The following is a 72,089-nucleotide window of genomic DNA, read 5'->3' as shown; positions in this document are numbered from 1 at the left end:
GAGATGAAGAGTTGTAGGAGGCCATGTGTAATAGCCTAGGATATCCCAGATGAACACGACAGGCTGCAAAGCTCTTGAGCTGGGGTGTGATGTGAATTCTAGTGACTCAGGAAGATGCTATGATCTTTGTACAATTTAAACATAAGCAAAAGCATCGGGATAATATCTTCTCTTTAAAAGAATAACTTCATTTTTTTTTTAGCTTGTCACAAAAGACATTTCAAAAATAATTTTTATTTAATTAAATCACTCTAAAATACCCCAAAAAGAGTACTATAAACATTCGTGTTTTCCTGAAGTCTATCCTTTAAAATGAAAATTATCACCATGGTCATGCTAACAAAAGAGCATATTCTTCAATAAACAGATGGAGAGTTACACACATTCAGCTTAAGCATTTTCCTTGAAAAAATAAATTGCACAGAACTTGGCACTGAGTGAACTCTGTGCATTTGCTGAACTGTCAAACCCAGAGTCAACTACACACAGAAGGGGAGGCTTTTATAGGGTGATCAAATGGGCCAGAAACAACTTCTCAAAAATCCAGGGAGAAAAATAACAGGTGGCAGAAATAAATTGTGTTTGAACAGTCAAACAAGTTACCAAAAAGTCACCTTTCAGCAACTTGGAAAGCTTCGGGAAATGCACTCTGACAAATGAGAAGTACAGATTGTTTTGGATAAAAACACTTAAAATTTCAAAGTTAAATGATTGTGCCACGTCTAAATGTACAGGGAAAGTCAGCTAATTGGATTGGCACACATGTTTCTGAATATCCTATAACAGCTACAAAAGGCAAAAATTCTAAAATCTCCTGCCAGCGTCAATGCCAGAGGGTTCATTTATAATGTATTTTAAAATCTTTGTTCTGTGCTTTTTTGATGATGGATTAATATGACAGAAGTCTGCTGGTTAATGGAACAGGTGATTACTTTAGCCATTATACACAATTACCCAGACAGCCAGGGTCCAAAACTCAACAGCTCCTGACCTCTCACCCCTAAAGGTTCAGCCACAATTCTCCAAACAGAACCTAGAGCCACAGACACCTCACCTGTGGCACCAAGGCCACTTCTCATTATTTACGACTGCCCCGTGCTCTGGCCATTGGGGCTGGCAGGCAGGACAGCCAACCTACGGTCTGCAGTAGAGCTGTATGAGGCCATATAGAGATAATGGCCCTCTTTATGCACTGTTCCCAGCTCCAGTCAATGACCCAGTAAACTGCACAGTCCTCCGTGTGTTCCAGGAACTCCTATGCTGGCTGAAAGCCACGTGGCCAGTCCACACTGAGTTAACTCGGGATACTAACTTTGTCCTGAGAGAATTTGTCACATTTCTTTCTCTGAATAATCTCTTTAATGTTCAAAAATCATTACTATTCTTCCTTGAGTTCCCAAATCTACCTCCATACCAACATTTCTTATTAAAGAATGACAATTCTGTTCCCATATTTTATTAAACACACATACCAATGCATGCAGAAGGATATGTATGTATGCACATGTATATGTCTATATACACATTTGCAGACATGTGTGTACATGCATATATGTACACATATGTGCATGTTGCTTATGCACATAATGTAAGTTGTGGCCTACACGTGTGATGTGTGTATACATGTGGGATCTTATACACATTGTATTCTCAGTCTCATCTGAAACACGTGATGCAGGAAACAGTTTGACTATTTTCATAATTCTCCCCAGGATGGGGCCTAGGAGAGAAACTGGCTCCTTCCACACAAAGAAGGCCTTTCAGTCTTACTCCTAATTCTCCTTCCATACTGCAACTGAGGAAGGAAAAGATGCTACATATCATCATTCATATTTCTTCAGTATATAAATGCATTTGACATCTGTTTCTGGATATTCTTATACAGTTATCTGGATTTTGGTAAAAATAAAATGTGAAATTTCTAAAAATTGCACTAAAGTTTTTATTTCTTTAACACTGTAACTCAATATGAATGTGAATACTCTGAAGTACGAGATAAACTATCACGAAACAGAAACAGACTCAGACATAGAGAACAGACTTGCAGTTGCTGAGGGGTGGAGTGGGGGGGGATGGAGTGGGAACTTAGGATTAGCAGGCACAAAATATTATATACAGAACAGATAAACAGATAAAAGGTCCTAATAGCACAGGCAATTCTATTCAATATCCTGGGATAAACCATAATGGAAAAGAACGTGAAAGAGAGTGTACATACATGTATGACTGGATCACTTTGCTATACAGCAATCAACACAACATTGTAAGTCAATTATTCTCCAATTAAAAATCATCATAATAATAAAGTATGACATTAAACATTTAATTCACAAGTTTTCCTGAAAATGCTTTTATTGCCAACAAGAAACAAATCCATTAAAATGATTCACAGTTGAATGTGTTTTCCAATCCCAAGAACATATCTGTTGTCAAGGTTTATTCAAACATTCTGCTATCCATCAAAATACCTTTGTTACAATTTTAATGAATGGAATGCTTTCTGAGCAGTGTTCTGGTTAAGTGATTACAGATACTGTCATTTATATTATTTTTGCTTTATTTTTAACAAAGGAGACATATTCAAAATTTCTGAGAGATTCCACTGAAATTCAGGACACGAAACAATACCTAACACCCTTTCACCAGACATCAGCTCAAACTTGAGATGTATATTTGTCTTTTATATTCTAGTGCTCCATTGTGTCCAACTCTTCATGACCCAATAGACTGTAGCCAGCCTGGCTCCTCTGTCCATGGGATTCTTCAAGGAAAAATACTGAAGTGGGTTGCCATTTCCTCCACCAGGGGATCTTCCCAACCCAGGGATCAAACCCACATTTCCTGTGTCTCCTGCATTACAGGCAGATTCTTTACCTGATGAGCCATCAGGGAAGCCCTCTATATCTTCATATTGCCTGTAGAGCCTGATTCCTACCAGCCCAGGAGCATCAGCTGAGCCAGAAGTGACTCTGAAGACACATGACCCAGACACCTGCAAGGCCCTCAGGACAGCTCAGGGCCTCCAGTCCCTCTGACTGTGTTGGGGCTGACCTCTACAAGTGAGTCCTGGGCACTCAGCCCAGAAGCGGCCACACATCTGTCTCAGAGGAGGAGAAAAGGCCTAGTGTGGTCAGGTGTCTTCCCCCAAGTTGGCCACAACAGGAATATTTATTACCAAATTTATTTTGGTAATACTGGCTTTGAATTCTGCATTTTCACATTACTATTACTAACAGTATTGTTTTCAGTCTACTGAACAGAAATAACATTTTTTAAAAACCATCAGGCACTAAAAAATAAAAAGATGATTGCCAGCATTGAAAATTAAAAAAAAAGAGAAGAGGGTGATTAGAAGCCTATTTTATGTCACCAGGTCATTCTAATACACTATGCCCTTTTCTCAAAGCAGATCCAGTATTGTTAAAATAAAATCCAACCCAGGAATGTGACATAGCCAAGAGGATCCCCAGCCTGAAAGTCCTTTTGAACATGAATCTGAATGAGTCAAGACAGAACAATTATTTATCCTGTAAGATGACCAGTGTCCACCATTACTGTGTGTCTGTTTTATTAACACAACTTTTTTTTTCAGCCACATTGGGATCTTAAGTTTCCCAACCTGGGATAGAACCAGGCCTTCAGCAGCGATAGCTCATAGTCTAACGACTAGACCACCAGGAATTCTCTAATATATCTTTTAAAATAACCAAAATTTTAAATGTTAAGTAGTAAATAATTACCATGAGCTCCAATTAATTTAAAACATAAAAATAATTCTTACAAAAGTTACTTACTACGTTCAAGATATATTCTGAAGTCCTAGAAGATACAAAGATAATAAAGTATAGAGAAATCTGAACAATAACTGAAGATATCCAAGAAGGTGTAAGACACTAGAAAGGATATGCAGTTTGGAACCAGAGTGACAAGGTCCTGCATATAACCCTCACCCTCACTAAGTCATTCAGCACTTTTGTTTCCAGTGAGGCCACCTGCTTCATCAGGAAACTTTGTTAGAATCCTTAAGATACTAAGGTCTTCCCTGGTGGCTCAGATAGCAAAGAATCTGTCTGTAGTGCAGGAGATCCAGTTCAATCCCTGAGTTGGGAAGATCCCCTGAAGAAGGGAATGGCTATCCACTCCAGTATTCTTGCCTGGAGAATTCCATGGACAGAGGAGCCTGGTGGGCTACCATTCATGGGGTTGCAAAGAGTCAGACACAACTGAGAGACTACTACTACTATTACTTAAGATGCCAAAGACTAGAACAAGAGAAGACTCATCTACAGGGGGAGAAAAGTGACATCGGATTTTAAAATATTACTCCTATAAATTATGAAACACCATTGGGACTTCTAAACACCATCACCATCAAATATTTACAAAGACAAATATTAGTAAACAGATGAATCTTCAAGCTAATCCCAAGTAGGTCAAATCATGCTGACTCATCTGTCATTCCACAACCATCTATGTAGATTCCTGAAGATTCATCTCAACTGAAAACAAGTATAAAATATTAAATATACAATGATTTCTTTCTGACAGAGAAAAATCAATTTTTCTTGAAAAACATTAGGGCCCAGGTTATGGCCTGTAGGGAGAGCAGGAAGATGAGGGAAGATTTTTGACAAGACTATAGAAGCACATGATCAGGATTACTTAGAGGTAAAACCAAATTGAGAAGTCAGAGAGAAGACAGTACTAAGTTACAGTCATGATGGTAAAAGAGAAGAAAAAAAGAAAACCCACCATTGACATGGTTTTATGGCTCAAGTCCAATAATTGGCTGTCTTTAAAATATTTATTTAGATTGATTTTTTTGTACACTCGGGGAAGCACCATGGTTTGGAATTCAATCACTCTCTTCTTAAAACACTAGGCATACCAAAGAGACTATCCAAGATTTAAAGGTTTTGTTTTTTAAATACACCAATCTTTGAGCCTTCCCCAAGTAATGAGAAAATTAGGATTTCACTGTTTCATGCCCCAGTTCAGGTCTTCTACAGCCAAATGTCTGTCATAAAGCAACACCTCTGGAGACCCAACAAAATATGCATTATTAAAACTCAGATTTTATCTTTTATGTTAAAAATGGAGTATTTGTGCTCACTTCAGTGGTACATATACTAAAATTGGAATGATACAGAGAAGATTAGCGTGGCCCCTATACAAGAATGACACACAAATTCGTGAAGTGTTCCATGTTTTCAGCCAACGGGAATTTGCTGTATGACTCAGGAAACTCAAACAGGGACTCTGTATCAACCTAGAGCGGTGGGATGGGAAGGGAGATGGGAGGGAAGTTCAAAAGGGAGGGGATATATGTGTACCTATGGCTGATTCATGTTGAAAAAAATAGAATGGGGTACTTGCCACCATCGAATGACCTGAATTAATGAGACAATAAAGAAGATGGATTTTGTCAAAGATAATAACCAAAACTAATGTACACGTGTTACTTACTGAGCACCAGCCACTGTTCAGTTAGCCACCTACCTACCTATCTCCCTACCCACCTATATCTATCATCTACCAGTCTTTCTGAACCAACACACCAACTTCTTATCCTCTCTGATATTTGGACATAAAGCCACATTTCTGCTGTAATAAACAAACCATTCCCCACCCCATCCACTTTTCTGAAACCTCATGTAATAACAAGGGTGCTCGAATGTGGCAGCTGAGATTCTCAGGCTGGCGGACCTGCAGTCCTCCCTTTATTCATTCACGTGCATCCTCCACACACATACTGCTTCGTGGAGGAGAACTTTCCTGGGTAGACACATGCTCTGTTCAGAACCTCCAAACACACTCTCAAACTTGCTCTTCTTGGTTTTTGCTTAAAAGCAAATGTCAAAGGTGTATCCTGTTGTACTGACAAACATTCAGAATAGCAGATCCTGTAAAACGTAAATATAACTGCTTTCAAAAGCCCATCAAGTCGTCTTTGTGAAACAAACAGTCAATTTGTATTTTAACAAATAGTCAATTTTAACAGTCACATCAGTGAACCTAGTAAAATGTAAATATACAAGGCAATCAATCTGCCATCATGAACCAAAAAGACTACTCTTGTTATCAAAGTTTTAAAGAGTGAACAACCCTGGAAAGAATTCAAGCTGTCATCATCTAGGCTATGTCCACACGGACAGTCTTACACTTTCTGTTCACGCTGTTCTGCCATCATGAAATTGTTCTGCCACACTTATACTGAACATGTATATTCCTACCATAGAGATTAACAGGTTTACAAGAGCACATTTAATTATATCATTAACATCAAGAAAACGTATATATATATATATATATATATATATACATACAATTTCCAAATACATAAAGGATCTCAGAATGCCATCTGAATTGTTTATACTTAGATTTTGTGTGTCTTTGCACGTGTGTTTGTGTGTATGTTGTTTAACTGCCCACTAACTTTTGAACTCCTTGAGGACAGAAAAGGATTATTCTCTGTACATCCTCAACTCCATAAATTCCTCAGTTCCATCAAAACTTATCGCCTGTTAATCTTATCAACACCGAACCACCCCTGCCTGTGTGTGTCATCCATATCCTATCTATGCAGCACAGTTTAAAAGAGATGAACCAGATTTGTAATTTTTCTCTATATATTCATTCAGCTCTCCTGTTTCTCCTCTGTAACTGGTCTACACCTGGAATGAGCCAAACCATATTTAAGGCCAATTCAGTTCAGTTCAGTCACTCTGCTGCTGCTAAGTCGCTTCAGTTGTGTCCGACTCTGTGTGACCCCACAGACGGCACCCCACCAGGCTCCTCCGTCCATGGGATTTTCCAGGCAAGAGTACTGGAGTGGGGTGCCATTGCCTTCGCCTTAATACATTTATGTATAAATGTGTACAATATTTTTATGACTATAGTAAACCTATCAGTTCAGTTCAGTCTCTCAGTCTGTCCAACTCTTTGCTACCCCATGAACTGCAACATGCCAAGCTTCCCTGTCCATCACCAACTCCCAGGGCTTGCTCAAACTCATGTTCCATCGAGTCAGTGATGCCATTCAACCATCTCATCCTCTGTCGTCCCCTTCTCCTCCTGCCTTCAACCTTTGCCAGCATCAGGGTCTTTTCAAATGAGTCAGTTCTTCTCATCAGGTGGCCAAAGTATTGCAGCTTCAGCTTCAGCATCAGTATTTCCAATGAATATTCAGGACTGATTTCCTTCAGGATGGACTGGTTGGATCGCCTTACAGTCCAGGGGACTCTCAAGAGTCTTTTCCAACACCACAGTTCAAAAGCATCAATCCTTTGGCCCTCAGCTTTCTTTATAGTCCAACTCTCACATCCACACATGACCACTGGAAAAACCATAGCTTTGATTAGACAGACCTTTGTTGGCAAAGCAATGTCTCTGCTTTTTAATATGCTATGTAGGACGGTCATAGTTTTTCTTCCAAGGAGCAAGCGTCTTTTAATTTCATGGCTGCAGTCACCATCTGCAGTGATTTTGGAGCCAAAGAAAATAAAGTATGTCACTGTTTCCATCATTTCCTCTCTATTTGCCATGAAGTGATAGGACTGGATGCCATGATTTTAGTTTTTTGAACGTTGAGTCTTAAGCCAACTTTTTCACTCTTCTCTTTCACTTTCATCAAAAGACTCTCCAATTCCTCTTTGGTTTCTGAGGCCAACTATTCACAGGCTAATTGTCAGCTCATGCTGCACTTCTTTGCTGGGGAAAACTTCTGACCCTGAAGAGTAGATTCTTCATAAATTTGTAATAATTAAGGGTATCCTTAATCTCATCTGCTAACCTTACTAGAATTTCCCAGTTTATTATTTTTCTGAGAAGCTTTGTCATGAGCTTTATTATCTGCTATATCTAGAGCTTCAAACTGGCCCTGTTGCCCTTAGAGTTTTTCTAGCAATTCTTACCTATATTTTCCTCTGAGTGGACTTGATAATCAACTTATCTCATTCCAGAAAAAAAAAATCTGATGGTACTTTTATTGTACTATAATAAGTGCACAAGCTAACTTTTAAAAAAGACGTTTATGATGTTAAATCCTGTCTACAGCCACACTACCCTGAACATGCCTGATTTCCTCTTTATGATGTTAAGTCTTCCTATTCAAGAATACATATTTATTTAAATAGATATATTTGATTTAACAATCATAACCGGTATATTTTCATTAAAAAAAGTAACCATGAATCATATCTATAATTGTAAGCTAACTGTACATGCAGGGATTTTTACATTCTAAATTTCTTCATGAATTTGCTTATAAAGATTCTGGATAAATTTAAATATTAGTGGGTAACCAAATGGATAACAAGTTAAATGGATACATTTCAGAACAGAGCCTCCAAAAATGAAATTAAGATATTTGAAAAAATTAATAGATGAGTTTTAATAAGAAATCAGCTGTTCCTAATTATTTGTACATGATCATCCAATTTAGTGATAATTTTTAAAAATCTCCAGTTATCTCCATCACCAATTATATTCATGGTCAAGGAAAATACACTGAATTCTTTACCAGGGAAGCCCTATAAATAAATAAGGCATCACTATGTTTGACTCAGTATTTCTAGAACATTATACCAATTTTTTTTTTTTTTTTTTTACTATTACTTCTCTTTGTTAATGGAGTAGGAAATGGCAACCCAATCCAATATTCTTGCCTGGAAAATTCCATGGACAGAGGAGCCTGGCGGGCTACAGTCCATGGGGTTACAAGAGTCAGACACAACTGAGTGACTTTGACTTCACTCTCTTTGTTAAATACCAATTTTTTGTTATTTCTTCAGAATTTTTACGTTCTAGCCATTGTATTATGTGCGTTTTTCTCTGTAATAGTGATTTCTTAATATTCTCCTCATAAAGAACTCACATGCTTCCATCACAAATAACTGACAGGAGACTAGAAAACACAGGGAAATGGCCGCAAGATATGCACGATCTGTGAATGTAAAGGCTCGTTTCTATTTCTTCTTCATGAACCCAAATCGCTTTCTTTCCTGGAAGCAGGGCCACCCTCCAGGATCGGCTTTCAGAAGCCAGTGGGGCTCCTGGTCCTGACTTCCCCCTCCAACCTGCCCATTCTGGGAAGCCATTTTCTTCATCATCTTATGCTGGACAAGAACTGCCTCTGTGCTTCTGGGTTAGGAATTTGATGTAAATGCTTTTGGCATTTGTTCTCATTATTTTGATCAGTAATTCAAGCTTCATTTGGTAAAGACTATAGTTTTATCAGTTTGATCAAACCTGATAAAATTGTGGATTTGATGAGAATAATTTCCTTGCTCATTTTCATTATTTTGATCAGTAGTAAAAAAAATCTAAACAATCTGCAATGTTCAGTCGGCTTGTTTTTATTGTTTTGATCAGTCATTAAACCTGAAAAATGTATCATGAACTCTGCAAATTTTATATGGGTCATGAATGGCAGAAGCCTGCTCTTTCATTATTATCAGCTTTTAAAAATTTAAGCAGACTGCTTCTAAAACACTACCTTTCTACTGCTATTTTCCCTTTTTCTGAGCTCTATTTCTATGTCTTCTTTTCCAACCCTATCTTGTCATGTACTGTTTCTCAATGGTCTAAAGACTTTTTTAAACATGACTGTATCCAAAGACTATTTGAATATATACTCATTAAAATCCAAGTTAAATATACAAAACTGAACACATTATTTTTCATAGGTATTTTGATAATAATTTTTTAAAAAATAATCTAAACTGAGCAAGATGATATAGTAGGAGATACCAGCCTTCATTGCCTGCAACAAAAAACAATTAGCTATTCACAAATGAAAATAACTTTAGGAGGGCTGAAGAGTCCAATTAAGAACCTACAGCAACACGGTGGAGAAAAAAAGGAGAAAAACTGCACAGAAAGGACTGATGGGGAGACCAGCTCAGCAAATACACCGGAGGCAGCAAGGATCAAAGAAGAAGGTGGTCCAGCAACACCAGCCACACAGCGGGCACCACTGTGGTCCCGTGGCCTGGTTTATGGGGCCCAGGCAGCCTTTGCCACTGGGGACCCCAACAGTGCCTCTGTCGAACTGCCCACAACCACAGCTGGCAGCACTCCACCCCAGGGTACACCCAGCCCCAGAGCCTGCTTGGCTGCCCCGTGCTCCCCAGCAGACAACAGCTCTGCTCCCTCATCTCAGGCTCTCGACCCAGCACTGCTGCAGGCCGGCCAGCACCCTGGGCACAGGAGCTGCAGCTGACCCACAAGGGCCCGCTCTCTAGACCCCAGGCCCATGGCCACTGCACAGGCACCCGCACACCCACAGCTGTGACATCACCACCATGAAGGCAACCACAGGCTGGGCCAGTTACCAGAAAAACCCTGCAGTTACAACACCGCCCATGGAAGGAAAACATCAGGTGGTCCCAGCAGACTCTGCCTTGGTGGCTCAGGCAGTAAAGAATCTGCCTGCAATGCAGGAGACCAGGGTTCAATCCTTGGGTCAGGAAGATCCCTGGAAAAGGAAATGGCAACCCATTCCAGTACTCTTCCCTGGAGAATTCCATGGACAGAGGAGCCTGGTGAGCTACAGTCCATGGGGTCACAAAGAGTCGGACACAACTGAGTAACTAACACTTTCACTTTCTTTCCTCCGAAGTAGACTCTGCATCTGCACAGAGGCGGCACTGCTCCTCTAGGAGCCCTGCAGTCTTCATCAGCACCGCCCCCACCCGATGGTACTGCATACAGCCTCCACACAGAGCAGCCCCCAGTCAGAACCACCTTCCCCACCCAGCCAGGGCCTCTCACCCACGCACGGCCATGGTCTTCCTGCACCAAAATCAGTCTGTCCAGAATGAGAGGTGACTGCTCCTCCACGCACACAGACATCAGAGCAAGGCCACAAGAAACACAAACCCTGCGCAAACCTTGCTGAATCCAGCCCCTCCCAATCCCCACTGGGTGCTGCCCCTGGGGATTTTTTTAGTCCAGAGCTCCAACTTCTCTCTTAGCTCTGGACTAATTCCCTGGAGAAAAAGGAAAAAGTTCAAATTTCTTTACAATTAGTTTGGAATTCAAGATACCCCTGCTGCTCTACATATCTGACAAACAAATATGGAAGCTAATATGTTATTAAAATTAAAAAGTCCATCAAAACTGACTCCTTGTCAGGACTAATTAGGAAATCTCTCATCCTTAACAAGGATAAGGGAATTAATTTTTAAATTAGATTCCTTAACTCCACATTCCAGCTGCTGGTTTAGTTTAACAAGATTATGGACCTGTGGGAGGGAACGAGACAGTTAATGAAGTTACTATAGCTCATAAAGTTAGGATGGCTTACTGAGCTGCTAAAAAAGAAAACACTATTGTGGAAGTTCAATAAACAGCATTTTATACTAAATATACATGCTGTTTAACAGACACTTCAGAGTACAGAAATAACATGAATCCTCATTTTAAAATCTGTCACAGGATGTGAGACAAACACATACACTGACATAGACTCAAATGTCTATTGCAAGGAGATCAAACCAGTCAGTCTTAAAGGAAATCATCCCTGAACATTCATTGGAAGGACTGATGGACAGGGAAGCCTGGCGTGCTGCAGCGCATGGGGTTGCAAATAGTCAGACAGGACGGAACGACTGAACTGAACTGAGACTCAAGTGAGATTCACCTTACAGGATGTGTGTGTGTGCTTACCTGTGTCTGACTCTTTGTGACCTCATGACTGTAACCTGCTAGGCTCCTCTGTCCATGGGATTCTCTAGGCAAGAATACTGGAGTGGGTTGCCATTCCCTTCCCCAGAGGATCTTCCCACTGTGTGAGCCACCAGGGAAGCCCAAGAAGAAGCTAAAATCAACCCCAACTTTCTCATTTCTCAAATGAGAAAATGAAAGCCAAGGGGAAAACTGTATAACAGCCATACTAAGATAGAATTTGCATACCAAAAAACTCACCCACTTAAAGTGTGCAATTCAGTGTTTTTAGCGTGTTGGCAGAGCTGTGCAGCAATCACCAGTATCTACTTTTAGAATATTTTCATCACCCCAAAAAACCCAAAACACATCATCATGCCCACATTTATCTATCTCATCACACATCCTCACGAGCAGAAATCCTCCCACAGACTCACCCACTCCACGGCCCCTACATCACTGTCTCTACAAGGTGTCTATTCTGAGAGCTTGTTGGAGGTTCTAGCAGGGAAGCACAACTGCTTGCATGCCCTTGACCGAGGACCGGTCCTCCTCTATTGGGGATGGTTGTCCCCTTCAACCGAGCATGCAGCTTTGGGAGAGGTGAGAAAGGAAAGGGGACACCCACCTAGCCAGCCAGACCAGCCAGATCAACCCTGGTGATCAATGAGGTGACAGACATCAAAACCAGATCGCCCTCGTGATGTGTCTATTCTAGATGCTCATACAAATAAAACCATACAATATATGTTGGTTTGTGTCTGGCTCCTTTCACCAAGCAAAGCATTTTCAACACTGTAGCATGAATCAGTACTGCTCTTTTACTGCTGAAGGATATTCCAGGGAATGGACAGACCACATTGTCTCTATCCACTTATCGGTCGATGGGCATTTGGATCACATCCTGATGAATCCTACTGCTAGGAGCTGATTCATTGGGAAAGACTCTGATACTGGGAAAGACTGAGGGCAGGAGAAAAAGGGGGTGGCAGAGGATAAGATGGTTACATAGCACCACCAACTCAGTGGACATGAATCTCAGCAATCTCCAGGAGATAGTGGAGGACAGAGGAGCCTGGTGTGCTGCAGTCCATGGGGTCGCAGAGTCAGAGACGACTTAGCGACTGAACAAGGAAACACTACTATAAACATCCCTGTACAGCCGTTTGTGTGGAAACATATCGTTGTTTATCTTGGTTATCTGCCTAGGATTAGGGTTACTGGGTCATATGGTAATTCTACATTTAAGGCTTTGAGGAATTGCCAAGAAGTTCACCAAAGTGGTTCATTTCACAATTCCATCAGCAGGGTTCTTCCACGTCCTTGCTGACACTTATTTTTATCTTTTCATTTTCGTGATTCTCAAGGGTTAAAGTTGTAGCTAGGTCCGGCTTTGACTTGCATCTCCTTAGTGACTGATGACATCGAGCATCTTCTGATGGGCTTTCTTGGCCATTTGTGTATTTTCTTTCAACAAACAGCTCTTCAAATACTTTCCTCAGTTTTGACTGTGTTACCTGTCTTGTTGTCATTGTTGTCCAGGTGGAAGGGCTCCTTGTTCTATTTACAAAAGACTCTCGTCAGATATATGATCTGAAAATTTTCTCCCATTCTTTGTCTTATTTTTTAATGGCATCCTTGTTGCTAATTTTGGTAAAGAACTACTTATCTACTTTTTCTTTTGTCACTGTGCTTTTGGTACTATATCCAGGAATCTATTGCTGAACCCAAGACTGAGAAGGGATGTGGTGGAGGATGGGACCCTCAGGGTAGACCAGACTCCCCCGCGTCAGATCCAGCCAGCCCCCTTTTCCAGCCTGCATTCTGCATAGGGGTTCCTCTTGGAGGTTCCGTATAGCAGATCACTTTGCTATAATTTGGTTGGTCCAACTCTTTGCGACTCCATGGATTGCAGTCCATCAGGCTCCTCTGTCCATGGAATTCTCCAGGTAATAATACTGGAGTGGGTTGCCATTCCTTTCTCCAGGGGCTCCTCCCAAGCAAACATTTTACCATCTGAACTACCAGGGAAGCTTCCCTGATAGCTCAATTGGTAAAGAATCTACCTGAGATTCTTTACGCGTTAGGGTCTGGCCTGGAGAATTCCGTGGACTGTAGAGTCCATGGGGTCACAAAGAGTCGGACGTGACTGAGCCACTTCCACTTTCACTTGCTATAGTTTGACCAGACTGGTCACCTTTGTTTGTTTGCTATTTGTTGTTTAGTCTCTAAGTCTGTCTGACTCTTGTGACCCCATGGATGCCCACCACGTTTCTGTGTCCATGGGATTCCCCAGGCAAGAATACTGGAGTGGATTTTCATTTCCTTCTCCAGGGGATCTTCCCAATTCAGGGATCAAACCCTCATCACCTGCATTGGCAGGCAGGTTCTTTACCACTGAGCCAACAGGGAAGCCCATACCTTTATTTACCATGTTATCAAATTCAACATTCTGTTAAGAAACAGGGCATCTTGAGTCTTTCACATTGAAAAGTCCTTTCACTAAGTGTACACAATTTACACCATTTCCAGCAGCAGTCCATTTTTTATTACCAGTTATTCAAGGCTGCTCTACTGAACTGAATCTTTATGTGCAACATGAAAAGTGGCTTGCAATCCTCTACAGCAGCCCTTGCCTTTTCTAGGAAACACTCTCCCCAAAAGAATCCTGCTCCCGGGAGTCATGCTTAAGAAAATCTTAGGAAACATGTAAATTGATATAAGAAGACATGGCTACTATGTAGAATATGATTTTAAAAGAGCATCAAGTAAGCCAGAAAGAAAAACACCAATACAGTATACTAACACATATATATGGAATTTAGGAAGATGGCAATGACGACCCTGTATGCAAGACAGGGAAAGAGACACAGATGTGTATAATGGACTTTTGGACTCAGAGGGAGAGGGAGAGGGTGGGATGATTTGGGAGAATGACATTCTAACATGTATACTATCATGTAAGAATTGAATCGCCAGTCTATGTCTGATGCAGGATACAGCATGCTTGGAGCTGGTGCATGGGGATGACCCAGAGAGATGTTATGGGGAGGGAGGTGGGAGGGGGGTTCATGTTTGGGAATGCATGTAAGAATTAAAGATTTTAAAATATAAAAAAATAAAAAATTTAAAAAAAATAAAAATAAAAAAATAAAAGAGCATCAAATACTGATTGCAGTGTAATTTCAATGCAGTGCTTTGATATGAGTGTCTTATTTAATCCATTGACATATAATCTATAGGAAAGCTGTTTAATATCTCTGCAATTTTAATGGTTTAATGGTGACTGAAACAACAGGATTCTTTCACTTCATAATATTCAGAACTTAAAGCGAATTTTCAAAGTGAAGTCTATGTTTTACATTTGGTCCCATCAATTCATGGCAAATAGATGGGGAAAAAATGGAAATAGTGACAGATTTTATTTTCTTGGGCTCCAAAAATCACTGCAGATGATGACTGCAGCCATGAAAGTAAGATACTTGCCTCTTGGAAGGAATGCTATGACCAACCTAGTGAAAGTGAAAGTTGCTCAGTCGTGTCCAACTCTTTGTGGCCACATGGACTACAGTCCATGGAATTCTCCAGGCCAGAATATTGGAGTGGGTAGCCTTTCCCTTCTCCAGAGGATCTTCCCAACCCAGGTATTGACCCCAAGTCTCTCGTACTGCAGGCAGATTCTTTACCAGCTGAGCCACAAGGGAAGCCCAAGAATACTGAAGTGGGTAGCCTATCCCTTCTCCAGTGGATCTTCCTGACCCAGGAATCAAACCAGGGTCTCCTACATTGCAGGAAGATTCTTTACCAACTGAGCTATCAGGGAAGCCCTATGACCAACCTAGACAGCATATTAAAACGCAGAGACGTCACTTTGCCAACAAAGATCTGTACAGTCAAAGCTATGGTTTATCCAGTAGTCATGCACGGATGTGAGAGTTGGACAATAAAGCATGCTGAGTGCCAAAGAACTGATGCTTTTGAATTATGGTGCTGGAGAAGATTTTTGAGAGTCCCATGAACAACAAGGAGATCAAAGCAGTCAATCCTAAAGGTAATCAACCCTGAATATTCATTGGAAGGACTGATGCTGAAGCTGAAGCTCCAACACTTTGGCCACCTGATAGAAAGAGCCAACTCATTGGAAAAGATCCTGATGTTGGGAAAGATTGTAGGAGAAAAGGGCAGCAGAAGATGAGATGGTTAGTTAGCATCGCCGACTCAATGGACATGAGTTTGAGCAAACTCCAGGAGACAATGAAGGGCCGGGAAGCCTAACATGCTGCAGTCCATGGATTCACAAAGGATTGGAGAAGGTGAACAATTTATTTTGGAAGAATATCAGAATTTTCCTCCCCTCTCAACAATAATATTGTCGAACCTCAAAAGATTAAAATCAATGTAACTTTCAATGGCAATAACTAGCTAGTTAATAAAAATGCTTTATTAACCGTCATTTTTTAAAGGCTATTCCTTATTGCTTTCCAGAGAAATGTCATCAATGTTACTGTTTCTAAATTATCTATGGTGGGAAGATGAAAGTATTAACAACTTTAGATTGCTGTTGATATTTAAATGATTAAAAGAATCATATATCTTCTGAATATAAGTTCACAAAAGAGATTTAAAAGAATGAGTTAAAAGTACATCAATAGAGTAGATACAAAAGAACAGACACTGGTTATTTCTTAAAAAAAAACTATAATTTGAAAATGTATATACCTAATTCCTCCATATTATTTTATGAAATTCATATAAATGATCAAAAAATGTGTCTATTATTATAAGACATTTTCACACTTTAGAGTAAGATACGCAGGCTATTTTCAGTCATTGTGAAATTGTATTCTGCATATAATTTACCCAAGGAAGGGCTTCTGAAATTTAAGGTTTCACAGTGATTCATTTTGTTCCAAAATTAAATATGTACATAAGAATAATATAGCTTTTATAGGGCTTGTTCTCCCATAAACTATGTTGAACATGTATTTATACAGTAGTTATTTACATAGGTAGCTGACTTACTAATTAGTACTCTCCATCCACAAAGCACATTGGTGCAAATTTACAGGCTGATATGATTGCAAACCTCAGCAGAACAAAGGGAGAGAAATTTTGTATCCTCAATAGAGAAAAAGCTACATGGACAAAAGGGTAGAAAATCAGTGGTTCTAATATTTATTACCTTTATCATGAAATTAATCCATCAAGAAAAATACCAATGGCAACTTAATACACTGCTCCACTCATGGTCGTTCAAAAGTATGGGGGGGACAGCCCCTCTTCTATCTGCCAGGTGGGTGTAGAGTGACCCCCCCCACCCCGAGGTGTGATCCTCCCATTCTACCTCCAGCAAGAGACTCCACCCCTCAACCACGTCTCCTCTTAGTCATCTCACACCTGCCAGTCATCTCACACCTGCCACCCTGAATCCCCTCCTGGGCTGTAAGCTCCCTTGTGTTCAGAGTAGACCGCCGTCTGCATCCCCCATCACAGACACCTTCAAACAGAGGCAGGCAAAGTCAGCCCACCACACCAGGCTGTCCTCACCTCTGTCAGTGGCTACATTCTTCACAGCAGGCTCTTGAGTTGTGATTCAAACCTTCAACATTTTCACGTGCAAGGTAAATAAGATGCACAAACTTCCCTTTTCCTACGTGCAGTCTCACAGCCACCTGCCCATGTGTACACACGACACAACAGCCTAGAACCTCTGTCATCACTGCTCCCTCCTGTGGCAGGAAGACTCAACTCCCCCCTTTTACCCATGAGGGGGACAGAGTACCCCTCCGAGCACCCCCTCCACATCCCTGTGGTAAGAACCTCATCGTCATCAAGCAGAGGATGGTGTGAGCACCAGGACACTGACGCCCCACAAGGGCTCCAGAAGCAATGATCCCCAGTAAACTTGGCGGCCAGAGTCACAGGGCTCCCACAGCACCTGGTGCCAGGTGAGAGCTCACCCACCCTCAGCAGAACAGGAGGTCAAGGTAGCTCCCAGCCTCACCTTCAGTTCTCAGATTTCTAGTAAGAGCCCTTTTACCCACAATTTAGTCAGTGCAGAGCACACAGGCTGCATAAAGTGAGCTGGAGTCGGGGGTGGGAGGTAGTGAGAGTGTCCTCTGGGGTGTGACAGGAAGCAAGAGAGGCACAGAGATGCGGGCGGAAACAGGGTCCAGATCTGAGCAACACTCACAGACCCGGGCCTGAATCGCTTCTCCGCAGTAGCCATGAGCCACACCGTCAGAGGCGAGGCCCCGGGATGACTTCACTCAGCTGACCATCTCAGGCTGGGGTGGGATGCGGGCGGGTGTCCACCATCCTGGCAGGCTCTGCTCCTCGCCCTGACCCTCTGCTTCCGGAGAGGCTCAGACACGTCACCCTCGTGTCCTCATCGTCTTCCTCCTCCATGTCCTCTACACACACCTGTAAGAAGTACAGAATTTACCCACTGCCTGGTTCCCAAGGACCAGCACCCTCAAGGCATTTCTTGCTCCTTATTTATTCCAGACCCACAACTCTCCAAGTCAGGTATTGTTGTGCTGTGGATGAAGGAACAGGCTCTGTGGGACTGAGCATCTCTCCCTGGATCCCAGGGAGGACCAGGAAGAGCCAGCTTCACACCCAGGTCGCTGAATTCAGCTCCTCCTGTGTGCAGCCCTCACGCCTTCACTTGCAAACGACCGACCAGGACGGTTCTTAAAATAGCCCTTACGTCTTCTTCTTGGCGTCCCAATTCCTGCCAGAAGCTATATTTTATTTATGATTCAGTTTCTGCAAGTATTCTTTTCCAAAAGTATGCTCTTTTACTTTCTAAAAAACACTCAGAGATTTGCTATTTACGGTCCTGAGACTTGACAAGCCAGGAAGAGCATCCACTTTGCGGGAAGTGGCCCTAGGCTTAAAAATCTGTTTTGTGTGTTTCTAGTAAGATAATTCCATATTCAGGAGCATACAAAATTAACAAAATACTTAATAACAATTACGATGAAGACATATGGGCCGAATAGATATGTTTTATGTGTAACAGCCAACCACCAGTGTCAATTTTCATTACCAAGCTAAAAACCCTCATTTCATGATTCCCCACATCCCACGCGGAAGTAGGATGTGGTGTGCTCTCCCAGCCCACAGGGGCCCCTGGATGATGAACTGGGTGCCCACAGGCCCCTGCGCTCCTGGCCTGGTGGCGAGGGGTGCGGGGCCGGGGCGGGGGGTGGTTTGGGGGAACCGGGAGCATCGCCCACCGGACAGTGCGGGACGAGGCCCAGCCCGGAGCAGTACGCGGCGTGGACGCGAGCCCCGCGCGAGGTTACGAGTTATTTCCAAATGCAGCAGACCCCGCTCATTCAGTTCAGAGCAGGAAAGGTGGGAGTGGGGCGGGGTGGGTGTGAGAATGATGAAGGGACTAAATCGGGAGTCTGTGCAGGAAAGTTACCAAAGGAATGAAGATGACAGTTCTCCATAGAAATTTCTGGAAGAAGTTGGAAAGAAGACGGACCCAGGAGAGCACCAGTTCATTTCAGGACTTCACCGCTAGCGCTTTCCTTCAGTCTAAGCGCGGAGGCCTGGGATCGCCGGAAAGGTAGAAGCCAGCTCTGACCACCATCTGGGCCGGAACCGGGGATTGGGGGGAGGGCCCGGCGGGCTCGTCTGGGGCGTGCGGGGGTCGCGGGTAGAGGACCCATCCGCGCCAAAGCCGCCGGGCAGGGGCGCGTCCTTCCCCCGCGGTCGCGGCACCGTTTCCGGAGCCCAGCCTCTCAGCCGCGGGGCGGGCTTCGGAGCTCACGGTGACTAGTTATTTCGTCCACGCAGGACAGCTTTTCTTCTTTTTATCTAATAACATTTCAAACCCTAACGGGCAGGTGTGGTGATAACTGGCTTACCTACGTGCACATACCCCCTACTCCTGTCTGCTCTCAAAAGATGGTTTCCTTTCTCTCTGTATATTGCGCTCCTCAGACACTGGGCCAGTGATTTCTGGCTTCTCCCTGACTACTGAATATGTAACAGGACCGGTGTGGCCCTGAGCCCCCGGAGCAGATTCGCCCGCGGACGCGTGTGTGCGCGGAGAGCCCCCGGGGACCCCGCGCCTGCAGACCCGGCGCTTGCCCGCTTCGCGCGCCGGCACCGGTGGAAGGAGCAGCTTCTGCTGTGAATGCGTCTCTCCGTTCAGCGTGCACTTTCTGGTCGCTCGGTAAGCAGGTATGTATGAGAAGTTCTTGATTCTATCTTTACAGACTGAACTCTTCAAACAACTCTCATCCATAAAGTAGAACTTGAAATATATATAAAACAGGAAAACAAAGTAAAACTTGGTCAATTTGGGCAACAATTCCAGATGACCAGCGTGGGAGACAAAGATGGTGAGTGGAGAACGTTTTGTCAAATTTTATCCACCTTCTAAGTATGAGGGAAAACATTCATTCACCTTTTCTCAGTAATTGTTTAGTCACTTTCTATTCTACTGCAAGTGAATACTGCCCTCTTTTGGCAGAGTGTTCGAACTTTTTAAATACGTGGGGTTTTTTTTTTTTAATATAAAAAAAGAAAAAACTTGTCTCCATGAACAAGAACGATTTATTTTAAAATAACCTTGAACTATGCTTGACATCATTCATGTGTCTTTTATTGTCTGTTATCAATAAACCACAAAGCCAGCCTCTTCCTTTCAGGCCGATTGCTATCATTCCAACACTCTTGCTGATGTTTGCAATTTGGAGAACTTGGCCAAGAGCAAGTTTATTACCATTTTCAGCTCAAAATATCATAAATATTACATTGTATTCGTAGCGCATTTTTTTCTGGAAGGAAAGACTAAAAACTTTCTAGTTTAAAAGCCTAAGCTGATGTTTAACGGGAAGAGAAAAAAAAACCTACTGTTGCCTTCCATGAATATAAGGCTAAGAATTGCAGGACCCAGGGAGCTTATGAATGACACAGCTGCATCGTGAATATGCTAAGTCAGCAAGGTGGAGTCTTGTTTAGCTAGAGAATTTACTTAACTAAGTGATGCCAGAAATTCAGGTTTGATCCTTGGGTGAGGAAGATCCCCTGGAGGAGAAAATGGCAACCCACTCTGGTATTCTTACCTGGAGAATCCCATGGACAGAGGAGCCTGGTGGGCTACAGTCCATAGGGTCACAAAAGTCGGACACGACTGAACAACTAAGCAAGTCACATTAACTACAGATTTGGGACAGCAGGGTCACAGGAAAAAGAGAAAAGCCCTTTCCTAAATTAAATGGGGAGTCTTCACTAGAATCTCCATCCTTATCAAGTTCAGTAATGGTGAACTAAAAATAACCCATCTACTCACCCCCAGCTCCCAGAGAAGGCAAAGAAAACTGTCTATTTCAAAATTTGCTATTCGAAAGGAGGAAGGGAGTTAAGTCTCCCTGAAGATGTAACATGCCCAGATTCGCTTTGCCATGCATGTTCATGCCACTCTCCCTGAGTGGTGTGAAAACCTTAAATCCAGCACTTACAGAGCAGTGCTCAGAAAGTACAAGAGAAACAGGGCTTATGAAAGCTAGCTGATAGTAGGCTAGCTTTCACGAGAAAAAGCCCACTATAGAGTTCAGATACTGGAATTAGACACGAAATCAATCCTGAATATTTACTGGAAGGACTGATGCTGAAGCTCCAATACTTTGGCCACCTGATGCAAAGAGCCGACTCAATGGAAAATATTCTGATGCTGGGAAAGATTGAGGGCAGAGCCTGTGAAGTTAGTGAGAAACACACGTAAAGACATAAGGATACAACGAAGGTTGAAAATAAAAAAATCTTTAAAAAGAAACTATCTACAAAAATTTACCAAAGACCTGAATAGGAATTTTCAGTTCAGTCACTCAGTCGTGTCCAACTCTTTGTGACCCCATAGACGACAGCACACCAGGCTTCCCTGTCTATCACCAACTCCCGGAGCTTACTCAAACTCATGTCCATTGAGTCGGTGATACCATCCAACCATCTCACCCTCTGTCATCCCCTTTTCCTCCTGCCTTCAATCTTTTCTAATCAGTCAGTTCTTCACATCAGGTGGCCCAAGTATTGGAACTTCAGCTTCAGAATCAGTCCTTCCAATGAATATTCAGGACTGATCTCCTTTAGGATGGACTGGTTGGATCTCCTTGCAGTCCAAGGGACTCTCAAGTCTTCTCCAACACCACAGTTCAAAAGCATCAGTTCTTTGGTGCTCAGCTTTCTTTACGGTCCAACTCTCACATCTATACATGAATACTGGAAAAACGCTATCTTTGACTAGATGAACCTTGTTGGCGAAGTAATGTCTCCTTTTAAAATACACTGTCTAGCTTTTGTCATAAGCTTTGTCATGGCTTTTCTTCCAAGGAGCAAGCATCTTTTACTTTTTTATGGGAATTTTACCAAAAAGATTTTGGTGAATTCAGATTTTACCAAATTTTAATGGGAATTTTACCAAAAGGAAACCTGAAACCAAGAAGCACTTGAAAAGACGCAAAACCTCTCTAATAAGTGACAAAGCCCAACAGCACTAGTGTCAGATGTAGGTGAGGATACAGAATAGCTAGAACATTTAAACACTGCTGGAAGGGACACAAGTCTGCACAATTCTGCACCTTCTGGGAAAGGTGGACATCGTCACAGCCTCTGGGTAGTGGTTCCTGCTCCTGGCTGGGTGCTTGCAGACTCTGGCGCACACAGCCGCAGGCATGCTGAGTGGTCTGGGGGACCACCTGTCCATCAGCAGTAGGATGAACAGGTAACCAAGCTATGACCTAGCATCACTACAGACAACAGGGACCAGGCTCAGAGAGACAATGTGCAGTAAAAAGTGAGTGCACAGGAATCCATAGGGTGCACTCACATCGCTTAGAGATACAAGTGTGTATAAAACCACAGCGGAAAGCCAGATGCCTGCCCTTACATGTGCGTTCAATCAGTCCTTAGACTTCACATGCACCTTATAAATATCCCTCATCTCTACTCAAATAGTTTATAAAAATTAACTTCTAAGAACCCCACAGCCTTCAGACGTGGCAGCAGCCAAAAGGCAATGAGATGTCCAGACACAGACACCTCTATGCTGTAATTCAGCATACATCCGCGGGAACTGAGCTTCTTCTCTAAACCTGAAAAGGGAAAAAGAAAATGCAGGCCACTGACAGTGATGCTTAATTATATGCCAAGTGTTTATTTAAAATAATTTTCCAAGTTTTCCTGTAATTTAACAGCTTTTGCTTCACTTTTATCCTCTTAAACAGCTAGAAACCGATGCTTACATTTTCTGTATTTTAACTACAAATGCTATTTTAATAACATCATTATTAATACTAGAACCAAGATATATCAACCAACAAGCAGCACAGATTTAAATGACCTTCCTGGTAGTTACAGTGTGGCTGGCAGTTTTGGGACTTTATCAGATACTGGACACTATTCACGCCATCTCCAACCAGTGGTCTCAGGGAAGTGTTGCTCCCCTCTTCAGGCCTACCTCCTCTCTGCAAAATAAATAAAGCTTATCCTGCTGTAAAACCCCATGAATGCACTGCTCATCACCTTCAATTACTTCATCTTTATTTGCAACCTCTCCACTTATAAGCATAATTATTCACACTCAAATATAACATGATTCATTAAAAAATAAACACCCAAAATATCCTCAATCATTCTAATATATTTCCATTAATAAAGGGCTTTCACTTAAAATTTCATTTTTTATTTCTACTTCTTCAATAGTAAAGTCGCAACTGTAAAACAAATGCATTTAAAAACACAAAAGATACATTTCAATGACCAAAAATTGGCAATGATTATGAAAATCTATGGTACATTTTGCCAAGGCCAACAGAATGAAAGCTGATATGAAAAAGTCAATCTCCAAATAGATCCTTAACAAAAACTTCCCTTGTGAATAGTAAAATCATTTAAGAAAAGGTTATCTTCACATACGTGGACACTTGTTTCAAAAACAACAAAGCTGGGGTGAGGGTACAAGATAAAAATATGTGGGCACCAGGAACTCAAGATTCATCTCCTAAAACACGTTTGTTTCAAAATAAAATGACCATTTCTAATATAACTGTATGAAACAACTGTTTTTCCTTGATAGAAATAAGATGCGCATGCATCAGTAACTATAGCTTAGTAGTCCTCTAAGAAACCCTGTGGAGACACTATACCCCCAACCTCCTAGCCCCCAGCTCAGTCGCTGGTGTAAAACCAGCAGCTTCCGTGAAATCATCTTTGACATTACTAAAGGGATCCTGGGATAATTCATGCTCAGAATACTTGGAACACTTGTTTTTACATGTGTAGAGTTTTCAGAACTGAGGTGTTTTTGGAACCGTCTATGTGTGAACCTCTGCAGAACATCATGGTCCTTCAACTGCACTGTGACTGCATTTCCTCAAGCATGTCTGATCAACAGTTCTAACAGTGATGCTGGTGGCAGTGACACTCTCAAATTCTTCCTTCTAAAAATGTGTATAATCCATCAGAACACTAAATAGTAAATAGGCTACACTGTTTACTTTCCTAAGCAAGGAATGACTCTTCAGGCCCTAGTAAGCTACGAATGGCCTTTACTACCTGTTTTACCACTGACATTCAAATAATGAATAAAGTATGTGATATTAAGCGAAAAATGAAAACCACTGTTATTTCACCACAAGAAACAACCACAAAATAAAAACATGGGAAGAAGTTAAATGAGCCCAATGCAGGTCCCAAGATTAAACTATGATTCCGGATTTTCAAAGCAAAAGGCATCTACACATCATTTCTGTGAACGCTCCCGACACCACAGAGATGAGTTTCAGACCAGGGCAGGCTGTCCTGCCCTACCTGTCCAGGGCAAGCCTGCAATCAACCAGAATCTCCCTCTGCTAAAGTGCACCTGTGGCCAGCCTGCTCGGGCCTGACTCATCCACGAGCCATTGACAGTCACACAGAACTACGCCTCTCCTGAACCAAATACTCTATACAGTGGATGACAAGGAAAACATTCCTAAATATACCACTACCTTCTAAAACTTCGGAGTAACACAGCCTCACCATGTTTAAATACTGAAAATGTCAAGGGTCCATACAAACTAAGAGCTGTATTAAGCATGTATGTTTTGCTCTGATATTCACTTGATGAGTTCTTAAAATCTTGATGAGAGAAGCAGACGCTTTCCCCATGTCTTTTGGCAACACATTCAAAAGCGAGAGTAGCGGTGCTGTTGAATTCCATGAAACGTGGGTTTTTAAAGCTAAATTATTCAGTATCTGCATTGTTATTGCACTCATACATTGCCCGGAGTAGGTCTACAGCAACTTCGCAGTGGGGACTGCAACGCAAGTAGGGGGTCTGCAAAGTGTCTGCCTTCCTTGCTAGACAGAGTTCCCAGGCAGGAACTGTACATGACTGCAGTTCAAATCCAATCACATGCGCTTCATGATTGTATCTCCCTGAGGGAAGTTAAGTCAAGCCCTCACCACTAACTAGTTCTGTCAGGAACCAAACAGGGATCTGCAGACCCAGTCCTGACTACGGCTGAGTTCCACTCCTGAAGCTGCTCTGAGTTAAAACAGCAATTTTTCAGATTTTAAAGAAAAATATATTTTATAAAAGGGATTCTTTTTAATCACTGAATACATCATTTTTATTACTAAGACAGAAACAAGTTATACCTTTTTCCACTATAAATTCACTCTGATGAAAGAAAGAATTCTCTTTTAACTCCTAACAAATGCTACATTTTCAAGACGCAAGGAATTATCAGTAGGCATCCTTTCTTCTTGCTCTAAGCTATTTCTCCCTGAAGTATGTCAAGTAGGCTTTTAGAGACTCTGGCAGGGGCAGCTTCATGATCTTCTCCCGCAGCAGGTTTTGGGGCGGCTCCTCCGGCTTCAAGGCTTCGCCCGGCTCCTTCTCCTCCTCCTCTTTGTCTTCCTCCATCTTCTCGTCCTCCTCACTGTCGAGAGGCTGGGGGATGAGTTGGTTGCCCACAAAGACGTAAGTGTTAATCCTCTGCTTGACCCGCTTCCTCTTCCTTTTGGGCGGAGCCCTCTGAGGAATCCCCTTGGCCTGCATCTCATCGTTTATGAAATTCCTAAGTGTGCGTCGGATGTAAATGCGAGCCAAGTCCTGCAGGTTCCTGACAGCACAGGGGGCTAAAAACACATGGAAAACATAAAAAGTGAAACATTACATACTGTTCACTTCTCAGTGAACATCAGAAGACAGAGACATGTAAAAACTTTGACTTTCATCAAATAAAGACTCAGGGAAGAACACTGACTATGTGCAGATCACTCCAGCACCAAGGCCAGCGGATGGGGTGGCAAAGGGGTCGTGGACACAGACAGCTCAGGCACGTGCATAAACCCTCTTGGGAAGGACAGGTAACTCACAGCAAGTGGAGCACAGAGAACTGAATAGTCAGGGGACTGAGGGGCAGGGCTGGCAACAGAAATGAGGGTGTCATCAGCCCACCATAACCTGCTGTCAGCCCCATGACCTGCTAAGACCAGGGGGCAGACAGGGGAGGCGAACAAGGAGGGGTCGCTGCAGGAGGTGGGGTGGAGAATCACCCAGGAAAGAGCTTCCGAAGTTACAAAGATGCCAAGAAACACCTCTGTCTTCTCGGTGGCTCTGCTCCCGACTCCCCTGCACTCCGGGTGCTCTTTCGACACCTGCACTGTCTGCCTCTCCTGCCAACACTGCCTGCTGTCCTAGGGACCCACCACACCGATGCCCTGTCACAGCAGCCCAAGTTCAGAAGAACCCAAGGGCCCCAGAGTGGAAAAGGACTCAGACCTGCTTCAGCCACTTCTAACACGCCCAAGTCCTAAAATAGCTTCCACACGAGCTTCATTTAGATGTTCTTCTGATAATACAGAAGCTTTCAGACAATTCTCAGCCCTAATTATTCAAAAATAGTATTTTTGGACTTTTAGCCTCTTGGTTCCTAGTCATGAGAAGATCCAGTGGACCAGACAATACTAGTCTTGACTGCTATTGAATTGTACTGTGAACTGAAGCTCTCAGGCCACAACTACAGGGAAGGTTCTCTCTAACACACCCACAAGTCAGCTCTGTTTATCTCCCACAAGGTTACTTACGGAGGCCCACAGAGTCTGGCTTGCCGTTGTCATTCTTACTTGGCTGCACAAGCGGAGCAAATGACACAGCAAGGATGTTTTTACTTTCCCAAGTGTTCTGTCCAGTTCGCATAATTTGTGTTAACTATTTAGAGGGTGAAAAAAAAAAACAGAATGGCTCAATCAGGGAAGTGTGACCACCTTACACTCACAAGTTTAACAGAAAAATAGCAGAGATTACTCTATAATCACTTGTATTTGAATGTACCCAATTACCTTCATTTAAATATTTACCATAAACTAATACAGGAGGAATCTCAAGTACTAGTTTCACAACATATTCCATGTACACAAATGGCTTTGCAGGTTATATTAATATGGGGGTCTGATGTCATCAAGGGGTGTTATTCTAACACATACCTGCCACTGGCTCCCAAAACACACGTCTCACACAGTTGTATAGTTAAAGTGTTATATCAGTAAAAACACATTTTGATTACTGAACCAATGAGTCAACTTCACAATCTTCCAGGGTGGTAATAAAATACAGATTCTAATCCCAACTTCATATTTCATGAATAAATGTAATTAGGCACAAAGGGATTAGAGCTTTCCCACTCAGCAAACACCCATCAGCATTACGTGGCTTGATCAGGACAAATCAGTATCATCAATTTATATTATAAAAGTCAACCCATTATTATATTTTACATTAGCATAATGTATATAAGAAATATTCAATAAAATACCAATGGGAAACCATATTTTAGATCTTTAAAAATATATCTTTAAAGGAAAACAGGAAGAAGATGATTAATCTGGGAGTCTCAACTCTGGAAGCATTCAAGTTAATGTGTTTCCAAGAATGTATGTTAATGAGTGCTTTATATTCTCTCTTTTTAATAACTGACAAACACAGTGTGATGAAGTCCTCCGACCTGCAATTCACATGCTTTGAAAGTGCTGATGCCAAGATGACCACACTAGGTCCCAATCATCTGGGACAGTCCAGCTCCCACTTACAAACCACAGGGTGTTGTAAACATCTCAGACTTAGGTTAGTATGAACATAAAAGAAATTTTTTGAAATGTATATTCATAAATTTTTTTTTTTAGTTTTTTATTTTTAAAATTAATTCTTACATGCATTCCCAAACATGAACCCCCCTCCCACCTCCCTCCCCATAACATCTCTCTGGGTCATCCCCATGCACCAGCCCCAAGCATGCTGTATCCTGCGTCAGACATAGACTGGCGATTCAATTCTTACATGATAGTATACATGTTAGAATGCCATTCTCCCAAATCATCCCACCCTCTCCCTCTCCCTCTGAGTCCAAAAGTCCGTTATACACAGCTGTGTCTTTTTTCCTGTCTTGCATACAGGGTCATCATTGCCCCATCTTCCTAAATTCCATATATATGTGTTAGTATACTGTATTGGTGTTTTTCTTTCTGGCTTCCTTCACTCTGTATGATCGGCAGTAAAAGATCCACCCATTTTCTGAATAGATTATTTCACACGTTTATTATACCTAATAATTCCAAATCAAAGGCAGGCAAGTAGGTGAAAGATAGTTTCAAATGAGTCTATGTAGTGCTAAAAGAAGATCTAAAAATTTACTGGTCTCTGAAATAGTTAAGTAGTTACAACCACTCCCTCAGCTAAAAGAGGCCACCACATTCCACAGTGAGGACATGGGTGGGTCGGGGGTGTTGTGTGGAGGGGCAGCGTGGCCAACAACACACACAGGCAGAGCTCAGCTTGGCGCTTTTATCCCTAGGTAAGGGGCCTTTTCCACACCTGCTCTGGTTAAGAGCTGTGAGTCCATTTCAGTGCTTTCCTATAGATACCGGTGTGGCGAGTACTTCTTCCCTAACAATCACAGTGCGCCTTTCGCTGGCGCATCAGCCCCCATCCTACACTGAGCGTGTCTCCCGCGCCATCGAGCAGGATGGTGGCCGCTACCTGGTCCTCTATGGGCATGACCAGAATGCCCCCGACTTTCAGCAGAATCTTCATGTAGTTTTCATGGTCCTTCTGGACCCCAGCTCCACAGTAGATTCGATCATACTGGTGACTGTCCGATGCTATCTGCAGGCAATTACCCACCACAAATGCAGGCTCACAGAACTCAAATCTGTATGGAGAAATAAAAAGTATTTTAATTCATTTAAACAAAAGATGAGCCCTAAAAAATTAACATAATCCAACTCTTTGAAAGTGAAGTTTTACCAAAATTAATTATAAGGATAAAATATCATAAAATTTGAATTTGAATTATGTATATTTATGAAATCTAACAGTGATCAAATATATTGTTTTATTATCAATGACACAGTGTACATTTTTCCAAAACATCAACCTATTTTTTCCCCCACACGGAAACCTTACTTAAGGCTCAGAAGGTGAATCACAACACTCTTGTGACTGACAAACTGAAACAGTCTCTAACATACATAGTTAAAACCCCAATGCACTAATAAAACATGTACAGTAATTTTAAGAAATTAATTCATGAAAATACCCTCTCAATTTTAAGTTGATTGAAATTAATATGACCACACAGCAAAGTCAGGTTATCATCTGAGGACAAAATAATTTGCATTAAAAGGCTCAGCATGCAGTGAAAAATGTCTCTGAAATCATTTTTATTTTATAAAATGTATCCTGCCCTTTGGTAGTTAACAGACTTATTACCAGGGATTCCCTGGTGGCTCAGACGGTAAAGAATTCGTCTGCAATCCAGGAGACCTGGCTTCCATCCCTGGGTTGGGGTGATCCCCTGGAGGAGGGCATGGCAACCCACTCCAATATTCCTGCCTGGAGAATCCTATGGACAGAGGAGCCTGGTGGGCTGCAGTCCATGGGGTCGCAAAGAGTCGGACATGACTGAGTGACCAAGCACAGCACAGACTTTTTACACAATATGTTTCCATTAAATTCACTTAATATACAGACACCCCGTGGTCACTGATATTTAAAGAAGTTTCCCAGGATGATGCCCAGTCCTCGCTTCCTGTTCCGGGGTGGGGAGTGGGAAACAGTGCAGAGCCTGCCCTCTTCTCTCGACACCCACAGGGCGGGTGGTCCTAACCCTGGCTCCTTCTGGGCGTCTGCCACCCCCAACACCACCCTGTGCCCAGCTGCTCAAGACAGGTTCCCACCTCTCAGAGGCCACACAGGGCCCTTCTTGGCTCTGCCCCCATCCCAGAGACACTGCTGTAGCCATGGGTGGAATTACAGGCCTCCCATCGTTTAGAGGAAATACTACAAGGTCTGTGCTGTTCCTGTGACTGCATGGCCCCTCCCTCTCTGCTGCTTAAACGCCCAGCATCCCTTCAAGTACAGTTCAAATACGAGCTACGCTACACAAAGCACTCTTACGAAGCTCTTCAGGAAGATCTCAGTCTCTACTTGCGTAACACTCACGAAAGTATACACTTACATATGTAAGGGACAGCATTTAATTTCTCTCTTATACTCAAGACTATTGGACAACCTAGGATTGTCTAAAATACAGCCAAAACAATCCCTGGGCCTTTAAATAACTAGATATTGTGGATCACATGGTTTAATCATCTCAAAGTTACAGTAATCATTCTTTGAAAGAAAAAAGCCTAGTATTTTCAACCTAAAAACCCTATTATAAAAATTCACTTTAAATAATTTTACAATAATTTAAGCCACTCTTAAAATTTTCTAGATGAACGTGAGCAAGGAATTTAAGTAAAATTATTTTGTATTATTAAACCTCTTTTATCATTTAGTCTATTAAATCAACTTAAAAATATGCTTATAGTTTAAAAGCTTCCTACAGCTTACAGAACAATTATCTACAAAAACGCTATTACAAATAAACAATTTAGAGTAAAACTGCTTCTGAAATTAGTGATATTTTTATACACTCTCATCCCAGCAAAATGAACTAGAAAGAAGTGAGTGCCTGATTCTAAAATCAAATGTGACTCTGGTCAAGTGGCCTGACACTAGCAATTAGCACAATTCACTCCAAACACTATTTGTGAAGCCCCAGTTGTGTGTAAAGACTGGATATACAGTGGGAGGCACTCATGCCTAATGCAGTGAAAGAGACAACAATCTCACCAATTAAAGATGAACTTATGAGGATGATAAATGCTCTAAAGGAACACCACTCCATAAGTATGGCTGAGGATGCAAGGGAACTGACAGGCCTGGGGAGCCAGAGTAAGGCTCACCAAGAACAGTGAGCTGGGATCTAAAAGGTCAGACAGGGCAATCAACCCCACTAGCCACCAGCCTTGTGCAGACAGGAGCCCTGAAATGTGGCTGGTGGAAAATGAGATGCACGGAAAGGATAAAAATCATATGAGATCTCAATATCTCAAATATTTGGCATGTAAAATATCTCAAGATCTCGTTTAAATACGTGTGTGTGTGTGTGTGTGTATTTCAACAGCCACATAAACTGAAAGCACTAAGCAACTGCCCTTCTACTTTATCAACTGTGAATAGGAGCTTCAGATACTTTCCTGAGCACAATCTTTCCTCTGGGACATTCCCCTGCTTTCCCTGATTATCTCTTTGAACACGTCTTCTGAACTTTAATTATATCTCCGTCACCTTTTACAGTCCTCAAGAAATATTTATTAAGTGAAAAAACCTAAGAAATGTAATTGACTTGTCATCTTTTCCACCTACCAACTTTGAACATGAACTCAAACTTGACAAATATGCTAATCACAAGAATCTCAGGGCTAGAGATTTGTCCAGAAACAGTTACAGAAAAAAATATGTGCCTGTGGCACCCTCTAAATCAACATGATGGTTCTTGCTTTACTAAATTGGAAGCTATAAATAGCTGTAGTTTCATGTTACAAAACACATGATTTTTCCCACAAAGTACTAAAAAAAGCAAAACTTAAACAGTAAAAAAGCCAAAACAAAACCGTGCCTTTAATAAACCAACTGTCGCCTAACTTAAAAGTGCTTTTTAGTGGCCTCTCTGAAGATCTTAAATAAGCCACCCTTGTTTATTCTAGGAAACAAAGGCTTTTCCCCTACAAGGCAGATCTGAGCCAAGTATACTATCGTATATTCCATTTAGGAAGTGTTACAAAGAATCATTACAGAGAAAAGTTAGACCTTTACATTTACAAATGATTTCTACTAATGCAAATGGAACATACACTTCTAACATGTATATGGGGTCTTCGAAAGTGTGAAGACCCTTTCATTTAGTACACCAAATTTATTTCCTCTACCAGCACACTCAAATTTGAAAGTTTAACTGAATTGAGGCAACGTTCCAAAAGGAGTAGTAGGACTAGATTATTTCTAGATACAAAATAGTAAAGTTTCAAGGGCATAATCAGGGAGAAAGGTATGATATTTTAAAATATAAACACTAAAACACAATGACTTAATAGTTACAAGAAACAGCCTAGCAGAGACAGTGTTTCATCTGGGGACTGTTTATTACATCCACAGCTGTGGCTTCACCTTCTCCACCAGTAATACCCAAGTCCTTCATGATAGTAAAGGAAACAAAACAACGCTCAAACTGCTTATACTTACAACATTATTTTCTAATACATACATGGATTAAAGATGATCCTTCCTAAAAGGACTTGGAGATGAGTGTTAGCATTTCTGACTAGGCAGAGATGGGGATCTCACTTAGACACTTTATATTCTGACATTGAAATCATGGCTTGTTTTTATAACAGAATTTCATGTAAATAAATTCATACAAATTCTACTGCTAACAATATTCTTCCAAAAGTCTATGATTAGAATTCTTCAGGCAAATGTTTACAGATATGCTCATATATGTATAAAGAACAACTGACTGATGTGAGGCAAGAATGACAGCTACCAGGTGGTCAAAGTAAATTACAATTGCTGTTAGTGTTTCCAGCGTAAAGAGGAAAATAAAAGTTTCCTCCTTTTAGTTTTAACTAGATTCTGAAAGCTGCACCTTCTCTAAGTCTCCACAAACCTCTGTAGGCAAAGGACATATTTTATACCATAAACACAATTCTGTATAATCCAGAAGTCTGCATTAATGAACCAACCAGAGGTTTTTACTGTTTGAGATTTGCACATAAAATCTAGGTTTGAAAACGGTGAAAGAGAAAATCTAAATTCCACTTTTCACATCAACTATGGAACCCAAGAAAGGAAAATAAAACAATAAAAAATTTTTTTAAATGGCAAGAGGCCTATGAAAAGGATATTTTCTATGGTTCTAATTTTAATCCTAAAAGTATCGATCTTGTGTTCTCTCCTAGTTTTCATACTTTATTTAGGGCATCTCATTAAAATTTTTTGTCTGTTAGTAACATGAAAAGTAGCAATCATTTTTATTCTTTGAAGAAATTTTCCAAAACAAAATTTCCCAGGTACAGATGTCTTACACTCCTGAATTCCACCAACTTATACTTCCTAACCATGTAAATTATCTGTATACAAAAAAAAAGAAGTAATTTTGAACTGTAATAACTACAAATTCAATCACTTTAGACTTATAATCATTTATTGATTTAAACCTGAAAACCTAATGGCTTTTTAGACTTACATAGAAAGGGGAGAGTATCTGACATACCCTTACTAAAATAAAACATACAAACAGTATTTGTGGGAAAACCGAGAGCACAGGTATCTTGGTTTACAACATGAGCGCTTGGCCAAAAGGGCACCGACTCCATCACTTACCTCGGCAGGGGTCTCCTTTACAGGTGCACGCTGGGTTATCTTCATCTCCAGATGCACAGACGTTCCATTCACAGCAGGGACCTTGCCAACGTGCCCACATAATTCTCTGATAAGCTGCTAGGAGATCAGGGTGACCTAGCCTTGCCCTGCAGCTTCCCTCTTAGACGGGTATTCTAGGTCTAGGAGCTGACTGAGAGTAGAAAAAACAACATTCCCCTTCAATACACTGTTGAAATCGGGGCTGAAAATTTGCACACCTAGATTATCACGTGCCACAGGATGCTGTCATCAACATTTTAGACTATTGTTCCAGCACAATAAAGGATTTCAGGGACACAGGAAAGACTCCTATAGTGTTCTCATACCTCACCCAAAACAACCTGCCAAATGAATCACAGACACTTCTTTTTCTTAAAGTACTTTGTCAGAATGTGCATTTTGAACTGTGACAGCTATGACAACTTCATTAAAACAAGACAAACTTCACAACCTTCCACTGGGAAGAAAACCCAGGAAAATAATCATCTCTTCTTTTCCAAATACAGTTATACCATTCAAAAACTCTTATAACCAAGAATTAAACTATTGAATTTTACAAAATTTAAAAAACAAAGACTTTACCTGTATAAGAGATTTCCCTTCCAACTGCACCAAACTCACCTCAGAATAATTTAAACATTATTCAAAGTGTTAAGAGTAAATACACAGATTTTTCACTGAACAGAGCTTTAGGAAACGCCATAAGACCAAAAACAATCTCTAAACATTTTATAGGAAGTGTGACCAGTACATGATATGAAAGTGAGCCCTCATATTTCAACAATAATTTCTTATAAAATAACTTGGGCTACAAACTTTTATTTCTGTCAGTGTTTTATTCTTGGAATAGTTTCTTCTTTTCCTGTGTCAGAAGCGAACAAACCTTCCTTCATGCCATTTCTAACCGATGGTAAAATACATAAGTGATAGCTTAGAGGACTATTTTTAAGCATTTCTCTGTCCCACCATCTGAATGTCTTGTCATGTTTAAAAACTGTGTTTAAAACCTATCTCTCTCATAAAACTACCATCTGAACACGACTGATATACCCAAACGTTCAACTATCGTAGAAAGAGTTCAAAATCATGTTGACTGTGTATCTAATAGTAAAATTTCTTCAAGCATGCCACAATTCTCTTCAAGATGGAGTGGGACTGCTCCAGTGAGAAAGGGGCCAGAGCACAGTGTCAGTTCATTTCCTCCAATCCAACATCAATCATGTGGAAAAGGAGCCTATAATCAAGAATAAAATTAGGGTACTACACCCAGCCATGCATCCATTAAGTCTTCTAAAATGTAAGTTACTATACTAACCCTGAATTTAATTTAGAATTTATACCTTGACTACACCCGAAGGAGGCACGGCTTTTCCAGCTCATCTCCGACCCCCAGACATCCACCCTAGAGACAAGTCTCATTAATGAACAGGGCAGGTGGCTCTGTGATAAAAAGGTTATCATGCATTAACCAGGCTAAGAGCACTCCCAAAATTCTTATTAGAAAAAAAAAAAAAAATGATGGAAATAAAGGTGCCGCTTCAACCTCTGTTATCTGCGGCTAAGCTGCTAGACTGTAATTCATTGGCAATCTTACTGCTGGGAAGAACATTAGAATGTATCAGTTTTCACATCATTATAGCTAAATCAGACTAACCAACAAGACAAGCCTGGCTGAAGTCATGGCCTGTCTGATCCTGTCCTCCCATCTAGGAAGCATGGACACCAACACTGCCTCTAGGACTGTGGGTACAGCTCAGAATAGTGCAGACGACACACATTAACTGCTATCATTTTCATCATTTCATTACAGTCTTCAGTACTCACATTGTGACTCATTTATACAACAAACTACAGGAAACAATGGTCCTCCATGCAAACAGAATGAAAATCTTCAATAAAGCAGACAACGCTGCACTCATGTGGCTTCTGTCAGGACAGCATTTCCAAAACAAGGAACAGTGTCCTTGGAGGGGAGAGGAGACAGGACCTACTGTCTCACAGGAAACAGCTCACCCCAAAGCATGCCCTCCAAGGAGTCAGGTCGACTGCATGCACATGTGCACATATCACACAAACACACACATGTAGTTGTGAATAAATGCTATGCCAATTATCAACTCACGAAGCACTTACAGGGTATAATCCAGGCTCCTTTTATCTGACCTCCTCTTCCGAGTAAACACAGCTGGAGAGACTGTTTCGCTTATGGTACATGCACAAAAGTGATTCAGATGATCTGGCCTTCCCCCGTGAAAGCCAGATACCCAAGGGACGTTAAACCTGGGGCTGGAAGACTGGTTTACAACAGAACGGGCTAAAGGAAGGACGTCCTGGAGAACGCGTGTGAAGAGCAGAACAGGTCCGCACACTGCGGCCAACAGGCTGCATGAGGCCTGCACTTGCTCTGGCAATGAAGTGGACAAAACCCCCCGCCCACCCCTGCTCGGGGCGTCTGAGGAAGGCTGTGTCCTGCCACAAAGACCACCTAGCCCAAGAAGCCAGAAATGTTTACTATCTGCTCCTCAAACGCTCGCCAGTGTTTCAGAGAACCTGTGAAATCAAGCATCAGTTCATGAGGGAAGGTCAGTGAGTCTGGCAACACCGGAGGCAGAGCACAGGCAGCAGCCACATGGAGAACCTGCCTCCTCTCTCGCCTTGGAGCACAGTGAGCTCCCAGGAGCCTCACCAAATCTTCAGATTTGCTGATATAGTACTGAGACACAGAAACAAAGTTTACAAGTATTAACACTGTATTAAGGATAATTTTTTCTGAAAGAAGAAATAGCACCTTTAAGACTCAGTAACCAAGGCTCCTTTATAAAGGATACACAAAAACATACACCTGCATTTTTTTTTAAATCTATATCTTACATTAAACATTCTAATGTTGAGCAGTTTATTGACTCTATCCTTGCCTACTACATTTGGGAGTTTATTATGATCTCCAATAGATACACATAAGAAAACTTCAAAGATACAGTTTAAATCATAAGTGATATAATACTTTTGAAAAAGGAACTGGTAAGATCCAAACCAAGAGGATAAATAAGACTGGATAAATATTAGGTTTTAGCTTTCTATTGTCTTCCTGTTACACACAATCAAGGTGGCCTGGTCCTAAGTACTAAGGGATATATAAATAGCAATTTTGTTTCCTGAGTTACTTTATATTTTATTAATTAAAACAAGTATTTTTATGACCTGTAAACAACTAAATATATAGTAAAACTGCTTAGGAATAGAATTTTTAAAGTCACTTTGCATGGCAAGTTTTTTAAATTTAAAAACTGAAAGTAAATAGAAATATTCTCCACAAACACCAAGAAAAATCGCAAAGAAATCATCAAAACATAAAGACAGGAAGAAAATTGCTACATCTTTATCATTTCTATCACCAAAATCAAATGATAAACGACCCCAAAAGGAGTCCATTAAATGACCCATCAGCTTTGACTACTTAACTTCCAACCAAGTCATGACTTTATGCAAAACGAAGCATTTGCCAGTACCTGCTACCTTTGTAAGCAAGATACCTTTATTATCTGAAGTACAAAACTACTATTTCAGAAGCTACCTGAAAACCAAAATAGGTAACATTTCCAGGACTGTTTTTTTAAGAATAGTCTGTTAACAGAAGAATCTGTTTTAAAAGTAAGCTGTAACATTTCAGAAACAACCATACTATAAAGCCTGATTATTTTAACTAAAATAATAAGACCATTAAAAATTATGAAGAAACATTTAGATCAGTCATATCACCGTATTTGAGATGATTCACCATTTTAAGAATAACAAACCTGTATAACACAGTCTAACAACACCACTCAAGAAATACAAGCGAAGGACATTTGGTATCTCACGATTACACGAAAACAATTTTAGAGAATTTTTTTAAACTTGAGACACTTAAATACATATAGCCTTCAAACTTAACTGTGTTCTAGATTATTCAATATTTAAATTACATCGACACAGAAAGCAAGTGCTCTGGGACAACCCAGAGGGATAGGTGGGGAGGAAAGAGAGAGGGGGATTCAGGATTGGGGGGACATATGTATACCTGTGGCCGATTCATGATGATGTATGGCAAAAACCATCAGGATATTATAAAGTAATTACTCTCCAATTGAAATAAACTAATTTAAAACAAAAGACAGACTTTAAAGAATGACATATTTTACTGTTTGCCAGGACCATGCCCTTGTCAGCAAGACTTGTCTCCATAGATACTGTAGAGGTGCTTCCATGATTCAAAGTTCTTCCTTAAGCTTGTTCTGCCTGATTAATGACCCAAAAGGGAATTATCTGTGCCTTTATGTGTTAATACCTGAAATGTATTATTATCTAATATATTAAGATAAACCTTAAACATATGCTTTTACTAATATTCCTTTCATATTTTCTAAGTTTAATTGTATTCAAATGGTCTTCCGTGTATAATTAAGTTTCAACATCAAAACACTTACAATAGAAATTCAATAAATTCCACAAAATTCCACAGTTCTAATAAACAATATAAAAATATCCATGCCCACATTTTAAGCACTTACCATACCACTAATTATAAGATAGACAGAAATGATAAAGACACAAAGGGTACTACAATTGAATCTCAATTTCTTACAAAATAACTTGGACTAAAATCTATTTCTGCCAAACAGTATGTTTTTCTTGGAAATGGAAACAGAATATGAACCAACATGGTAAGCACTTGAAAAATGATTCAAAAATGTAAATTAAAGGTTAACTATTTATTAAGACAGAATAAGATAAAAGGACAGTGTTCAGCAAACTGGTGCAGAAGATTCCAGTGACCTGCTCAATGGACTGATTACGGAACAAACCCAAAGCCCAGCATGTGCAGTCTCCTGGCTCACAGGTCTCAGGTCTGGACACCCCTCCCACACACTCCAGCCTCCGCTCTGTACTGAGCACTGAAGCTGCAGCACAGGCTTCTGTTCCTCAGCCCACCAAGTGCCACTGCCAGGGGGTGGGAGGCAGAGGAGGGAGGCGAATGGGGGAGACATGCCAGGAGATGCCTGAACTCAGAAGACAACCTTCAGCTCAGACCCCTGCCTACTCGTAGATCTCTCACCCCTACGACCACGGCCGTGGCCAGATCAGAGCCAAGTGAGGGAGGCTCACACCCAACAAGCTGGGTTGGAACTCTAGACCGGAACTCTGGACCAAAGCTCTGTCATGTAAAGGGACTAAGTTCTAAGCTCAATTCTCATCCTTTGTTAGCCTTTCTCTCTTTGAAAATATGACTAGCTGAGAGAGAAATGCCATCTAAATTTTTCAGTTTCACAGTACTATCCACATTACTATCACTGCTGGCTGAATAGTTAGGGACATGGCACACCAAACAGACTTCCCTGCAAGGACCAATGCCTGTGCAGTGTTTTCCCCAAGGGAAAGTAGTTCAGAACAATGGTTTCATAAACAGATTTCTCAAAACACAGCTCTCACAGGATATAGTGAAATATTTCTATGATAATTTCAGTTAGCTATATTATTAAGTAACTTTATGTTTTTAAGAAAAAGTCCTCCATATGCTAAGAGGTATCACTCGTATTTAATTACTATCCCCAAAGGTATAAACACAGTTGCCAAAGATTCTATGGCCAGGAACATCTTTACCTTCGATCTTCAGAAAAGGTACCTGTGTGATGTTTAATGAATGGAACAATACCCTACTAATAAAGTGACAATAGCGTATAATTAAAACATAAAAGTTATTTACTTGTAATCTACTATTTGTTTACACAGAGTAAGAATTAGAACATAGTTTTCTAACTTACTTTCCTCTTGCATTTTATAGTGTATTGATTTTTGCTGCACTCAAGCCAGGATCAATAAACTAACAGTAGTGAGGAACACACATGTCACTCGTACCTACGTATCAAGTGCTTTCAAAGCAAAACCATAGATATGAATACTTACTTATCAAAGCTATCACTATTTTTGATGAAGCTCTCCAGTTTTTCCTTGGCATATTCCACCACATCTGAATGAAGTTCAATCCCATGATTTATTCCAAAAGGACCTGCAATTGTAGCAGCAGCATTTATAAACAATATTAAGAATGCCTTTACAGAGCTCTTTTAATTTCTGTTCATTTATCTAGCACAGGAGCATTTAAAGAGAACTCAAAATGTATCTGCTAGCCACAGATTTATAAAGCTATATGGAAATCTATTTACATTGCTTTAAAAAAGTAAGTCATAAAGAGTTCTCTCAGGAGTGTAGTTTATCTGTCAGGACAACACTGCCCAAGAAATAATCACATTTCTGTATGAAGTTTAAGTCATTTGCCATTGTTTTCCATTTTGCCATCAAAATTTACCATTATTTATCACTTGTTAAAAAGCTTTGTTAACTCTGAAATGTCTCAATCCATGGGCTGACACAGGTGTGCACCCCATTGCCCAGTGAGTACTAAATTCTTCCAGGGCTGAGACCACACCCTGTCCCTGGAGCTCCCAGTGTCCAGAGGAGCGTGGTCACTGGGCAAAGCTGATTGACACTCCTGTTCCAATGCACTTCTCACTTCTTACTCGGTATTTCTTCCTGCACACAGCCAAGGATGGGTGACCATCCAGGAATGAGGTGCAGAGGGCAGTCCCAGGATGGCTCCTTCCCCAACCCTGGTCCTGGCGGAGAACATGACCACCTGGATTCGTATTTCCTAAGGCGACTGTGCCTCCTGCCTGCCCTGCGACCCCCTGACAGTGACACTCTATCTCACCTAGTCACCTTGCTCCTCCCAGACTTCTGACACTGAGCCAATCGGGTTTGTCACTCTACATTTTTTTCCCCAAAATTTTAGTTATATTTTTATCTTACTTTGTAACTGGTCTCCCAGAAAAAAGTGTGTGTGTTGTGGGGGAGGTTGGCTCATGGGTGTTATTTTTTGGTTATCTGGTACATATCTTTGGAACTACCTGAATGTGCCCCTACTGAATGCTATTAAAAACATAACATATATGGGAGTGCTATGGACCTCGAAGAACTTTAAAATAACCACGAAATCACATTCATATTCAAATAAACATTTTTGAATGTACAGGAAGGGTATGAAAATACCAGCTTGTAATCTAGGAATTACCTAATGACAAAAATTAAACCAAAATGTTCGGAAACCATCTTCAAGTCGAAAGCAGATAAACCTACTGTATTTCTATTGATTTGTTTTAAAAAAAAAAAACTGATGCTACTTAAAAAATGTATTTAGATGAAAAAAGTAAAAAGGAACTTGATCCATCATACCACATAAGAGCATTAAATTCCTTTGCAATGCTTTTATACTTTTTTAAAGTTATTCTGATCAATGTAATCTTAAATGATTCACTTGTTTTTGTTTCATCAAACCATTAGCCTTTATCTGCAAATTAGAGCATCCATTCAATATTATTTAAGATCTCTTATAATTCCTTATTAACAAAGACAAATAGACAAAAATTAGAATTTTTTTTTAAATAAATGAAAATGGCAAAAAAATTAAACAGAGAAGTACATACAGTGACGTCACTTTTTAATTTAGTATTCAATCTTGAGTAGTGTGAAAACTTGGACTTCATTAAGGCAACAAAAAAGGCTAAGAAACCCTGAACAAAGTTTTGTTTTGTTGTTGTTCGGCCACTCAGTCGTGTCCGACTCTTTGCGACCCATGGACTATAGCAGACTAGGCTTCCGTGTCCTTCACCATCTCCCAGAGTTTGCTCAAATTCATGTCCATTGAGACAATGATGAATAATGATAATGAATAAAGTTTTCCTCATTTAAAAACCTCAAATTACACAATTACTTAATATTATAAACATAGTAAGGAAAATATTGCTCTAGTAAATCTAATTTTTCTTTTACCCTTTTAAAGTAATCCACTGAATGTAAAACATTAAGAGACTTTTATATTTTCATTAACTATTAAGAATCTAGTTGTATGGATGAGAGATCACTAAAAGGTCAATATTTCTCGGGTTGAAGTTTCCAATAAAACTGAATGAATAAGCACTGTAAGAAAGGTGTCAAGTAAAGAATGTAGAAATCTACACTGCTATTCAGTATTTCAAACTGCTTTACTAGCAGAGGGAATCAACCTGAGTGCTCTGGATCAAAAGGGACTACATACGCTGTCACTTAAAACAGCTCTGGTCTCATTTTCCTTTTCTTGTTTTCTGCTCATATAATATCTAAGTGCAAAGTGGCAACTTTTAGAAATAAGGCTTAAAGTCTGCTAAGAAAATTTAAGACTTTTTCACATCACCTTGACACAAAATAAAGACAACTTCATTAACATACAATGGATCTGACAGATAAATGTACATACTATCATTAATTCTGATACAAACACCACTGATGATTTAATGGATGGACTTAATTTTAAAATAACATGGAGGTATATCTTTATTATCACTAATAAATGAAACAGTAATTAATATACTGAAAAGAATGCACTAATAGAAGGCAGAACTTATATGGCAATGTCACCAACATCTCATTTATTTAGAATGTGATATACAAGTAGAACACATCGAGGATATGATAGAAGTGTACGTGAGGCTTTTTATTACAGTTCAATTGACACCTGTATTAAACAGAACAGAAAAACAGAACATAGAAAACGGAAAAATATGCAGCTGCTTCCAAAGAAGGGGACAAAGAGGTCTGGGTGGGAAGAGGCATTTCCACCATTACACCCTGTCGTCTAAAGTGTGTCAACACAGGCATGCACTTTTTCAACCGAAAAGTGATGTGCTGCTCAGAGACTTTTTTTTTTAAGTACACGATTTTCAAAGAAATGGATAAATAATACAAAATAATTCTAACAGAAAGGTATAAGCTGTCACTGGAGAAAATGAAAAAGGCATGCAAAAGCAAAGCCTAAGACTTCCTAACATCATCTAACAGGCACAGCATGCATCTGACTGCACTGAGCAGATTCCAACGTTATTCTGTGTGTGCCAATGGGAAGAGATCTTTTTAGAAATAAGAGAAGTTTAATTTCTGTCATACAATTTTTTTTAACTTTAAAAACCTTGTCATACAATTTAAAAAAAAAAAATCAAAGTACTAACAGTGGACCACTATCTTTAATAGGTAAGTACTGAAAGAGAAACTTATACAGAAGTCAACATTTATTAAGACAAATACAGTTATTAGAAAAACCTAGATACCCTATATTAGAAATTATTTCTAAGGCTGGCAAAAGTTCATTTACTAAGAGCAGTAACAAATACAATAAAATGTCAATATAATAATAAGCTCTAGAGAATGTTTTTCTTTTGTGGTACTTGAATTAGCTTATTTATCACCTTCCAGTTAGTCAATAATCAGAACTTATACATAAAGGTCACCGATTATTATGTCTGGGTATCAGGTGCCTATCAACACCTCCATTTCTCATCTATATATCCCTTACTCCACTCCTCTCTGAAGTACCAGAAAGGTGACAGAGTGTGGCATGCAGGCGGAAGGCTGCCCCTGGCAGGCGTGGGAACCTGAGAGCTGCCTGAGCCGAGGACACCCGTGCCCTCCGTCCTTTGTGGAGAGCTAATCTGTGGAACAGCCTTAGCAAGACCACTTCACAGCACACGGCACGTGACTAGAGGAGCCCTAAAGATGCACTTACTAAGTCACTGGTGGGGGGTGGAGGGGGCTGGGGGGTGCAGGGGGAGACACAGTGGATTCAAGACCGTGCCTCAGTTTCCAACTCTGGCTCCTACAGCTGCAGTCAGACCAGTCACATTCCGCGTGAGGTCCTTCCTACTGTGTGAAATGGGTCTGTGGGAAATCACCTGAATGATGTTAAGAGTCTTTCATACCATAAAATACAAGACAGCTACAAATCACCAGAAATTCAAGCATGCTCTCTCTGCAAATACACAACTGGTTAATCACAGCACCAAAACCGCACCCTGTTTATAAGTGGTTCTCTACCCTGACTGCACGTTAGAATAACCCAGGAATTTTTAAATTAAATGTAAAAATAGATTAAATTTATTCTAATTTAAACTGTGAACAGGGGCAGAGAGTCCCTCAGGGAGAGGCCCAGGTACTGCAGGTGACCCTAATGGGAGGTTTTGCTGATCACACTACCCACATTCTCCCCATTACTGCAGTGCCCAACCTAAATGTGTGTTTAAATCTCTCTGGACTATCAGATCTGTGCTCTCTTGGGTAAAATGACATGAGAGAGATCACCACCACCAAAAAAAAAAAAAAAGAGAGAGAGAGATAACAACCATAAATAAAAGCATCAGGATAAAACTAAGTATTTACCACAAGAGGGAGTAGATGAACCAGTTATCGGTTTCTAGGAAACCAGTGTAAAGTTTCTCAGCAAGAATTAAAACATAGTCATCCTTCAGTATATGGGAGTCGGGGGAGTATGGGGCGGGGCAGACTCTGGGACCAGACCCTGAAAATACCAAAATCTATGGACTGTGGACACACAAGTCCCTTGTATAAATGGGAGTAGTATTTGCATATATGACCTGCACACTGTACATCCTCCCCTAACCGTCTCAACTACTCAATACCCAGTACAATGTAAACGTGAATGCTATGCATACAGTAGTAAATACAATGTAAATGCTATGTATACAGTTGCCAGCATGTGATAAATTCAAGTTTTGCACGGCAGATGAATCCTCAAACCCTGGATACAGAAGGTCAACTATATAGGGGGAAAACACCCTTAAATAAACTGCAATGATACTTCGTTACTAATTCCAGGTATCTTTGGGAAGATTCAGGAGTAATTTATAAGGATTCTGAGACAGTAGTAACAGGTGGAGAGAAGACATGAGCAGGTCTCTTTCTGAGAACAGCCTGCCAATGTAGTGCAAAGAGACAAAGCAGTACAAAGGGGGATAAAGGAATGGGGAGGAAAACGAATCAGCCAAAGATTAAGGAACCAATATACAAATTAAGAGAAACTTACTAAGGTACACCTATTTTCCTATGGTTTCTCCATTTGATTATATGATGCTAAAAAGGCATATTAACAAAAGCACTGTCAAACATTTACTCAATCTTGCCACGTTAAAGCTTCAAATTCTTTGGCTAGCAGGGCACACCTAAGACTAGAAACCTGCTCGCTAGGTTTGGCAAAGGCCTTGTGAGGCAAGTTTTGTAATTAAAGAGGAAGTTCCAGTCCCGTGGGCTTCCCTCAGCTTACGGATAGAAGTGCTAGTTCCCCAGGTAGCTCAGCAGTAAAGAATCCACCTGCCACTGCAGGGTCGGGATCCTGGGTCAATCCCTGGGTCAGGAAGATCCCCTGGAGGAGAAAATAGCAACCCTTTCCAATATTCTTTCCTGGGAAACACCATGGACAGAGGAGCCTGGCGGGCTACAGTCCGTGGGATCACACAAGAGTTGGACACGACTTAGTGACTAAACACTCAAATCTTAGAAATATGTTTAACAAAATCTGAAAAGGTTGGTTTAAGCAATTATGGACCACGGGCTCAAGGCCCAAAGTAAAATGCGTTCCTAAAATGTCAAACTATCAAGAACAGATGTCAGAACCAGCTGTTTTAGATACCTCCATCCAGAGGGCTGATAATACCCAAGTCTAATGTGGCTGAGTAACTTACGACTGGAACTCGCATGTCTACACTGGAACATTCCACCAAAGCAAAGTCAGTAAACTGAGGTGTGCTCAACTATAACATAACAGAACATGGTTTAAAAGGTAATGTAAACAGCGTTCGGTATCAGTCCACTTCCCCTGGAAGCCATTTCATCAACTCTTTCACTGCACTGGGTATTCACCTGCGAAAGATACTCCAGGGCCAATGCGTGTGATCAAGTCACAAGTAACCAAGACACATCGATACTCAACAACTATTTCCTGACCTAAATGAAGAACAGCCAACAAAACTGACCCAATGCTCCTGCTGCTGGTTCAGAAATAACACACACGATATGTGGGATGTCTCCTGCATAGCTGTATGCTCAGCAGCTCACAAAGGCACACATAACAAATACTCTTTGAAGAAAGATAAAAGTGCATAAAGGGAGCTATGGTCCCAAATTTAAAAAGGTTTACAAGTAAGACTGAGGCCAATGATCTATACAAAGCTTAAAAATGTGTATTTTTCATGTCTCTGTAAGTATACTGGCAAAAAGCCAGGTCACATCTATTTCATCACAGAATGAGGCATTGTACAGAAGAAGTAAACCTTACACAGAAAGTATATTCCATTCAAAATAAATTTCTTATTAATTTTAGTGGTTTGCTAGAAATCTTCTAAGATGCAATACATATTTTCCTTCATGTACCTAAGAAAATTCTTCTGATTTCAAGTCAACCATCATCCCCATAAACATTAAATGGAGTCTGTGCAGAAGCAGGTGTTCCCAGGGCTCCATACGCTGTTCTTCAAGTGGAGAGGGCAACCAGACAAAGTGGAGGAGAGGCAGGTAAGGAAAATCTTTAAAAGTATGCCTTTTGATTCTTTTGGATTATTTAACTCTGTGAATGTATTGCCTATTCCACCAAATATAATTAGAGAGAAGAGAGAGTGGTGTTCAGGTTTCTGCCTTGAGTCACCAAAATGGATACACAGGTGGCAGAAGCCAACCTCAACTGCTCTGGTGTTTGGCTAGGGTGAGGAAGGGTCACTCGAGGTGGAGACAGGTTGAACTTTCAGAATCTCGTGCACACTGAAGAAGAGATATGCAGTAAGCACAGCAAAATCAAGTATCCAGTTTGTTGGTCAGCTTGGAAGATGCAGTGTCCAGAGCTCCGCAGACAGACCTGGTGCTGGAAACCTGTGAATCCTCTGCACGTGGAGGTAACCTGAAGACAGAAGAGGAGCCACCCTTCACCACAGGCTGAAGGCAAAGAAGCTTCCACAACAGGCTAAAGTAAATGTCTATAAAGGAAATGCAAAGAGGAGTGAAATCCATCGAAAGAATCTTTGCAGGCAGAAGGCATGGGGCGGTGGCCAGGCTGATGCTGCAGGAGCCGCCCACACAGGGTGTGAAGGCCAGCACAGGCGCAGCCCGGCAACACAGGTAGCCTCTCACACGGGCGCTAGTCCAGCACATCTCAGCCAGGAAAGACTGAGGAGAGCGCCGAGGCCACGGATGCCCGCTCCAGAGTAGTGACTCACTGGAAGCTGGAGATTCACAAATTATTTCACACAGACACACAAACTCAGAAAGGTTTAGTCACTTTCTGAAGCATCCAGTCAGTACTCATTATTTGCGGTAGTTTATGTTCTATTAAGTCCAGAAAAACAATATGCAAATGCTGCACCACCCAATGGCTTCAGGGGAAGAGTGTGCATATACTCCACATATATACCTACCTCAGACAGTCAGCAATGTTCAGTCCTAAGAACTCACCCTAGAAGAGTGTTTTCTCTTATGAAAGAAATGAGCTCCAAACTGGCCCAGCACCACAGTTGTTTGCACCACGCTGTGACTGCATCCTGCGGCCACCGCCCTGAGGCACGAGCAGGACCGCACCCCTGATCTGGCCCAGGGGACCATGTCCACAGGATAACTCACTCTGTCCCCCCTCCCCGAACACATGCACCAATGACGAATACTGATGTGAGGGTTACAGACACATTTCAGCAAGGAAGCAAATTCACAAATACAGCCCAACTGTTCTCAGTTGACAGATAACGCAGACTGGGGAGCTAAGCCTGAAAGTAAAAACTCAAGACGCCTCACGATGCCAAGAGATCCACCTGACACCCTTCACAGCACTGAAGGAACTGCCTTTCAACCTCTAAGGAAATATACTCAAATTACTGTAAAAATCTGCAAAATTTCTAAAACTTGTATTGTACATGTGTATGCATGCTCAGTCATGCCCATCTCTCTGCAATCCCATGGACTATATAGCACACCAGGCTCCTACACCCATGGGATTTCCCACAGGCAGAATACGAGAATGGGTAGCTATTTCCTCCTCCAGGGTATCTTTCCAAACCAGGGATCAAACCTGAGTCTCCAGCAGCTCCTGCACTGGCAGGCGGATTCTTTATCACTGAGCCACCTGGGAAGTCCCTGATACAGGGTCAGTCAAGTCAAAGTCAGTCGAGTTCGACTCTTGCGACCCCATGGACTGTAGCCCCCAAGGTTCCTCTCTCCATCGGATTCTCCAGGCAAGAACATTGGAGTGGGTTGCCACTTCCTTCAGGGTATATGGACAGAAAAAAGATGCACAGAAGCCCAACTAGGACTAAGAAGAAACGGTTTAAATGGTAAGGAGCTTTACTGATTTCAGAAAATCTTAGTAGCCTAAAAGAAAGGGTTCTTTTCAAAACAAATTCACTCACAGCCCAAAATAAAGCACGTACTAAGAATAGTCTTTGTAATTCCTTAAAAAAAAAAAGTAGGGTAAAAAGACAGAGGGAAAACTGAAGTTTGGCTTAATGCAGAGAAGAGAATCTGCCTTAGAGAGAACCATGGAAACGTGCAGAACTGTGTTCTGTCCAGAAAAAAAGGGATAGGGGAAAGGAGGCTCTGGATCTCCCTCTCTCTCAGGGATCAAGGGAGGCATGAGTTTTCTAAAGGGGTGCTTAAAAGGAAATGAAGAGAGATTTGAAAATCATACTTCTGAAAAAGGGCTTGTACTTAAAAGAACACTTACAACTCATTAATAATAAGAATGCCAACAATGTTATCTAAACATGGAGCAAAGAGCTGAATAGACATTTCACCAAAGAAGATAGAGGAATGACCAAAAATCACAGGAACATACGCTCCACATCATTAGTCATCAGGGAGGTACAAATTAAAACCACAAGATACCATGTTATGCCCACTAAGATGTTATTTAAAATAAAACAAACCACCACCAGTGAAGATATGGAGAAACTGGAACTTCATACATTGTTGGTGGGAATAGAAAATGATGCAGCCACTCCAGAAAAGTCTGGCAAGTTCTTAAAAAGTTAAACACAAACTTACCATACAGTCCAGCAATCTCACTCCTAGGAATCCACCTGAGAGAAATGAAAATGGATGTCTCCACCAAGACTATTACACATGAATGTTCACATCAGCATCATTCAAAACAGGCATCAAGTGGTGAAAGAACAAAGGGTGGTCTACCCACACAATGGAATGCCACACAGCCACCAAGAGGAATGGAGCAACAATGCATGCTACAGCAGGCGTGAATCCTGAAAATCTAATGCTCAGGGAAAGCAAGCCTACAGAAAGATCATATGCTACACGATTCCACTGACATGACATGCACAGGAAAGGAAAACCCAGAGACAGAAAAGAGGAACGCGGCTGCCAGGGGCTGGGGGAGGGAATCTTCACAGGCGATGGAAGGGCTCTCAAAATGCATCACCTTCATCAATGAAGGACTAGATTCTCTGTGACAGTTCTTCATAGGAAGACTCTTAGAATATGAATGTATCTTCAACTGGAAACTAAACAAGTTATCTGAAATGAGGTATAATTTAGAACTTGGAATCATCCATCTTCTCTGTATGGGACAAAAATAAATTCCATTTATGAATAACTGCTTCAAGTGTACTTTAATTATGAGAAATCTCCTGAAGTGAGGATAAACCTCCTCTCACCGAACAAGAGCTCTCAAGACTGCAAGGTGGAGATTCCTCAAGAGGCCTCCTCCGCAGACCTCCCCTCTCCCCACCTCAGCCTGGACCCCCAGATTACACCAGCACGTCACTGGATGAGAGCTGCTACTGCCAGGGAGCACCTGTCACCCTCGTCTTGTGACTGAAGGGCAGGGCTGAGTGCCAGGGTGCGAGCAGAACTTAGTAAGAGAAGGTCATGGGAAGCACCAGGACCCAGCCTGAGGCACCACACTCAAATAATTACAGGGAGCACGTAAGCACCCTCCTCTGGAGTGAGTGCTAAGTGATTTCTGCGGATGTGTCCCCTCCTTGATTCAATTAAATGCTCAAGAAACACAAACCAAACAAGGAGAGCAGCAGAAAAATGATTAGCTTCTCAGATGCTGGAGAGATCCAAGATTTATTAACTGTAATCACAGTTTTACAGGCTCGGTTCTTTCCTTTTTAAAAGTTTTTATCTTTCTCATCAAATACCTTCCCCATCAAAAGGAGAGAAATTATACCTTGATCTTGACTGCATGCACACACAGACGAATCCCCAAACAATATCCAGTAAGGGTAGTCATGCCTGTGACTCAACACTTGTGACTCCGTGGAGCCTGGGAGCAGGAGATGTCCTCCCTGTGAACTGCCACACAAGGGTCTGTGTTTCCACACTGCCTTCAGGCTGGAGGAAGAAACACTCCAGACACAATAAATTAATGCATATACATGGAATCTAGAAAAACAGTACTGATGAACCTATTTGCAGGACAGGAATGGAGGTGCAAACAAAGAGAATGGACTTGTGGACACAGCAGGGAAAGGAGAGGGTGGGACAAACTAAGAAAAGTGGCGCTGACATATACACACCACCATGTGTAAAACAGACAGCTAGTGGGAAGCTGCTGAGTAACACAGTGAGCCCAGCCTGGCGCTCTGTGAGGACCTAGAGAGGTGGGATGAGGTGTGGAAAGCTCAAGAGGGAGGGGATATATGTACAATTATGGCTGATTCATGCTGTTGTACTGCAAAAACCAAAAGAATGTTGTAAAGCAATTTCCCTCCAATTAAAAAAAGTCAATAAAATTGGCGGCTGCCCCACAAAGGCAGCTAGCCCCAGGAAGCCCATTTCTTAGGGACCAGGACTAGGGAATGGACTGAGTGAGCAAGGCTGCTAACTGTGATTCCTTTTCTCCCCCCTCAGGCCTTTGGCTAAAACTCCCGCCTGCAGCAGGAGCCAGCTAACCATCTGGAGGAGCAGAGCACTTATCTGAGGCTGGACTCGAGCACTAGTGGCCAGAGCTGGTAAAGCAGCACACTGGCTCAAGGACAGCAAGCCCACTTTGGGAAGAAGCTCTCTCTACCACTCCACTCTGCTCCTTGGATTTGGAGATCTCTCAAACCCCACATCCCTTTTCTAGAGGCTCTCATGATACAAGAGTTGGATTTCTGGGATTCCCAACCTGATGAAAATGCTATCTCAGAATCACAGAGATCACCAAACGTAAATACAAACTGCTTAAATTCTCTCTGGGCAAAAACAAATAATGTCACCTTTCTGACCAGTTACTACGTATTAGGAACTGACTCCGTAGTGGGATCAACAGGCTTCTTTTTAAGTGAAACAACTGTAGGCTCCATGACTGGGAGAGAAGTATAGAGACAGCCAGCACAGAGCAATGGGATTTCAGGCTTGAAAACGCCTGAAGCCATACGATGTGAGCACATAATTTACTGTCCAAACTGGGACACTTTAGCAACCAAAAGGACGTTACTAATACTGACGCTAGGATAATCAAAAAAATCAGGACTGCTTAGTCACAGGAGGATCACAGTCATTTCTCTAAAGTCCTCCAATGATTTCCCAGCACTCCAGAGTGAACTGTAAGCCACAGCCTCGTCCTTGTAACCTGGGAAGACACCTCAGCCACAGGACACGTCACAGGGGATAAGAACCGCTCACTTCCTATCTCTCCACCCCGGCCAGTCTAGTCCGCAAACCCCAGGGCAAGTCTGTGTCACATGGGCCTTGGTGTTGCACCTTGATGCCTGCCTGTCACGTGGTGGTGCCCAGCAAACACCAAAGGGAGCAGTGACAGCTTTGGTTGTCCATCCTCTGCCCGACGTCACGTGTCTTTCAGCAGTGTCTCCCCTGGCATGCTTTGTCCCACAGGCTCAACTTCACAGCTCTCATCTCCTAGCTATGGCACCACAGGCAAGTCACTGAACTTCAGTGACTCAGTTTAAACACACAGGAACCATGACAATACACACTTCACAGGGTTACTGGGAACACTAAACAGGTTACTAGACCATGTCAAGTGCTTTCAGCAATGCCAAGCCTTCATCGTGAGCACCAGGAAGCTTCAGGAAGGCAGTGCTGTCTGTCCCTTTTGATTACTGCTGTATGCTTGCTTCAGAAATAACGCTTGGCGGACACGTAACGACCCACACTCTTCCCCCTCTTCCCTGCCCTGTGTCCTGCACTTTGCCCCAGCAGTGCCACATCTTCCGCCCCCCACATGCTTCTAGATCCCTAACAAGTACAGCACCACCCACTTCAGCACAGGACACCAGGGCCCACCAAACTCTCCCAGCTGCTGTCAGGATGCTTGACCTCAAGTAGGCTACGAGATGCTCCTGAGCCTCCCACCTGCCAACTGCTCAATTGTACAGTACAGATGGTGGTTGGGGGATCAAAAACAGTTCCAAGAACTTTTCACGTCTAGCACTGAAAGCGAAGTTAACTATGGGGGTCAGGGCTGAAAATAAGAAACGATGGCTACTCTGACCTTAAGGAAGGAAGGTAACTACTTTGAGCATTCAAACATATGCTGTATACAAAGTTATAAACCCTGTAAATCAGAAACAGCAGTACAAACTCAGCTTACTTTTTAAAAAAGAATTTTACAAAAATAAAATTACCTAAAATTAAGCCCACCATTGTACTTAAATATCCGGTTCCACTTCCCAGGTTAAGAAAAGACAATCCTGGTTGAAGTTTCAATGCTTCCATAACTTCAGAATAAATGCAAGGTGCTGACAAGTGTATGTTGCCATGCTTCCAGGCTAAGTCTTTGTACGCATTGTCTCGGTAGCCTTCCAAATAGTAATCTCCGCGATCAATCGCTCTGAAGGCTTGCTCCACTCTTTCAGTGCGGATATACTGGGCTTCTTTTAAGTTATCAATTAAGTCATCATTATCTTCCCCAGCACTCACAGCTCCTCCCATGATAGTATTCAAATCAAACCATAAATTTTAAACTGTAATAAAATTAGCAGAAATGGCTTCCAATAATGTAGTGTGGTTTTGTTTTCCTTTTAATATTGCACTTGATTTCCAAAAATAAATTAATCCTGAAAGGGAAGAATAAAAATAAACAGGTTTAAATGAATGCTCAAAAGAAAAGTAATTCTAGTTTATTAAATATATAATAGTCATTATAACTAACGACCACTTCTCAAGGACACAGTCTCTTCCAGGCACAGAGTTAAGCTCCTTAAATATAGTATTTATTCTTAAAACCACCACAAAGGGTAGCTTAAGTGTGATCTCATCTCTCCAGAGAGGAAACCTGGGACACAGAAGAGTTAAGTCACCTCATCTTGTGATGCCCAGTATAGCAGCCACAGGTCACACAGGGCTGCCTAGACACAGGCTGATTAAAATTAAATACACCTAAAAATCCAGCCAGTCACACCAGCCACACTCCAAGTGCTGAACAGCCCCACATGACCAGTGGCTGCCATAGTGGACAATGCTGCTCTGGAAAGTGATGCTGCTGGGGTGAGGTCCCTGGTGGTCTAGACTTCAGAAACCATGCTCGTCATCACTGAGTCACGTGGACTTCTACAGTGTGGAAAGCCTAGATAAATATGCACGTGTTACTTCATTTAAAATTCCTAAACAATCCATTAACAATTCCTAAATACACCACACAAATTCAAAATGTTAATAGAATATATTACCTTAATCACTGAATACAAAATGGAACTTAAAAACAGGCTCATATATTTAAAATGTGTATTTAAATCTATATATATATACACATACATACATACATACATACATATACAACTATTAAGATTTTGTTTGGTAAATTCTGTCATGATGAGACCACAAATTTTGTTAACAACTTTTAATAGTTTAAGCACTAGAATGTAAGTTATACACACACACGTACAACAAACTTCTTTAACAAATTCAGCATAGTTGAACAGAAACATAAGTATAACTTGTTAAAATAAGAATTTCGATACTGAATACACAATTTAAGCTTTATTCAATAAGTTAATAAGCAAACTCATATATCAATTAAATTCTGAATTGATAAATCAGGTAAGGGGGAAAGTGAGAAATGAAATAGCCATAGCCAAAAACAAGCATTCCGACGCCCACTCTGGCCAGGAACTGGAGAAGAGAGAAGCAGCGAAAGGAGCAGGGTCCCTCACCACCAGGCTGCCGCACTGCCTGAGCCCCTCTTGTCTTCTCCTACTTCCCCCACTCGGAGAGTCTGATCATAAACTCCCCTCTCTCTACTAAAAAATGAACAAACTGGAAGTTCTGCATACAGTTTCAGAAGGCTCCTGAATTCCCAGAGGCCAGAGTCCACTGCAGCTTAGGAACATCTACTGCAGGTGACAGCAAGTTAAGTCGCTCAGTCGTGTCTAACTCGTCGTGACCCCACGGACGGGAGCCTACCAGGCTTCTCTGTCCATGGAATTTTCCAGGCAAGAGTACTGGAGTGGGTTGCCATTCCGTTCTCCAGTGCCTCTTCCCAAGCCAGACATCGAATCCGGGTCTCCAGCATTGTAGGCAGACGCTTTACCGTCTGAGCCACCAGGGAAGCCCTTACAGGTGACACTAAGTCAAGAATTAACACGGGAAATTACATCTCCATTTAGAAAGTGCAGGGCATCGGTGTTTCAGATCTACCACTACAGGCCTGAGACACAGGCACTCAGAAGGCTGGAGAGAACACCACCTTGTCACCCAGGTGCACCACACACTGTGGAAGCAGACTTCCCTGACACCTTTCCCTCTAGTCTGGTAGGAAAGACAAACAGATCTGAACAGAAAGCTCAAAGGGTAATAATGCAGGAGGAAGTCAGGAAAGGCTTCCCGGAATATAAGGTACAACCTGCTATGATGCATGTTTCTTGAACACAAATGAAAGTTACTTAGTTGCTCAGTCATCTCCGACTCTTTGCAAGTCTGTGGACTATCTCTGCGGACTGTAGCCCGCCAGGCTCCTCTGTTCACGGAATTCTTCTGGCAAGAATATTTAAGTAGGTTGCCATTTCTTTTTCCCCAGGATCTTCCCAACCCAGGGACTGAACCCAGGTCTCCTGCACCACAGGCAGATTCTTTACTGTTTGAGCCACCAGAGAATCCCAACACACAAATGAGCTCACATTCAACATACAGAGTAATGACGTGGAGATAAAGATGAAGGTGTGGTGGTCACAATATATGTGCATGTTCTGAAATGACAGGAAGGGACAAGCTTCCACACTTTAGAGCCACACCTTAGCAGCTTATGAAAACTTTCAACAAAAAGCTGAGAATAAAGTACCTTCCTGTGAGACAATGAGACAGTGTCTTCAAGTGATCCAGGGGACTGTGCATACAGATGAAAAATCGCTAAGACATTTTCCATGAATTAAAACAGGCTGCTGCTGCTGCTGCCGCTGCTAAGTCACTTCAGTCGTGTCTAATTATGTGCAACCCCATAGACGGCAGCCCACCAGGCTCCCCCGTCCCTGGGATTCTCCAGGCAAGAACACTGGAGTGGGTTGCCATTTCCTTCTCCAGTACATGACAGTGAAAGTTAAGTCGCTCAGTCGTGTCCGACTCTTAGCGACCCCATGGACTGCAGCCCACCAGGCTCCTCCATCCATGGGATTTTCCAGGCAAGAGTACTGGAGTGGGGTGCCATTGCCTTCTCCGTAAAACAGACTAATGAAGGCTATAACCAGGTTCAGATTTTTTAATTTTAATAAATAAAAATGACATGTCTCCAAGTAAAATGATATCCAGGGCCTGAATGTCAAAGCAGGTCAAATGTCAAAATGTCAAAGCATAGTTAAAGCAGGTCCATGAACACTGGGGTTACGACTGTGGAGGACTGATTGACTAAAGCCAGGTCCAGGCCCCAGCAGAGACTTAACTGCTCTAGAAATTTTATTGAAATTGTTGTTTCTGCTGGTACAGCTGGCTGCACAGGCTTTGAATGTTACACCTAAAGCTATGCTTCCCACAAGCCCAGCTGTTTTGCAGAACAGTAGGTGTTTTCAGAGGTTACAGTAGAAAACCCAGGACAGACTCCTCAGGCCCTTGTAAAGTTCTCAGAAGACATCAAGGACCCCAGACCACATGTGGAAAACAACTGGCATAACAAATTCCAAAATCAGATGAGCACAGAAGTTACATGAGGATGTTATAGGGCACCCAGCCCAGACACAGGTGGGATGAAGAATCAGAAGAGTTGCCTGGAGAAGCACAGACAGAAGGAAGGAAAGGTGTCTGGGGATGAAGAAGAGATGGGGGCCACATGACCACTCAAGGCACTATACACAGCACCGCAGAGCTGAGCCTGGGGAAGAAAGCAGTGCTGCTGAGGCCAGAAGAACCCAGGATCTAGGCAAGCTGTCAGGCCCCGGGACACAGAGCCTGGGCCTCAGACTGCCAGGGAAGGCTCAGAGACAGGGCACACTGAGGGACTAAAACAGGATGTCAAGGGAAAACCAACACCCACCGGAAAAAAAAGGACCTTTAGAATGGGAACTCGTTATTTGGTCTGTAGAAGACAATATTTAGTATTTACACAGTAGTATCAGTGCAAACATAATTCCTGATTTAATCTGAATAGTCGTTTAACCGCCCTGGGCGAATGAGAGTAGAGATGTCAAGGGGCATGGGAGCTAACCCTCTATCTGTAATGGAGAGTAAGAGCCGTCTATGCTGCACAAGTGTCTCAGTGTGCACCGTGGAGGCAGCATTCCCATTCTCTGTGGCGGCTCCATGCCGTCCCATTCCCTCTGGTGTCAGTCTCCTGCGTAGAGACAGGTGGAGCCGGGAGCTGCTGTGCTGTCGTCAAGGCCTGTAGTATCACTTAACCTTCTCAACTGTGTGCATGCGTTATGTGAACAAAATTGACAAGGTAAAAATAAAGAGAGCAGTATTGATTTATTTAGACCAGATGAAGTACAATAGAGACACACGGACAATAATTTCCTAAGGAATAAAAATACACTAAATAAAAGTATACAGCAGAAAAATCAAGGAACAGAAAAAGGTCATAATATAAATAATTTACATCACAGAGCTTCAGAGATGTCATTTTATCATATACATTTTTCTGAAAAAAAAAGTGAAAGATGATTCCCATATTACATATAAATTATATGCATAATTATTATAAATTCCATTTTATAATATTCACTGATTTGATTATAATAGTAGTATACGAATTCACAGAAAACTTGAAAACCAAGTAAAATAAAGATCACTGATAATCCTAACCTTTAAACAGCCACTATTATTTACTTTCTAAGCATGAATATTCTTGTTTCCTTAACACAATGTTGGTATTATAGTGTATATATATATATTTCAGACTTTCACTTGATACGTCTTAATTATTTATTCATGCCATCAAAAATACTTGCAAAATCCAAGGCCATGATATGCCACAAGACAGATGCATCAAGTAACCAATTCCCTGACTATGGAGCAAGAGACTGTAAATTGATCAGAATCAACGTACTTATGAGGAGTTTGCAAGTTAAATCTGTAGTGAATATTTTGATAATTCAACCATAATCCCCTAACTTGAAATACAGCTCATTTTTTATGAGTAAAGAAAACCCATTACAGCAGTACGTCATGGGATGTGTTTACCATTTAATTCTGAGGTAATTCCATCTCAACCATGCAAAGTACCAAACACAAGTCAAGAGACCAAGGTCCAGCCTTGACCCCAGTGACAACTTTGCTGTATGGCCTCTAGGCATCCTTCCAGGACATCATTTCCTCACCTGTGAAATGAAGAGGCTAAATTCTCTGATTCCTAAGGTTCCCCAGGGCTCTGACTTCTCTGCTAGCTGGGCATCGGTTAAACCTGCATTTGAACACAACTGAGTTTTAGTTATCTAGGAATGAGTATTCTTGTCTCAACATTTCTGTTACTTCAATCACAATTTTTTCTACTCCCCTCCTGCCATTTTCTGTTAACACAGAAAAAAAGTTTAAGGGGTGTTCAAATCCTACATTAAACATAAAAGCAAAATAAGGACTCTGAGAAGAAGGATGAAGGTAGAAAAGGACAAAATGTAGAATAAAGGACTGAATAGGTTAAGGAAGCAGTCACCTTTACTCCTAGAGCATAATCTCATCCCGCAGCCTTTTCTCGCTAGGACGTGTCTGGCGTGGAAGAATAGAGGGCACACTCACAGAAGCTCACCTGACATGATTCATAAGTGCTCCAAAAGTTGCTTGCTATTCTTTCAAAATCAGATCTGTGACTGGAATGTATTTGGCTGAGGGGAAGAACTACTGGCAGCGCAGTTTAATATTATGGTGTCTTTCAGGCAGCTCAGGGATGTTTTACAGAAGGTTAAAGACAAGTCAAAGGAGGTGGGAAGCAAGCAGATGGCAGACAGATGTTATGAGAGGGGAAGAGAACAAACTGAACACTGACTCCTCCCTCCCCTCCTGGCTCAGTGGCAAGCAGCCAATGGCAGCTCCTGTGTGCTCCTCTCTCTGCAGAGGTGGGGACAGAGAGCACCCAGCTTTGGGGGAAGAAGATGAGTGACCCACACAAAGCAGAACACGCTATCTGAGGGCATGAACAAAGGACCTTTCTTTTTTGGGCCCTCAAGGATCTTGTCATGGGACCCGTGGACCAAGGTTGTTTCGAGTACAGAGGCAACCACACAGGGGAAAACCTTTCTCAATGATGACAAATAGATATAAGGGAATATAAAAAAAGAATAGGATAAGCTAGGCTTCACTACTCCATGCCAAACATTGCTGAGAACATCCACTTAACTCTACATCAATGGTAATATAAACCTTACCCTTGTTTCAGCAGTGGTAACACACATGGGCAATTTCCTATGCACCTACTACCTACTAAGCACTGGAGTCTGTATCTTCAGCATACCTATGAAGAGGCACCAACTTTATTTTACTGAGGAGGACAGAGCTCAGAGACCATGAGACAAGCTCACAGATAGCAAGGACTGAGCCACAACTCAAATCCGGTCTGTCAAGCCATGAACCTTCCTGAAACACAACAGCTGGCCCACAGGCTCTTGACCCCTCACTCAGAAGAACTTCCCGAGAAAAGATGTTCAATTCAGCTCTCCTTCCCTCTCCTCAACCTCTCATTTCCTCCTTTTCCTGTCTTTTGGACTCTTGGTTCCAAAGAAAGATCAAATCAGAGGGAAGCAAAGCATCTGATGTCATTTACTGACCATGCATCTCAGGCCAGTTGTTTAACTTGTGGTCTTCAGTTTCCCTGTCTATAAAATGGAAAAATAACCACATCATCAACTTGTGAAGAGTAAACAGTGAGCTACATATAAATTTCTCAACATACACACCATGAGGGTATATCTTGTGAGCTGGATGGAATTGGAGGAATCAATCTGAACACATGAGTTTACAGTATTTGTGTATGTTGAGAACATACATACATACATACATACATACATACACACACACCTCGTTTTTGAAGGCCTAGAAGATTGACAAGGACTGCTTTTCACTCTGTCGACCTCCCCATCCGCACTGAGGGCCCTAAGGGTCCAGGCCCCGTCATCAGCAAGGACTCTGGCATCTGAGCTGCAGGTCCTCTGCTGCCAGACCTAACCATCATCTTGGGCACCCTCACAACTGTTCAAACTCCAAAGCTGCAACAACTGCACTGCCATATCTCGGAGGAGCTGCTCCCACTGCCCCTCCAGGTACTCATCTCATTCTCCAAGCACGTCTTGTATCAAATCCCTGACCCTTCCACCACTGTACTTAACCTTCAGGCCTTGAGCTCCTGTAAAAGGTCAGACCGCACGTATTTTAGGATTTGCAGGCCAGTTTCCATCACAGCTTCTGAATTGTGCTTCCAGAGCAAAGCAGCCACAACCAGCTCGTAAGTCAAACAGGGTGGCAGTGTTTCAGAAGGTTGATTTATGGACACTTGAAACCTGATTACATACAATTTTCACATCATAAAATATTACTCTTTTCCTGTTTTTTTCCCAACCATTTGAAAATGTAAACATCATTCTTAGTTTGCAGGCTACACATAACTGCTGGCCCAGTTTAACCCATGGGTCAGTTTGCTGACACCTGTCAGGACCACCCTCTTCCCAAAATAAACAGGCCCCACGAATAATGCTTCCTTCTCACGCTCTCCTGTTCCTCTCAGCTCCTCACCTTAACTTTCTGCCTCACTCCTCTTGCATACTCCTGACCTTGGACAGTCCAGTCATCTCTTGGCAAGCTCCCACAGCTCAGCAGGGGTCCCTGCACCCAGTCCCCTTAGCAGCCCCCATGGGCATCTGGTGGAAAGCAGCATCTGGTGAAACACCTCTCTGTGAACATCTCTGCCTGGTACCCCAGAGAGCAGATTGCTGGCAACTTCCATCAAGGAGGCACCACAACAACTTCTCTGCTGTCTGCCTGCTTTCTTCGGCTTATGGCCCTTTCCTCTGTCTTCCAAGCAGCCCCATCAGGCTGAGTGCTCACTGTGCCTCCTCCTTCCACTTTTAAGGAACCCTGTGATTACACTTGGCCCATCAGAGTTTACAGGATACTCTCCCTATCTTAAAGTCAGCTAATCAGCAACCTTAATTCCCCTTGGCCATACAGGATGACACTGTGACAGGGCCCAGGAATTAACACAAGAACATCTTGGGGAAGGAGGCATTACCTGTCTGCCATACCACCCAAACTCTATAGTAGAACGCTGCTCCATGGGGAATTAAATCTGTACACTTGGGGACTGAATCCATTCCCACCTATTACTCACCCAAGATCCAGGAAAAGAAACAAGAGATCACAGTATAATCGGCAAGAGATTTGCTCATGTTCCTTTATAGAACTTGGTATTCACTTCTCTTAAGTAAAAGGCATGATCACGTGAAGACAATCTAAAGGCCTCTGAAACAATAACAACTATACCACACACTAACTGAACAAGGACTTTAAAGGTGACCCTGAAATTCCACTTGATGTACTAACTGTAAACACTACAACAAATAAAACCATCAATGTTTTGCTTTGGTTATTCTTAAGCCATGTATCATTTTTTCCTTAGACAATGTATGCCCAGCCCTAAGCCTTGAGCAGTATCACAAAAATACTTTAGCATTCCTAATATATTATACCATTGGGAGAAACTGTGCTCAAGCTTAAAACCACTTAGGGCAACGATCTGCTTCATTCCTGACCTTGCTTTTAGGACAGTGTGAAGCCACTACACAGATTCTGAGTGCTGACAGAAAGTGAGGACAGCATGAGTAAGACCCCATATGTGAGAGTTGGCACCTTTTCTCAGTTGCTGGTACCTTTCAGGATATCTGCAGCAGATTCAGAACTGTCCAAACTTGAATGCAGTATGACCCAAGTTGGCCTCAAGAGGGAGCACGCTTTTAAGAACACACTGCCCTGCAGGTGGTGCTTTGTGTGTTATCACTAAAAATGAATGGAAAGACGTGTGAGCAAAAAGGATATTAAGACAATTAAGAGCAGGACTTGATTTTAATAACACTCTGCACAACAGAGCGATTAATGGATATAAAAGGAAGCAAGCAGACACTGAACTTTATAAATAAGCTTTGAACTAAGAGAGAAAAAGGCCCAGAATCAAACATATTTATGAAGGTCTAAACTCCTGGCCTTCACCTTAACACTGACCATGAACCTTACTATCAACTATACTGTTTTAAGAATCAAATAAAATGTACATATTCAAGTTTAGTAAAATTCATTTTCTCTACCACCACAGACAGCCAAAAGAACTAATGCCACAGATAACTGAAAGATAGTTCTTTAAGCTTCAAAGAGTAAAATAAATTGATGAAAGTCTTCCTACAGTGTGACAGTTCCACAATCTTAGAAAACATCTGATGTAAGTCAACATTTCTTGATGGTCCCAGATCATTACCAAAAACATCAGTGACAACGGTATGTTAGGAACACCTCAGGGACCAATGCATGCAGGACACATGCTCCACAGTTTAGAATTCTGTCTCTCCCTTTCGCTGTAGGAATTTCTCATTTCTTGTTGACCAGATGACTCAAATTTGCTATTTTACATATGACCATGTGGACCTGATGTGGCTCCAGAACCACCGCTCTCCTGGCTCCTCCAAGGCTCTCTCTCCTTTCACTTCGACTCCACCCACATAATACTGATGTGAGACTGCTCCCAGGCCTGGCCTCTCATTTAAACTACTGCTGTGTGAGGTCTCATAATCTCTGAATAGCGTGTGACTCCTATTACTGTTTAGCTGCTAAGTCATGTCCGAGTCTTTGGGACCCCATGGACTGTAGCCCACCAGGCTCCTCTGTCCATGGAATTTCCCAGACAAGAATACTAGAGTGGGTTGCAATTTCCTACTCCAGGGGATCTTCCCAACCCAGGGATTGAAACTATGTCTCTTGCATTGGCAGGAGGTTCTTTACCACTGAGCCACCGCGTGAGGTCCCATAATCTTTGAAAAGTAGTATGTGACTCCTAAAACATTATCATCTTTATCATTAGTGCAACTGTCATTAGCTGAGCACTTACTATATATTAAGTTTTGGCATTTTTATGTACATTATCTCAAAACTCTGTGTAACAGTATTACTTCCAAGGAAAGAGGTTACCTAACTTGCTTAGGAGACAGAAAAGGCTTTGAGTTCAAGGTCTATTCTTACATCAAGCCCTTTGTCCTTGAAGACTGCAGATCATTTCACAAGAAAGAAAACAAGACTCAGGACAAGGAAGTAACTCTGAGTCTCAATTCCTGCATCTATAAAAATGAGACTAGTGATACTCACCAGACAAGATCCTCTTTGACAAGGCTGTTGGAAAGATTAAATAAATAGTTACAAGAAAGTGTGAAAATGTTAAAGTACCAAAATATCAGCATCTCATATCGCACAGCTCCCAGATATGGTTTCCAGGTGGCTCAGTGGTAAAGAAACTGCCTGCGATGCAGGTTCAATCCCTGGGTCAGGAATATCCCCTGAAGAAGGAAATGGTAGCCCACTCCAGTATTTTTGCCTGGAGAATCCCATGGGCAGAGGAGCCTGATGAGCTACAGTCCATGGGGTTGCAAAGAGTCAGACACGACTGAGTGAGCACGCACGCACTATACAGCTCACAGGAGCATCGGCCACACACCTGTGAGACTTCCTGAGGCAGCGCAGGGAATGGTGTCTGTGAAAACAGGGCATTCAGGCATACGTCTGTGTGCAGGTGTGGACCACACACATATAAAATGTACCATGGAGGCACAATAAAACCAGGGGTTGTTAAAATAGAGTGACAACTGAACAATTCCTTAACAAGAAGCAAGCCTGCAGAAAGCTTTTTTGCCATCTACAGTGAGGTAACTCAGCTAGTTTAGGACCATGGTGATTTCCCTCCCTTTCCTTCAGAACCAAACCAATTTCAGAAACAGATACAATATAGATATTTATATAAATTACTGTAGAAAAGCCTAAATCTTTCTTTTTCCATTTCTAATTTCTGCAGTTCAAAAAAGAATAAAGGTTCAAAATCACTCTATTTGCAGGAAAAAAGTCAAGTCCATTAAACCATTAAAATGGTTTAGAAGTATTTGAAGTAATTCTTTCACAATGTATTTTTTCACAACATACGTTAAATCACTACAGACCACTGCCAGGCTTTTTCTTAAAAGTAAAATTGTAGTAATTACTTTCACGTATTCCAAAACTTGCTCCTATATTTGAGTATTAAGATGCCTGAGCATGAATTTAAAAATCTACTCTAGTCATCAGGAGACTACAATGCAAACAGGGGACTAAGGAGGGTGATAAACTACACCCTCCTTCTAAAAACTGTCTGACAAAGAAAGGCTCACTCTTTGGTGTGGGTGTCTTTGTGTGTTTTTTTTAGAGCTTTGGCATTTCTAAATATTTCTAAGGCACTTAAGATCCAGTATTTTAAAGATGGACTACAAAAATACAATGATTTGTTATCAGAGTAAGAGCTCTGAACTATTAACCCAGCAACAGAGGAGGGTACTAACACCCACTGACACAGCGGGATCCCTCGCAACAGCTATACCACTCAGCACTTGACCACGTGCACAAACAACCTGACGGCTAAGCCAAGGCCCTGCCACAGTCCTGGTTACCTGGCAGAGCGTGCAGGCCAGATAAAACTCAAGTGATCACAATTTCCAAGCTTCTATCACCAAGTAAATATATCTGTCTTATTTGACAGCAGGATTTATAAAGCTGGGCTCTTCTAGCTGGTGTTCTCATTAATACAGAAATCTCTGAGAATTAACTAAAGGAGACACCATTCCAACGACTGCATTCCCAATGATCTATTTCTTTTTTATCCATATCTTCTAGTCTTTCTAGTGAATTCATATAGCTATATTTTATGTGGTGGGGGTCCGTGGATGAACAAAAATAAATGACCTTTTATTATCCTGTTCAGTAACCCTATTCAGTAAGCCATGCTTACTACATCACTACGGATGAAGCACAGCCTGGGAAACCTTCCTGGACCAGTTAGGAGTAACCTGGTAGAACAGCTGTACCACTTCAGCAGCTGACACATGCTGTACACCACCACTCTGCATTCAGAGCACCCGTGGTCTGAAGGAACCAAGGAGCACTCACTGTCTACCTGGTATGCACCATCACTCACTTGTTAATCCATACAATTCTGACCTTTATTAGTCTTACCATTACTTGCCATTCAGTAGGATTCTGACTGACATGTCTAAGATGCATGAATGTTATTTTTGTTTATACATAAACTCTGAAAGGACTCACACCACACTGTTAAAAAGCCATCATTACTACCCAAGCAATCCATGAGGAACAGATGTGGATGGCAGAGGTTTGCTGAAGGAGGAATTTGTTTAACTTCATTTATTTCAGTACTTTAAATCTTATCTCTGAACACACAATATTACAGTAAAAAAGTTAATGACCTCATAAAATATATTGTGTTGTTGGCCATGACATTTCCTTCCAGACAATACCCAGATATCTTATTCCATTCCCTGAAAAGGTTGCCTATGTTAGATGTACTACTATAAGCCACAGTCCCAGAGATGATTTTCCAGTTATCAAGAATCATTTCTGAGCACAGAACTTGCAAACACAGGCATAGCTGGCCTCGCCCAGAGCAGACAATTGGTCCCAGGAGCTGCTGCCATTCACCACTGCCATCCCCCCCCTTCCCATTAGGCTGTCAACAGCTCCCAGCATCCTCACATGGTCCCCTTCTTCTCTCCATTCACTCACCCGTCATCAGCAGCCTCAAAAGGCATCCATCTGATTCTCCACCAAGAAACAGCCATTTTAGCTTTCAAATTTTATTTTTCTCTAGAAAGATCTTCCAGTTTTTATTTCTCTTCCTTCAAACAGTTGCTTCAATGGATGTGTGTAACAGTAAAGAATGGGAAACAATCTAAATGTCCATCAGTAGGGAATATGGTTAAATAAATGATTTTATATATATATATATAGTCTATATATGTAGTGATATACAGCTGATCCTTTGAGGCTGCAAAAAAATTTTAAAGAATGAAGAAATTCTTTGTCTACTGTTACGGAATATCAGAGATACACTGAGTAAAAAATGCAAGTGAAACTATTTGCAATATATTATACCTCATCATAACTTGAAAGAAAAATATTTATTCAAATATAAACAAACAAATTGCTTCTTCTATATCATTCCAGAGATAAGTGACTACCTCTCAGTAGGGAAAATGGGAGGTGGAGGAGGAGTCACTTTCAGTCTATAAACTTTTTATAACACTTATACCTTGACCCATGTGACTATATGTTTTTAAAATCAATCAATTATTATAAACTTGCTTAAAACTTTTATCTTCAGAGAAGTATTTATGATTATTTTAATCCTTTATAAAGTTGAGAGCTGGAAGACTGACAAACTGATTAGTCTGAGAATCAATAACACTTTTATTAAACACTTTTTTTATAAATTTTTATAAACACTTTTATTAAATTCCAATGCTATCACCGAGATAGCCTACATTCTCAACTTCTACCAGAAAGGATTATATTTTTATATAACAAAGCAAAAACAAATTACTTAATAAAATACTTACATTAATACAGTACTTACAGTAATGTAATACCTAAATTGTAATACAAGATACAAAGGCAATATGTTGTTGTTGTTTAGTTGCTCAATGGTGTATGACTGTTTGTGACTCCATGGACTGTAGCCCGCCAGGCTCCTCTGTCCATGGACCTCTCCAGGCAAGAACACCAGAGTGGGTTGCCATTTCCTTCTCCAAAAGGCAATATAGAGAAATATAAAATGAATATAAATGATTTTATAATGAATGAATGAATATAAAATGATTACTCTGCATGGTAATCATTAACCATGATAAATTCAAGGTTAGACATGTGCATGTAAAAAAACACTTATAAGTAGTTCTACAGATAAATTACTTATCACAATTACCTAGAAATGAGTCTGAAAATTCAACTCATTTGATAGCCTATAACAAGGAAATCCGGTTTTGTTACATACACAAAATTAAAAACTCCATTAAATTATTGTGTCATCTACCAACTAAAATAAAAAACGACTTAAATTACCATTAATGGGGCAGGTGACCAGAGATCATTTTCATTCACACACATCTCCTAAGCGTCTACAACACATTTTCTGCTTTCTAACATTTTATAATCCAATTACAACTGTTAGAGTACTCAAAATTCAGAGTGGAAGGTTCTCATCAGGAGGTTAACAACTACATGAATGAGAAAAGACCTCTCTAGCAGACAGGGAAGAGGAGCCCTAGGGAAATACAGCCCATCAGCTAGCCTTTCTGCGCAGGGACCCCCTTGAAAAGCAGACATGGGAAAGGGAGTAAATCCTGAAAGAAAATGTATAAGAAACCAAAAGCTTGAATAAAACAAGAAACAAATGTGAGAAGGAATGCTGGGGCCAGGTAAGGCACTTCTGAAAGGCAAAGGTGAAGAACAGGGACTGTATCCCAGAGTTGATCAACAGCCATTGGGTGGAGGTACAGAATTCTTCAAGAACACAGAACTGGTAGACAGGCTTGGGATTCAAACTCCAGGTCTTCCACCTATTAGCAACTCCTTCAGGTTCATGAAGTCCCAAATTCTTTCCCTGTAAAGTGGCACAACAGTACCTAAGACATAAAGCTCTCACTCATGAGGACCAAATGAGACAAAGCATGCCAGCACAGTGCCTGTCAGAAGAAAAGGTAAATCTGGAGCTCTGCTTAGTTCCCTGCAGGGAAAAAAATGATCAGGGCTGCCTTTAGGACAGTTAACTTGATAGCAGCATGCATGATGGATGGCACAAACTTAGAGATTATGGTTGTCTCCTGTTAACGACAGCTGAAGCAAAGGGATTAAAACTCACCGCTGTGAAAATGCAAGACAGGAGAATCAGGAACAATGTGCAATAAAATGACAAATCATTTCTAAAAAAAGTAAAGTGAGGAATCAAAGATGTCCTTTGAGTCCAGATGACTAAGAAAACGTGATTAATGTAAACAAGTTAATGGAGAAAAAATTAAACCTCCAAACAAAACATTTCAGTTCTAAATGTATTTGTTACATTTAAATTACAGCCACTTAAAAGAGTTTTTCAAGGAAACCAAGTTAAAGGCCAAGTCTGAAGCTTTGCAAAGAAAATGAAGCTATGCAGAACTCGGGCCTTGCAAAGAGGGAAACAACAGTGGGAACAAGGGACCTGTGGCGGCCAAAAGGGAGAAAACAGAGCTCCCAAAGGGAGATGAGGAGGCCCTCTCAGGTGACCTGTACTTCAGTGAGGTGAGAAAACAAAAGTCACAGGGCCCAGGAGTCCGAGATGCTGGCCAGGAGGAGAACAGGGAAGACAAGGGCCTCAGGGTACTTCACAGCCCACAGTTCTCAAATGCTCACTGCACTTGAGATTACACACTCAACTGACTCATGATACTGTGGTCATTAAGGGTTTACAAGAGCCTGCAGGTTACCACACAGTGTTAATTATTCCAACTCAACCCCCAGACATACTTTTTTTCAGTATCTCTAAGCTCAGAGAACTGAAACTTTCACATTCTTATTTCCCTTGACCTCCATCCACATAGCTGACTCCCCTCTGTCTACACTGAGGACCAACTCTCAGATTTTCTCCCCTCTAATTCTGTCTTCAAGATCTTGCATCTGAACTAGCTTCTCCTTAGAAATAAAGTTGTCAGGGAACAGGTCCTTTCAGCAATTCCAGAGTTGTTTTACACTTAGCTTCTAAATTCCATCTCGATTTTAAACTCTAGGTGATGTTGATGCTACTGTTACCATTCATAGGATGTAAAAGTTTATTGATTTCTGGCTACTCATGAATGCACCCCCCACCACCACCAAGGAAAGGATTTTTTAGGCTAAACTGGATAACTTTTTATTCCTACCCACCAGTCATAAGACCTCTATTACTAATTTCTGAGAATATGCACACACAGTATTGGACTCCCCATCCTCCTAGGGCTGGGGGTACCAGTGTATCCTAAAGACATCTTGCTGGTGTTGCATTGTTGTTTATATCCCACAACTATAAACCCACTTACATCCAGCATGAGTTGTCTAAGAGACAAGCGATGGCAGATTAGCCACTTAAATGTGCATCTAATTACATCCTTTAACAACTGCCAAGAATAAAAGCTCAAATATTTTCCTATATGTGGGTTTCTTCTCAAATACATATATATTACAACTATCACACTTTAACTTCAGTATTTGCCTTATTTCTTTAAACCACAATTTTCACACATGCCAGAAAACCTAAACAGATTAATAACCATAACATTATGACATAGATGCTATTAAATTGCCAGTCACATTAGCAGACCAAAATAAATATGGAAATCAATCTTTTTAGGGCCCTCTTTGTATTCTTTTCATCATATTAGTTTACAAAGAGTGTAACTGGGTTCATAAAAAATTCTAAATGAAATGAGATTAGTCTTTAAGGAACAGAATAAAAGTATCTGTAAGAGCTACAATTTACTATGATGCCCAAATGAGCATGGCATCTAGTGCAGTAACCAAAGACTAAAGTAACACAATCCCCATCTTCCCGCTTAACGGCATCACTCCAAGGTATTCAATATTTTAATAACACACCATCAGAAACCTCATCTAAAAAGATATCACTAGAGATTCACACTAACTATCCTTTAGATTAATTTTCAATGCACACAATTATATTCATGTCTCTACTCTTAAGTAACATTTCCAAGCCAAAAAGGAGAAGGAAACTCTGAGATCAGTGATTTTGTGAGGTAATTTTCACTAATGGGGGGTAGCACGGCAAAGCAAACCACATGCTCTTGGCAGCATGTGTGGAGCATGAAGCATGCCCAAGTCTAATTTAGCCACTACCAGTAAAAAGGTAACAGGGTTTTGAGCAGTTGACTTTCAGAGCCTCTGTTTAAAAATCCATAGAATGGACAGCATGCCACCTAGGCTGTGAGAAATATATGAAAGAGTGCTTTTATTACCAGCCACGATAACTAAAAATGCCATGGATGTTTCTGATTCCTTCTGAACACAGTTTCCCAAATAATAAAATGCTACACAGCTGGGCCTAAGATCGCAGTCTACATATGCTGAGAATCAAGTGGTTCCATGTGAATCCCTTACTAAGTCATCCTCCCTGGAAGGCAAGATGAACATGCTATACATTTTCAATAAGCACAGGGCAGTGATTAAATCACCAAAGCCTCCAGCGTCTGCACACAGAACTATAAAACTTAATAGCAACTTCCTAGCTTTCTATCTTACTGAATGGTAAGCAACTAGGGTCACCCTTCCACTTAAGAGCTTACCTCCTACCAGCCTGAAACAGGAGCCTGTGGGCCGCTGGCCTTCTATCCTACCTCCTCCTCATACACAGTCCAGTTTTCCTTTGAGTGACAGAATTTGCTTTCAACTAGCCCTATGGAATTTAAGTTTACTCTGAAAAGTACACTTAAAAAAACCAAAAAGAAACTATTTCAGTAACCTGCTTTGTGAAGTCATCCAAGCTTCCTGCAAGCTGCCATTCAGTTCTATGTAAACATATTACTCAATTTTCTAATATGTAAGTATCCTCAACTGGCCTCAGACATTCTTAAAGTTTTATTATGTTTCAAAGTATCACTTTGTAGACTTTATTAAAAGCTAAATAAAAGCTAAGATTATAGAAATAATAACAGTAACAGCGGTTAAATGTACATATATAGCTCTGTAGTTTATTGAAAGAATGAGGTATGTAAAAAAAAAGGAAATAATCATGATATTGTTGACCAATAAAAACTATGTGCTATGTATGATCCCATTTTGTTTTTTGTTTTTATCTGCTTGAAGTATAGTCGATTTACAATAAGTTTAATATGCAATGAAAAATCCTTAAAAGCAAAACACCACACTTTAAGACTGATTACACTCTGGGTATTAAGGGAGGGAGGGGAAATGGGTGAGAGTGAGGGGGGTGAGGGGAAGGAGGAGACTTCTGTATGGTTAGGCTGCTAAATTTTTTTCTTCAAAGAGCATGTAATACTTTAGTAATAAAGGTAAATTAAAAACTAGGAAAAAAAACTTTGGCACAAACTGTACCTCCTCCATAACCAAATGATTCTAATAAGTAACATAAAAAACATAGGTTCTCTAAATGTTAAAGAAGACAGATGAAAGCATAGTATTGGGGTGGGGGATGGCCGCGGACTCGTACAATCCTCCCCTCCTTGCTGCCCCGTTCCTGGGTCCCCTCCACGCGGGCGCTGGAAACCCCCTAGGGACCAGCCCGCACTTCACACGAGTAACCGCCCAACCCCAAAACCGAAAGTGGGAACAGGCTGCGCCGCTCCAGCCCCAACACCCCCTCCCCTCCGCTCCGGCCCCAGCGGGCAGATCCGCCTCCTCCAAGACAACAACAAAGTCTCGGGGGCGGGGAACTGCCCAGCGGCGGGCGCGACCCCGGCCCCCGCGACCCTCCCCACTCCCTAGACCCTGGGCCCCCTCGACGTCCCTCTGCAGCCCAGCACCGACCCCCGGCCCCCGCAACCCTTCCGACTCCTTAGAACCCGGGGCCCCAGTCTCCCTCCACCCCCCCGGTCCCCTCGACCTCTTCAGCCGCCAGGCCCCGACCCCCGGCCCCCAACCCCGGCCCCCGAGACCCTTCCGACTGCTTAGACCTCCGGCCCCCTCGACACCCCTCGCCAGCCCGGCCCCGCGCCCTGGCCCCCGCGATCCTTCCGACTCCTTAGACCCCCGGACCCCAGTCTCCCTCCACCCGCCGGCTCCCTCGACCACCTTAGCTGCTCGGACCCGACCCCCGGCCCCAGCCCCCACGACCCTTCCGATTCCTTGGACCCCCGGCCTCAGCTGCCCCTCGACCTTAGCCCCACCTCGACCTCAGCCGCCTGGCCCAGAACCCCGACACAGACCCCAGATTCCCCTTCTCGACTCCCGGGCCCTGACCCACCCGACCCCCAACCTCCCTCACGCCCCTCAGCCTCCGGGCAAGAGACCACCCTCCGGGACTCACCCCTGCAGCCTCCATCTCCCCATCCCGCCCCTCGGACCGGACCCTGGGGCCCCGCCCCCGCCCTCAGCCTTCGACGGAGGCCTTACCTGTGGCGACGCGGTCGGTGGGCCCGCCGCAGCCGGTGCTAGTGAGGCGCTGGGTCTCGGTTGGCTCCTCAGCAGCCAGCGCCGCCGCCAAAACAACACGTCCGCCGCAGCCGCTGCCGCCGCCGCCGCCGCCGGGGGGAGGGGCGGGGCTGGGACGCAGGTGGGGGAAGCCCGAGCGCCGCGGCCTCGGAGCCGGCGGCGACCGGGCATGCGCGGACGGCGGCGGGCGAGAGGACGCCGATGTCAACAAGGCCCGGGGACGCTCCATCCGGCACCGCCCCTCGGGTCGCCCCGCCCCCAGGCGCAAACCACGCGAGGTCTCGAGGGTCCCGGGATGCGGCGTCAGAAAAAGGAAGCCCGAGAAAGCGGCTTCCGTGTTGCAGCTGCTGCCCCGCGCTCTCTGGCAGGTCCCCGAACCGAGACCCGGGCGCTATCTGCAGCTGCTCTCCGGTGCCCGCCGCTGTGTGGGCGCCTGTACGTCAGTCAGGGTGGGCGGCGCCGGGAGCGGAGGCAGGATCGAGGGCTGCCCGGCGGAAGGGCTGTGTCCGCGGCTGCGGGCCTTACGAACGTGCGGAGCATGTCCGCGGGCCGCCTCCGCTGTGAGCCTCCCGGTGAGCAGCTAGTTGGGGCGCCCGGGATGCCTCGCTGACCGTGTACGGAAGCGTTTAAGTCAGGTGCTGTTGGCGGAGAACCTGCGAGAGCGCAGGCGAGCAGAGCACTTGCTGTCCCGTTTGCTATATTTGCAGCGGACGGAGCAGGAATGCAGGCCCGGCGGCCGCCCTCCCGGGTCTCCTGCAGGATCGCTCCATCTGCGGCGCCCGGCCCCAGGTCCCAGCTGTGACGGGCCTACGTAACAGTCTCGGAAGGTTCGCTTTCTGCCATACCAAGCAGGAATTTCAGCACCCGAAAATCTCCTACCATGAGCTAGATAACTAAAAATGGTCAAGTTAGGAAAACTGCTGAAACACCTGCCACAGCATTTTCTCAGATTTTTCCATTGTTTTCTGTGTTTACTTTCTGCGTTTACTTTCTGCAGTCTATTATAGGAATTTCTCAGAGTAATTGACCTCTTTTTTTCTCTTCTTCCGCAATTGCTTGAAAGCTGACCACAGGTCATTTGTAACAAGACTGCTAGTAAGTACGGATTATCAAACAGGACCCAGTGCTGTTC

General features: G+C 42.1%; 1 protein-coding gene across 13 annotated transcripts; it reads right to left on the bottom strand.

Annotated features, from left to right (window-relative positions):
• Positions 22,821–71,184, bottom strand: PCMTD1 (protein-L-isoaspartate (D-aspartate) O-methyltransferase domain containing 1). Of its 13 annotated transcripts, none has more exons than XM_018058518.1 (9): positions 70,919–71,031; positions 62,099–62,122; positions 60,599–60,745; positions 57,085–57,167; positions 51,970–52,401; positions 39,425–39,527; positions 28,712–28,883; positions 26,764–26,887; positions 22,821–25,812 (listed from the first exon to the last, which is right to left on the bottom strand). In XM_018058518.1, exons 5-9 carry the CDS (start codon positions 52,274–52,276, stop codon positions 25,448–25,450), a joined length of 1,071 nt encoding a protein of 356 aa, XP_017914007.1. In that variant the 5' UTR covers positions 52,277–52,401; positions 57,085–57,167; positions 60,599–60,745; positions 62,099–62,122; positions 70,919–71,031; the 3' UTR covers positions 22,821–25,447. The 13 variants fall into 13 exon arrangements, with proteins under 13 accessions (XP_017914007.1, XP_013824613.1, XP_005689022.1 ...); XM_013969159.2 differs by lacking the exon at positions 70,919–71,031 and adding an exon at positions 64,553–64,718; XM_005688965.3 differs by lacking the exon at positions 70,919–71,031 and adding an exon at positions 64,553–64,718 and having other exon boundaries at positions 60,619–60,745.

Source organism: Capra hircus, chromosome 14 (assembly GCF_001704415.2).
Source record: "Capra hircus breed San Clemente chromosome 14, ASM170441v1, whole genome shotgun sequence".
NCBI classification, from domain to species: domain Eukaryota; kingdom Metazoa; phylum Chordata; class Mammalia; order Artiodactyla; family Bovidae; genus Capra; species Capra hircus.
This window is presented reverse-complemented; position numbering and strand designations above follow the sequence as displayed.

Coding starts and splice junctions, on each gene's coding strand:
- PCMTD1 (XM_018058517.1), bottom strand. CDS start 52,276: ATGGGAGGAGCTGTGAGTGCTGGGGAAGATAATGATGACTTAATTGAT. Junction 39,528..51,969: donor AATGGTGGGCTTAATTTTAG/GTAATTTTATTT, acceptor CTACAATTGCAG/GTCCTTTTGGAATAAATCAT. Junction 25,813..26,763: donor GCCAGACTCTGTGGGCCTCC/GTAAGTAACCTT, acceptor ATGTGTTTTTAG/CCCCCTGTGCTGTCAGGAAC.